Genomic DNA, 72089 nt, shown 5'->3' on the forward strand with positions numbered 1-72089 from the left:
CGAGCACACCAGTATGGGAGATGTGCATGTGGACAGTTTCAAGCAGCCCATCCTTCTGGACACTTGGAAACTGCAATGTATAAACATTTCGTTCGAAGTGGGATTTGGCCAAGTTGAAAGACCTTCCAACACCAACCCTAAAGAACTTAGCCAAACAATGAATGTTGCAATAAGCTCCTGTAGGAAAGGCGCTACTATGACACAAACCCCAAACAGGTAGCTACATTCTGCACAGTACAAATGCATATGAATTCCAGGCTGAAAACTCACTCCAGAAGGAAGAAATGCGTGTGTTTCTCTCTGAAAGAACACTCAGCCACTATTCTTTTGCTTGCTCCTTCAAAGTCTTTGTAGAAACGTGTATTTTCACTGGTGGAATACGTTTTTGGATGCATTGTTTCAATCTCTTCCAATCCTCATGTTGTTTCTTAGACAATGTGGAAAAACGCGGATTATGTTTCCCCAATCACTTGAAATCCAGGAAAACGCACCCTGCATCAGTCTTGCTCAAACACGCTCTTTCACCTAATGCGTTGAGAACATTCAAGAAAGCAGAAAAGAAGGGCCTTTTGCAGTGAATTTCACACTGGTATGTACAAAAGCCATTTATTTCGGTTACAGAGTGCAAAAGCATGATTGACTTCATGTTCTCTATGAAACCCTTACATTTCCAAGTGACCTGAAGTAGGAATTTCACAAAAACATGTGTTTGCGTGTCTGTGGTGAAAGGAACTCTAAGTTGTGTATTGAGTGCTGGAGAGTGACACACTCTACACAGGTTAGACAGCGTCCTTAGAGCACCAACATGCTGAAAATAGAAACTGCCACAAGATTTGTGTAGCATGCTGAATGAAGGCTTGTCATTTCAAAGAAAGAATAGGAAACCAAATTCCAGGTAGTGAAACGAGCACACCAGTATGGGAAATGTGCATGTGGACAGTTTCCAGCAGCAACTCTTTGTGGACACTTGGAAACAGCACTGTGAAAATATTTCGTACGAAGCGGGTTTTGCCAAAGTTGAAAGACTTGCCAAAAGCAACCCTAAAGGACTTAGCCAAACAATGAATGTTGCAATAAGCTCCTGCAGGAAAGGTGCTTCAATGACACAACTCCCGAGCAGGTAGCTACATTCTGCACAGTACAAAATGCATATGAATTCCTGGCTGGAAACTCACTCCAGAAGGAAGGAATGCGTGTGTTTCTCTCTGAAAGAACACTCAGCCACTAGGCTTTTGCTTGCTCCTTCAAAGTCTTTGTAGAAACATGTGTTTTCACTGGTGGAATACGTTTTGGGATGCATTGTTTCAATCTCTTGCAAGCCTCATGTTCTTTCTTAGACGAAGTGGAAAAACAAGGAGTATGTTTCCCAGATCACTTGCAATCCAGAAAAACACACACTGCATCACTCTTGCCTAAACATGCTCTTTCTCCTAATGTGTTGAGAACATTCAAGAAAGCAGAAAGGAAGAGCATTTGGTAGTGAAATTCAGACTGGCATGTACAAAAGGCCATTTCTTTCAGTTGCAGGGTGTAAATGCATGATGGTCTTCATGTTTTCGATGAAAGCCTTACATTTCCAAGTGACCACAATTAGGACTTTCCCAAAAAGATGTTTGCGTGTCTGTGGCAACGGAGCTCTAAGTTGTGTATTCAATGCTGGAGAGTGACACACTCTACATAGGTTAAAAAACGTTCTTAGAGAACCAACATGCTTAAAATTGAAACTGCTACAAGATGTGCGTAGCATGCTGAATGAAGGCTTCTCATTTCAAACAAAGAAGAGGAAACCAAATTCCAGGAAGTGAAACGAGCCCACCAGTATGGGAGATGTGCATGTGGACAGTTTCCAGCAGCAGCTCTTTGTGGACACATATAAACATTGCTGTGAAAAAAATTCGTACGAAGCGGGATTTGGCCAAAGTTGAAAGTCTTTCCAAAACCAAACCTAACGGACTTAGCAAAACAATGAATGTTGCAATAAGCTCCTGCAGGAAAGGTGCTTCAATGAAACAACTCCAGAGCAGGTAGCTACATTCTGCACAGTACAAAATGCATATGAATTCCAGGCTGAAAACTCACTCCAGAAGGAAGAAATGCGTGTGTTTCTCTCTGAAAGAACACTCAGCCACTATTCTTTTGCTTGCTCCTTTAAGGTCTTTGTAGAAACGTGTGTTTTCACTGCTGGAATACGTTGTGGGATGCATTGTTTTAATCTCTTGCAGGCCTCATGTTCTTTCTTACACAACGTGGAAAAACGCGGATTATGTTTGCCAAATCACTTGAAATCCAGAAAATCGCAACCTGCATCACTCTTGCTCAAACACGCTCTTTCACCTAATGCATTGAGAACATTCAAGAAAGCAGAAAATAAGGGCCTTTTGCAGTGAATTTCAGATTGTTGTGTACAAAAAGCCATTTATTTCGGTTGCAGAGTGCAAAAGCATGATTGACTTCATGTTCTCTATGAAACCCTTACATTTCCAAGTGACCTGAAGTATGACTTTCACAAAAACATGTGTTTGCTTGTCAGTGGTGAAAGAAACTCTAAGTTGTGTATTCAGTGCTGGGGAGTGACACACTCTACACAGGTTAGACAGCGTTCTTAGAGCACCAAGATGCTTAAAATTGAAACTGCTACAAGATGTGTGTAGCAGGCAGAAAGAAGGCTTGTCATTTCAAAGAAAGAAGAGGAAACCAAAATCCAGGTACTGAAACGAGCACACCAGTATGGGAGATGTGCATGTGGACAGTTTCAAGCAGCAGCTCCTTCTGGACACTTGGAAAAAGCAATGTAAAAACATTTCGTTCGAAGCGGGATTTGGCCAAAGTTGAAAGATCTTCCAAAACCAGCCCTAAAGAACTTAGCCAATCAATGAATTTTGCAATAAGCTCCTGCAGGAAAGGTGCTTCTATGACACAATCCCCGAGCAGGTAGCTACATTCTGCACAGTACAAAATGCATATGAATTCCTGGCTGAAAACTCACTCCAGAAGAATGAAATGCATGTGTTTCTCTCTGAAAGAACACTCAGCCACTAGTCTTTTGCTTTCTCCTTCAAAGTCTTTGTAGAAACGTGTGTTTTCACTGTTGGAATACGTTGTGGGATGCATTGTTTCAGTCTCTTGCAAGCCTCATGTTGTTTCTTAGACAATGTGGAAAAACAAAGAGTATGTTTCCCAAATCACTTGTAATCCAGAGAAACGCACACTGCATCACTCTTGCCAAAGCACGCTCTTTCTCCTAATGTGTTGATAACATTCAAGAAACCAGAAAAGAAGGGCATTTTGCAGTGAAATTCAGACGGGTATGTTCAAAAGGACATTTCTATTGGTTGCAGTGCGCAAAAGCACGATTGACTTCATGTTCTCCATGACACCCTTACATTTCCAAGTGACCTCAATTAGGACATTCCCCAAAAGATGTGTTTGCGTGTCTGTAGCGAAAGGAGCTCTAAGTTGTTTATTCAGTGCTGGAGAGTGACACAGTCTACATAGGTTTAACAGCGTTTTAAGAGCAGCAACATGCTTCAAACTGAAACTGCTACAAGGTGTGTGTAGCATGCAGAAAGAAGGCTTGTCATTTCAAAAAAAGAAGAGGAAACCAAAATACAGGTAGTAAAACGAGCACAAAAGTATGGGAGATGTGCATGTGGACAGTTTCAAGCAGCAGCTCTTTGTGGACACTTGGGAACAGCGCTGTGAAAAAATTTCGTGTGAAGCAGGATTTGTCCAAAGTTGAAAGACCTTCCAAAACCAGCCCTAAAGAACTTAGCCAATCAATGAATTTTGCAATAAGCTCCTGCAGGAAAGGTGCTTCTATGACACAGTCCCCGAGCAGGTAGCTACATTCTGCACAGTACAAAATGCATATGAATTCCTGGCTGAAAACTCACTCCAGAAGAATGAAATGCATGTGTTTCTCTCTGAAAGAACACTCAGCCACTAGTCTTTTGCTTTCTCCTTCAAAGTCTTTGTAGAAACGTGTGTTTTCACTGTTGGAATACGTTGTGGGATGCATTGTTTCAGTCTCTTGCAAGCCTCATGTTGTTTCTTAGACAATGTGGAAAAACAAAGAGTATGTTTCCCAAATCACTTGTAATCCAGAGAAACGCACACTGCATCACTCTTGCCAAAGCACGCTCTTTCTCCTAATGTGTTGATAACATTGAAGAAACCAGAAAAGAAGGGCATTTTGCAGTGAAATTCAGACGTGTATGTTCAAAAGGACATTGCTATTGGTAGCAGAGTGCAAAAGCGCGATTGACGTCATGTTCTCGATGACACCCTTACTTTTCCAAGTGACCTGAAGTAGGACTTTCACAAAAAGATGTCTTTGCGTGTTTGTGGTGAAAGTAGCTCTTAGTTGAGTATTAAGTGCTGGAGAGTGACACACTCTACGTAGCTTACACAGCGTTTTGAGAGCAGCAACATGTTTCAAACTGAAACTGCTACAAGGTGTGCGTAGCATGCAGGAAGAAGGCTTGTCATTTCAAAGAAGGAAGAGGAAACCAAAATCCAGGTAGTGAAACGAGCACACCAGTATGGGAGATGTGCATGTGGACAGTTTCAAGCAGCAGCTCCTTCTGGACACTTGGAAACAGCAATGTAAAAACATTTCGTTCGAAGCGGGATTTGTCCAAAGTTGAAAGACCTTCCAACACCAACCCTAAAGAACTTAGCCAAACAATGAATGTTACAATAAGCTCCTGCAGGAAAGGTGCTTCTATGACACAACCCCCGAGCAGGTAGCTACATTCTGCACAGTACAAAATGCATATGAACTCCAGGCTGAAAACTCACTCCAGAAGGAAGAAATGCGTGTGTTTCTCTCTGAAACAACACTCAGCCACTATTCTTTTGCTTGCTCCTTCAAAGTCTTTGTAGAAACGTGTGTTTACACTGCTGGAATATGTTTTGGGATGCATTGTTTCAATCTCTTGCAAGCCTCATGTTCTTTCTTAGAGGATGTGGAAAAACTAGGAGTATGTTTCCCAAATCACTAGCAATCCAGAAAAACGCACAGTGCATCACTCTTGCCCAAACATGCTCTTTCTCCTAATGAGTTGAGAACATTCAAGAAAGCAGAAGGGAAGAGCATTTTGCAGTGAAATTCAGACTGGCATGTTCAAAAAGCCATTTCTTTCGGTTGCAGGGTGTAAAAGCATGATGGTCTTCATGTTCTCGATGAAACCCTTACATTTCCAAGTGACCTCAATTAGGACATTACCCAAAAATTGTGTTTGAGTGTCTGTAGCGAAAGGAGCTCTAAGTTGTGTATTCAGTGCTGGAGAGTGACACAGTCTACATAGGTTTAACAGCGTTTTAAGAGCACCAACATGCTCAAAGGTGAAACTGCTACAAGGTGTGTGTAGCATGCAGAAAGAGGGCTTGTCCTTTCAAAGAAAGAAGAGGAAACCAAAATCCAGGTACTGAAACGAGCACACCAGTATGGGAGATGTGCATGTGGACAGTTTCAAGCAGCCCATCCTTCTGGACACTTGGAAACTGCAATGTATAAACATTTCGTTCGAAGTGGGATTTGGCCAAGTTGAAAGACCTTCCAACACCAACCCTAAAGAACTTAGCCAAACAATGAATGTTGCAATAAGCTCCTGTAGGAAAGGCGCTACTATGACACAAACCCCAAACAGGTAGCTACATTCTGCACAGTACAAATGCATATGAATTCCAGGCTGAAAACTCACTCCAGAAGGAAGAAATGCGTGTGTTTCTCTCTGAAAGAACACTCAGCCACTATTCTTTTGCTTGCTCCTTCAAAGTCTTTGTAGAAACGTGTATTTTCACTGGTGGAATACGTTTTTGGATGCATTGTTTCAATCTCTTCCAATCCTCATGTTGTTTCTTAGACAATGTGGAAAAACGCGGATTATGTTTCCCCAATCACTTGAAATCCAGGAAAACGCACCCTGCATCAGTCTTGCTCAAACACGCTCTTTCACCTAATGCGTTGAGAACATTCAAGAAAGCAGAAAAGAAGGGCCTTTTGCAGTGAATTTCACACTGGTATGTACAAAAGCCATTTATTTCGGTTACAGAGTGCAAAAGCATGATTGACTTCATGTTCTCTATGAAACCCTTACATTTCCAAGTGACCTGAAGTAGGAATTTCACAAAAACATGTGTTTGCGTGTCTGTGGTGAAAGGAACTCTAAGTTGTGTATTGAGTGCTGGAGAGTGACACACTCTACACAGGTTAGACAGCGTCCTTAGAGCACCAACATGCTGAAAATAGAAACTGCCACAAGATTTGTGTAGCATGCTGAATGAAGGCTTGTCATTTCAAAGAAAGAATAGGAAACCAAATTCCAGGTAGTGAAACGAGCACACCAGTATGGGAAATGTGCATGTGGACAGTTTCCAGCAGCAGCTCTTTGTGGACACTTGGAAACAGCACTGTGAAAATATTTCGTACGAAGCGGGTTTTGCCAAAGTTGAAAGACTTGCCAAAAGCAACCCTAAAGGACTTAGCCAAACAATGAATGTTGCAATAAGCTCCTGCAGGAAAGGTGCTTCAATGACACAACTCCCGAGCAGGTAGCTACATTCTGCACAGTACAAAATGCATATGAATTCCTGGCTGGAAACTCACTCCAGAAGGAAGGAATGCGTGTGTTTCTCTCTGAAAGAACACTCAGCCACTAGGCTTTTGCTTGCTCCTTCAAAGTCTTTGTAGAAACATGTGTTTTCACTGGTGGAATACGTTTTGGGATGCATTGTTTCAATCTCTTGCAAGCCTCATGTTCTTTCTTAGACGAAGTGGAAAAACAAGGAGTATGTTTCCCAGATCACTTGCAATCCAGAAAAACACACACTGCATCACTCTTGCCTAAACATGCTCTTTCTCCTAATGTGTTGAGAACATTCAAGAAAGCAGAAAGGAAGAGCATTTGGTAGTGAAATTCAGACTGGCATGTACAAAAGGCCATTTCTTTCAGATGCAGGGTGTAAATGCATGATGGTCTTCATGTTTTCGATGAAAGCCTTACATTTCCAAGTGACCACAATTAGGACTTTCCCAAAAAGATGTTTGCGTGTCTGTGGCAACGGAGCTCTAAGTTGTGTATTCAATGCTGGAGAGTGACACACTCTACATAGGTTAAAAAACGTTCTTAGAGAACCAACATGCTTAAAATTGAAACTGCTACAAGATGTGCGTAGCATGCTGAATGAAGGCTTCTCATTTCAAACAAAGAAGAGGAAACCAAATTCCAGGAAGTGAAACGAGCCCACCAGTATGGGAGATGTGCATGTGGACAGTTTCCAGCAGCAGCTCTTTGTGGACACATATAAACATTGCTGTGAAAAAAATTCGTACGAAGCGGGATTTGGCCAAAGTTGAAAGTCTTTCCAAAACCAAACCTAACGGACTTAGCAAAACAATGAATGTTGCAATAAGCTCCTGCAGGAAAGGTGCTTCAATGAAACAACTCCAGAGCAGGTAGCTACATTCTGCACAGTACAAAATGCATATGAATTCCAGGCTGAAAACTCACTCCAGAAGGAAGAAATGCGTGTGTTTCTCTCTGAAAGAACACTCAGCCACTATTCTTTTGCTTGCTCCTTTAAGGTCTTTGTAGAAACGTGTGTTTTCACTGCTGGAATACGTTGTGGGATGCATTGTTTTAATCTCTTGCAGGCCTCATGTTCTTTCTTACACAACGTGGAAAAACGCGGATTATGTTTGCCAAATCACTTGAAATCCAGAAAATCGCAACCTGCATCACTCTTGCTCAAACACGCTCTTTCACCTAATGCATTGAGAACATTCAAGAAAGCAGAAAATAAGGGCCTTTTGCAGTGAATTTCAGATTGTTGTGTACAAAAAGCCATTTATTTCGGTTGCAGAGTGCAAAAGCATGATTGACTTCATGTTCTCTATGAAACCCTTACATTTCCAAGTGACCTGAAGTATGACTTTCACAAAAACATGTGTTTGCTTGTCAGTGGTGAAAGAAACTCTAAGTTGTGTATTCAGTGCTGGGGAGTGACACACTCTACACAGGTTAGACAGCGTTCTTAGAGCACCAAGATGCTTAAAATTGAAACTGCTACAAGATGTGTGTAGCAGGCAGAAAGAAGGCTTGTCATTTCAAAGAAAGAAGAGGAAACCAAAATCCAGGTACTGAAACGAGCACACCAGTATGGGAGATGTGCATGTGGACAGTTTCAAGCAGCAGCTCCTTCTGGACACTTGGAAAAAGCAATGTAAAAACATTTCGTTAGAAGCGGGATTTGGCCAAAGTTGAAAGATCTTCCAACACCAACCCTAAAGAACTTAGCCAAACAATGAATGTTGCAATAAGCTCCTGTAGGAAAGGTGCTTCTATGACACAACCCCCGAGCAGGTAGCTACATTCTGCACAGTACAAAATGCATATGAATTCCAGGCTGAAAACTCACTACAGAAGGAAGAAATGCGTGTGTTTCTCTCTGAAAGAACACTCAGCCACTATTGTTTTGCTTGCTCCTTCAAAGTCTTTGTAGAAACGTGTATTTTCACTTCAGGAATACGTTTTGGGATGCATTGTTTCAATCTCTTGCAAGCCTCATGTTCTTTCTTACACAATGTGGAAAAACGCGGATTATGTTTCCCAAATAACTTGAAATCCAGGAAAACGCACCCTGCATCACTCTTGCTCAAACACGCTCTTTCACCTAATGCATTGAGAACATTAAAGAAAGCAGAAAAGAAGGACTTTTTGCAGTGAATTTCACACTAGTATGTACAAAAAGCCATTTATTTCGGTTGCAGAGTGCAAAAGCATGATTGACTTCATGTTCTCAATGAAACCCTGACATTTCCAAGTGACCTGAAGTAGGAATTTCACAAAAACATGCGTTTGCGTGTCTGTGGTGAAAGGAGCTCTAAGTTGTGTATTCAGTGCTGGAGAGTGACACACTCTACACAGGTTAGACAGCGTTCTTAGAGCACCAACATGCTTAAAATAGAAACTACTACAAGATGTGTGTAGCATGCTGAATGAAGGCTTGTCATTTCAAAGAAAGAAGAGGAAACCAAATTCCAGGTAGTGAAATGACCATGCCAGTGTGGGAGATGTGCATGTGGACAGTTTCAAGCAGCAGCTCTTTGTGGACACTTGGAAGCAGCGCTGTGAAAAAATTTCGTAGGAAGCGGGATTTGGCCAAAGTTGAACGACCTTCCAAAACCAATCCTAAAGGACTTAGCCAATCAATGAATGTTGCAATAAGCCCCTGCAGGAAAGGTGCTTCAATGACACAACTCCCGAGCAGGTAGTTACATTCCGAACAGTACAAAATGCATATGAATTCCTGGCTGGAGACTCACTCCACAAAGAAGAAATGCGTGTGTTTCTCTCTGAAACAACACTCAGCCACTATTCTTTTGCTTGCTCCTTCAAAGTCTTTGTAGAAACGTGTGTTTTCACTGCTGGAATACATTTTGGGATGAATTGTTTCAATCTCTTGCAAGCCTCATGTTCTTTCTTACACAATGTGGAAAAACGCGGATTATGTTTCACCTAATGCATTGAGAACATTCAAGAAAGCATAAAAGAAGGGCCCTAAACCTAGGTCCAATCCTATCCCTAATCGTTTATCTAAAACTAGCCCTAAACATAACACTAACCCTAGGTACAATCCTAACCCGAACCGTCTCTCTAACCTTAGCCCTCAACATAACCCTAACCCTAGGTCCAATCCTAACCCTAATTGTAGACGTAACCCTAGCCCTCAACATAACCCTAACCCTAGGTCCAATCCTAAACCTACTCGTCTATCTAACCCTGGCCCTCAAAGTAACCCTACCCCTAGCTCCAATCCTAACCCTAATCGTCTACCTAACCTTAGCCCTCAACACAACCATAACCCTAGGTCCAATCGTAACCCTAATCGACCCTCTAACCATAGCCCTCAACATAACCCTAAACCTAGGTCCAATCCTAACACGAACCGTCTCTCTAACCCTATCCCTCAACATAACCCTAACCTTAGGTACAATCCTAACAATAATCGTCTATCTAAACCTAGCCCTAAACATAACCCTAACCCTAGCACCAATCCTAACCCTAATCGTCCCTCTAACCTTAGCCCTCAACATAACCCTAACCTTGGCTCCAATCCTAACCCTATCGTCTCTCTAATCCTAGCCCTCAATATAACCTTACCTAGGTCCAATCCAAACCAAATCCGTCTTCCTAACCCTAGCTCTCAACATAACCCTAACCCTCGGTGCAATCCTAACCCGAACTGTCTCTCTAACCCTAGCCCTCAACATGACACTAACCCTAGGTCCATTCCTAACCCGAACCTTCTCTCTAACCCTAGCCCTCAACATAACCCTAACCCTAGATCCAATCCTAACCTTAATCATCTACCTAACCCTAGCCCTCAACATAACCCTAACCCTAGCTCCAATCCTAACCCTAATCGTCTCTCTAACCCTAGCCATCAACATAACCCTAACCCTAGTTCCAATCCAAACCCTAATCGTCTATCTAACCCTAGCCCTAAAAATAACCCTAACCCTAGGCCCAATCCTAACCCTAAACCTGTATCTAACCATAGCCCTCATCATAACCATAACCCTACGTCCAATCCTAATCCAAAAGGTCTGTCTAACCCTAGCACTCAACATAACCCTAACCCTAGCTCCAATCCTAACCTATTTATCCCTCTAACCCTAGCCCTCAACGTAACCCTAACGCTAGGTCCAATTATAACCCTAATCAAATCTCTAACCGTAATCCTCAACATAACCCTAACCCTAGGTCCAATCCTAACCTGAACCGTCTCTCTAAACCTAGCCCTCAACATAACCCTAACCCTAGGTCCATTTTTAACCAGAACATTCTCTCTAACCGTAGCCCTCAACATAACCATATTCCTACGTCCAATCCTAACCTTAATCGTCTACCTAACCCTAGCCCTCCACATAACCCTAACCCTAGCTCCAAACCTAACCCTAATCGTCTCTGTAACAGTAGCCATCAACATTAGCCTAACCCTAGGTCCAATCCTACCCTAATCATCTATCTAACCATAGCCCTAAACATAACCCTACCCCTAGATCCAATCTTAACCAGAACCGTCTCTCTAACCCTAGCCCTCCACATAACCCTAACCCTAGGTACAATCCAAACACTAATCGTTTATCTAACCCTAGCCCTAAACATAACTTCAACCCTAGGTCCAATAATCACCCTAATCGTCTCTCTGACCCTAGCCCTCAACATAACCCTAACCCTAGGTCCAATCCTAACTCTAATCGTCTATCTAACTCTAGCCCTCAACATAACCCTAACCCTAGGTACAATCCTAACTCTAATCGTCTATCTAACCCTAGCCCTCAGCATAACCCTAACCCGCGGTCCAATCCTAACCCGAACCTTCTCTCTAACCCTAGCCCTAAACATAACCATAACCCTAGGTCCATTCATAAACCCTAATTGTCTACCTAGCCCTAGCCCTCAACATAACGCTAACCCTAGCTCCAATCCTAACCCTAACCGTCTCTCGAACCCTAGCCCTCAACATAACCCTAACCCCAGGTCCAATCCTTACCCGAACTGTCTTTCTAACCCTTGCCCTCAACCTAAACCTAACCCTAGGTCCAATCCTAACCCTAATCGTCTCTCTAACCCTAGCCCTCAACATAACCATAACACTAGGTCCAATCCTAACCCGAACCGTCTCTCTAACCCTAGCCCTCAACATAAACCTATCCCTAGGTCCAGTCCTAACCCTAATCGTGTATCCAACACTAGCCCTCAACATAACCCTAACCCTCGGTCCAATCCTAACCCGAACCTTCTCTCTAACCCTAGCCCTAAACATAACCATAACCCTAGGTCCAATAATAACACTAATTGTCTCTCTGACCCTGGCCCTCAACATAACCCTAACCCTAGGTCCAATCCTAACCCTAATCGTCTCTCTAAACCTAGCCCTCAACATAACCCTAACCCTAGGTCCAATCCTAACTCTAATCGTCTCTCTAACCCTAGCCCTCAACATAATCCCAACACTACGTCCAATCCTAACTCTTATCGTCTAACTAACCCTAGCCCTCAACATAACCCTAACCCTAGGTCCAATCCTAACTTTAATCGTCTATCTAACCCTAGCCCTCAACATAACCCTAACCCTCGGTCCAATCCGAACCCGAACCTTCTCTCTAACCCTAGCCCTAAACATAACCTTAACCCTAGGTCCATTCATAAACCCTAATTGTCTACCTAGCCCTAGCCCTCAACATAACGCTAACCCTAGCTCCTATCCTAACCCTAACCGTCTCTCTAACCCAAGCCCTCAACATAACTCTAACCCCAGGTCCAATCCTAACCCGAACTGTCTTTCTAACCCTAGCCCTCAACCTAACCCTAACTCTAGGTCCATTCCTAACCCTAACCGTCTCTCTAACCCTAGCCCTCAACCTAACCCTAACCCTAGCTTCAATCCTAACCCTAATTGTCTCTCTAATCCTAGCCCTAAACATAACCCTAACCCTAGCTCCAATTCTAACCCTAGTCGTCTACCTAACCTTAACCCTCAACACAACCCTAACCCTAGGTGCAATCCTAACACTATTCGTCTCTCTAAACATAGCCCTCAACCTAACCCTAACCCTAGGTCCAATCCTAACCCTAATCATCTCTCTAACCCTAGCCCTCAACATAACCCTAACCCTAGATCCAATCCTAACCCGAACTATCTCTCTAACCCTAGCCCTCAACCTAACACTAACCCTAGGTCCAATCCTAACCCTAATCGTCTCTCTAACCCTCGCCATCAACATAACCCTAACCCTAGGTGCAAATCTAACCCGAACCTTCTCTCTAACCCTAGCCCTCAACATAACCATTACCCTCAACATAAACTTAACCCTGGGGCCAATCCTAACCCTAATCGTCCACCTAACCCTAGCCCTTAACAAAACCCTTACCTTATGGTCCAGTCCTAACCCTAATAGTGTATCTAACCCTAGCGCTAAACATAACCATAACCCTAGGTCCAATCCTAACCCTAATCATCTATCTAACCCTAGCCTTGAACATAACTCTAACACTAGCTCCAATGCTATCCCTAATCGACAACCGAACCCTCATCGTCTCTCTAATCCTAGCCCTCAATATAACCTTAACCCTAGGACCAATCCTAACCCAACGTGTGTTTTCACTGCTGGAATAAGTTTTGGGATGCATTGTTTCAATCTCTTGCAAGCCTCATGTTGTTTTTAGAGAATATGGAAAAACAAAGAGTATGTTTCCCAAATCACTTGTAATCCAGAAAAAGGCACACTGCATCACTCTTCCTGAAACACGCTCTTTCTCATAATGTTTTGAGAACATTCAAGAAACCCCAAGAGAAGTGCATTTTGCAGTGAAATTCAGACGGGTATGTTCAAAATGACATTTCTATTGGTTGCGGAGTGCAAAAGCACGATTGCCTTCACGTTCTCCATGACACCCTTACATTTCCAACTGACCTGCAGTAGGACTTTCACAAAAAGATGTGTTTGCAGGTCTGTGGTTAAAGGAGCTCTAAGTTGTGTATTCAGTGCTTGAGAGTGACACACTCTACGTAGGTTACACAGCATTTTGAGAGCAGCAACATGCTTCAAACTGAAACTGCTACAATGTGTGTAGCATGCAGAAAGAAGGCTTGTCATTTCAAAGAAAGAAGACGAAACCAAAATCCAGGTAGTTAAACGAGCACAAAAGTATGGGAGATGTGCATGTGGACAGTTTCAAGCAGCAGCTCTTTGTGGACACTTGGGAACAGCGCTGTGAAAAAATTTCGTACGTAGCAGGATTTGTCCAAAGTTGAAAGACCTTCCAAAACCAGCCCTAAAGAACTTAGCCAATCAATGAATGTTGCAATAAGCTCCTGCAGGAAAGGTGCTTCTATGACACAACCCCCGAGCAGGTAGCTACATTCTGCACAGTACGAAATGCAAATGAATTCCAGGCTGAAAATTCTCCACAGAAGAATGAAATGCATGTGTTTCTCACTGAAAGAACACTCAGCCACTAGGCTTTTGCTTTCTCCTTCAAAGTCTTTGTACAAACGTGTGTTTTCACTATTGGAATACGTTGTGGGATGCATTGTTTCAATCTCTTGCAAGCCTCATGTTGTTTCTTAGACAATGTGGAAAAACAAGGAGTATGTTTCCCAAATCACTTGTAATCCAGAGAAACGCACACTGCATCACTCTTGCTCACACACTCTCTTTCTCCTTATGTGTTGATAACATTCAAGAAACCAGAAAAGAAGGGCATTTTGCAGTGAAATTCAGACGGGTATGTTCAAAAGGACATTTCTATTGGTTGCAGTGCGCAAAAGCACGATTGACTTCATGTTCTCAATGACACCCTTACATTTCCAATTGACCTCAATTAGGACATTCCCCAAAAGATGTGTTTGCGTGTCTGTAGCGAAAGGAGCTCTAAGTTGTGTATTCAGTGCTGGAGAGTGACACAGTCTACATAGGTTTACCAGCGTTTTAAGAGCACCAACATGCTCAAAGGTGAAACTGCTACAAGGTGTGTGTAGCATGCAGAAAGAAGGCTTGTCATTTCAAAGAAAGAAGAGGAAACCAAAATCCAGGTACTGAAACGAGCACACCAGTATGGGAGATGTGCATGTGGACAGTTTCAAGCAGCAGCTCTTTGTCGACGCTTGGGAACAGCGCTGTGAAAAAATTTAGTAGGAAGCGGGATTTGGCTAAAGTTGAAAGACCTTCCAACCAGCCCTAAAGAACTTAGCCAAAAAATGAATGTTGCAATAAGCTCCTGCAGGAAAGGTGCTTCTATGACACAACCCCCGAGCAGGAAGCTACATTCTGCACAGTACAAAATGCAAATGAATTCCAGGCTGAAAACTCTCCGCAGAAGAATGAAATGCATGTGTTTCTCTCTGAAAGAACACTCAACAACTAGGGTTTTCCTTGCTCCTTCAAAGTCTTTGTAGAAACGTGTGTTTTCACTGTTGGAATACGTTGTGGGATGCATTGTTTCAATCTCTTGCAAGCCTCATGTTGTTTCTTAGACAATGTGGAAAAACAAGGAGTATGTTTCCCAAATCACTTGTAATCCAGAGGAACGCACACTGCATCACTCTTGCTCAAACACGCTCTTTCTCCTAATGTGTTGAGAATATACAAGAAATCAGAAAAGAAGGGCATTTTGCAGTGAAATTCAGACGGGTATGTTCAATAGGAATTTCTATTGGTTGCAGAGTGCAAAAGGACGATTGACTTCATGTTCTAGATGACACCCTTACTTTTCAAAGTGACCTGAAGTAGGACTTTCACAAAAAGATGTGTTTGGGTGTCTGTGGTGAAAGGAGCTCTAAGTTGTGTATTCATTGCAGGGGAGTGACACACTCTACGTAGATTACACAGCGTTTTAAGAGCAGCAACATGCTTCAAACTGAAACTGCTACAAGGTGTGTGTAGCATGCAGAAAGAAGGCTTGTCATTTCAAAAAAAGAAGAGGAAACCAAAATACAGGTAGTTAAACGAGCACAAAAGTATGGGAGATGTGCATGTGTTCAGTTTCAAGCAGCAGCTCTTTGTGGACACTTGGGAACAGCGCTGTGAAAAAATTTCGTACGTAGCGGGATTTGGCCTCAGTTGAAACACCTTCCAAAACCAGCCCTAAAGAACTTAGCCAATCAATGAATGTTGCAATAAGCTCCTGCAGGAAAGGTGCTTCTATGACACAATCCCCGAGCAGGTAAGTACATTCTGCACAGTACAAAATGCATATGAATTCCTGGCTGAAAACTCACTCCAGAAGAATGAAATGCATGTGTTTCTCTCTGAAAGAACACTCAGCCACTAGTCTTTTGCTTTCTCCTTCAAAGTCTTTGTAGAAACGTGTGTTTTCACTGTTGGAATACGTTGTGGGATGCATTGTTTCAGTCTCTTGCAAGCCTCATGTTGTTTCTTAGACAATGTGGAAAAACAAAGAGTATGGTTCCCAAATCCCTTGTAATCCAGAGAAACGCACACTGCATCACTCTTGCCAAAGCACGCTCTTTCTCCTAATGTGTTGAGAACATTCAAGAAACCAGAAAAGAAGGGCATTTTGCAGTGAAATTCAGACGGGTATGTTCAAAAGCACATTTCTATTGGTAGCAGAGTGCAAAAGCACGATTGACGTCATGTTCTCGATGACACCCTTACTTTTCCAAGTGACCGGAAGTAGGACTTTCACAAAAAGATGTCTTTGCGTGTCTGGTGAAAGTAGCTCTTAGTTGAGTATTAAGTGCTGGAGAGTGACACACTATACGTAGCTTACACAGCGTTTTGAGAGCAGCAACATGTTTCAAACTGAAACTGCTACAAGGTGTGTGTAGCATGCAGGAAGAAGGGTTGTCATTTCAAAGAAGGAAGAGGAAACCAAAATCCAGATAGTGAAACGAGCACACCAGTATGGGAGATGTGCATGTGGACAGTTTCAAGCAGCAGCTCCTTCTGGACACTTGGAAACAGCAATGTAAAAACATTTCGTTCGAAGCGGAATTTGTCCAAAGTTGAAAGACCTTCCAACACCAACCCTAAAGAACTTAGCCAAACAATGAATGTTGCAATAAGCTCCTGTAGGAAAGGCGCTTCTATGATACAAACCCCAAACAGGTAGCTACATTCTGCACAGTACAAATGCATATGAATTCCAGGCTGCAAACTCACTCCAGAAGGAAGAAATGCGTGTGTTTCTCTCTGAAAGAACACTCAGCCACTATTCTTTTGCTTGCTCCTTCAAAGTCTTTGTAGAAACGTGTGTTTTCACTGGTGGAATATGTTTTGGGATGCATTGTTTTAATCTCTTCCAATCCTCATGTTGTTTCTTAGACAATGTGGAAAAACGCGGATTATGTTTCGCAAATCACTTGAAATCCAGGAAAACGCACCCTGCATCAGTCTTGCTCAAACACGCTCTTTCACCTAATGCATTGAGAACATTCAAGAAAGCAGAAAAGAAGGGCCTTTTGCAGTGAATTTCACACTGGTATGTACAAAAGCCATTTATTTCGGTTGCAGAGTGCAAAAGCATGATTGACATCATGTTCTCTATGAAACCCTTACATTTCCAAGTGACCTGAAGTAGGAATTTCACAAAAACATGTGTTTGCGTGTCTGTGGTGAAAGGAACTCTAAGTTGTGTATTCAGTGCTGGAGAGTGACACACTCTACACAGGTTAGACAGCGTCCTTAGAGCACCAACATGCTTAAAATTGAAACTGCTACAAGATGTGCGTAGCATGCTGAATGAAGGCTTCTCATTTCAAACAAAGAAGAGGAAACCAAATTCCAGGAAGTGAAACGAGCCCACCAGTATGGGAGATGTGCATGTGGACAGTTTCCAGCAGCAGCTCTTTGTGGACACTTATAAACATTGCTGTGAAAAAAATTCGTACGAAGCGGGATTTGGCCAAAGTTGAAAGTCTTTCCAAAACCAAACCTAAAGGACTTAGCAAAACAATGAATGTTGCAATAAGCTCCTGAAGGAAAGGTGCTTCAATGACACAACTCCCGAGGAGGTAGCTACATTCTGGACAGTACAAAATGCATATGAATTCCAGGCTGAAAACTCACTACAGAAGGAAGAAATGCGAGTGTTTCTCTCTGAAAGAACACTCAGCCACTATTCTTTTGCTTGCTCCTTTAAGGTCTTTGTAGAAACGTGTGTTTTCACTGCCGGAATACGTTGTGGGATGCATTGTTTTAATCTCTTGCAGGCCTCATGTTCTTTCTTACACAACGTGGAAAAACGCGGATTATGTTTCCCAAATCACTTGAAATCCAGAAAATCGCAACCTGCATCACTCTTGCTCAAACACGCTCTTTCACCTAATGCGTTGAGAACATTCAAGAAAGCAGAAAAGAAGGGCATTTTGCAGTGAATTTCAGACTGGTGTGTACAAAAAGCCATTTATTTCGGTTGCAGAGTGCAAAAGCATGATTGACTTCATGTTCTCTATGAAACCCTTACATTTCCAAGTGACCTGAAGTAGGACTTTCAAAAAAACATGTGTTTGCGTGTCAGTGGTGAAAGAAACTCTAAGTTGTGTATTCAGTGCTGGGGAGTGACACACTCTACACAGGTTAGACAGCGTTCTTAGAGCACCAAGATGCTTAAAATTGAAACTGCTACAAGATGTGTGTAGCAGGCAGAAAGAAGGCTTGTCATTTCAAAGAAAGAAGAGGAAACCAAAATCCAGGTACTGAAACGAGCACACCAGTATGGGAGATGTGCATGTGGACAATTTCAAGCAGCACCTCCTTCTGGACACTTGGAAAAAGCAATGTAAAAACATTTCGTTCGAAGCGGGATTTGGCCAAAGTTGAAAGATCTTCCAACACCAACCCTAAAGAACTTAGCCAAACAATGAATGTTGCAATAAGCTCCTGTAGGAAAGGTGCTTCTATGACACAACCCCCGAGCAGGTAGCTACATTCTGCACAGTACAAAATGCATATGAATTCCAGGCTGAAAACTCACTACAGAAGGAAGAAATGCGTGTGTTTCTCTCTGAAAGAACACTCAGCCACTATTGTTTTGCTTGCTCCTTCAAAGTCTTTGTAGAAACGTGTATTTTCACTGCTGGAATACGTTTTGGGATGCATTGTTTCAATCTCTTGCAAGCCTCATGTTCTTTCTTACACAATGTGGAAAAACGCGGATTATGTTTCCCAAATAACTTGAAATCCAGGAAAACGCACCCTGCATCACTCTTCTTCAAACACGCTCTTTCACCTAATGCATTGAGAACATTCAAGAAAGCAGAAAAGAAGGACTTTTTGCAGTGAATTTCACACTAGTATGTACAAAAAGCCCTTTATTTCGGTTGCAGAGTGCAAAAGCATGATTGACTTCATGTTCTCAATGAAACCCTGACATTTCCAAGTGACCTGAAGTAGGAATTTCACAAAAACATGCGTTTGCGTGTCTGTGGTGAAAGGAGCTCTAAGTTGTGTATTCAGTGCTGGAGAGTGACACACTCTACACAGGTTAGACAGCGTTCTTAGAGCACCAACATGCTTAAAATAGAAACTACTACAAGATGTGTGTAGCATGCTGAATGAAGGCTTGTCATTTCAAAGAAAGAAGAGTAAACCAAATTCCAGGTAGTGAAATGACCATGCCAGTGTGGGAGATGTGCATGTGGACAGTTTCAAGCAGCAGCTCTTTGTGGACACTTGGAAGCAGCGCTGTGAAAAAATTTCGTAGGAAGCGGGATTTGGCCAAAGTTGAAAGACCTTCCAAAACCAATCCTAAAGGACTTAGCCAATCAATGAATGTTGCAATAAGCCCCTGCAGGAAAGGTGCTTCAATGACACAACTCCCGAGCAGGTAGTTACATTCCGCACAGTACAAAATGCATATGAATTCCTGGCTGGAGACTCACTCCACAAAGAAGAAATGCGTGTGTTTCTCTCTGAAACAACACTCAGCCACTATTCTTTTGCTTGCTCCTTCAAAGTCTTTGTAGAAACGTGTGTTTTCACTGCTGGAATACATTTTGGGATGAATTGTTTCAATCTCTTGCAAGCCTCATGTTCTTTCTTACACAATGTGGAAAAACGCGGATTATGTTTCACCTAATGCATTGAGAACATTCAAGAAAGCATAAAAGAAGGGCCCTAAACCTAGGTCCAATCCTATCCCTAATCGTTTATCTAAAACTAGCCCTAAACATAACACTAACCCTAGGTACAATCCTAACCCGAACCGTCTCTCTAACCTTAGCCCTCAACATAACCCTAACCCTAGGTCCAATCCTAACCCTAATTGTAGACGTAACCCAAGCCCTCAACATAACCCTAACCCTAGGTCCAATCCTAAACCTACTCGTCTATCTAACCCTGGCCCTCAACGTAACCCTACCCCTAGCTCCAATCCTAACCCTAATCGTCTACCTAACCTTAGCCCTCAACACAACCATAACCCTAGGTCCAATCGTAACCCTAATCGACCCTCTAACCATAGCCCTCAACATAACCCTAAACCTAGGTCCAATCCTAACACGAACCGTCTCTCTAACCCTAGCCCTCAACATAACCCTAACCTAAGGTACAATCCTAACAATAATCGTCTATCTAAACCTAGCCCTCAACATAACCCTAACCTTGGCTCCAATCCTAACCCTATCGTCTCTCTAATCCTAGCCCTCAATATAACCTTACCTAGGTCCAATCCAAACCAAATCCGTCTTTCTAACCCTAGCTCTCAACATAACCCTAACCCTCGGTGCAATCCTAACCCGAACTGTCTCTCTAACCCTAGCCCTCAACATGACACTAACCCTAGGTCCATTCCTAACACGAACCTTCTCTCTAACCCTAGCCCTCAACATAACCCTAACCCTAGATCCAATCCTAACCTTAATCATCTACCTAACCCTAGCCCTCAACATAACCCTAACCCTAGCTCCAATCCTAACCCTAATCGTCTCTCTAACCCTAGCCATCAACATAACCCTAACCCTAGTTCCAATCCAAACCCTAATCGTCTATCTAACCCTAGCCCTAAAAATAACCCTAACCCTAGGCCCAATCCTAACCCTAAACCTGTATCTAACCATAGCCCTCATCATAACCATAACCCTACGTCCAATCCTAATCCGAAAGGTCTCTCTAACCCTAGCACTCAACATAACCCTAACCCTAGCTCCAATCCTAACCTATTTGTCCCTCTAACCCTAGCCCTCAACGTAACCCTAACGCTAGGTCCAATTATAACCCTAATCAAATCTCTAACCGTAATCCTCAACATAACCCTAACCCTAGGTCCAATCCTAACCTGAACCGTCTCTCTAAACCTAGCCCTCAACATAACCCTAACCCTAGGTCCATTTTTAACCAGAACATTCTCTCTAACCGTAGCCCTCAACATAACCATATTCCTACGTCCAATCCTAACCCTAATCGTCTACCTAACCCTAGCCCTCCACATAACCCTAACCCTAGCTCCAAACCTAACCCTAATCGTCTCTGTAACCGTAGCCATCAACATTAGCCTAACCCTAGGTCCAATCCTACCCTAATCGTCTATCTAACCATAGCCCTAAACATAACCCTACCCGTAGGTCCAATCTTAACCAGAACCGTCTCTCTAACCCTAGCCCTCCACATAACCCTAACCCTAGGTACAATCCAAACACTAATCGTTTATCTAACCCTAGCCCTAAACATAACTTCAACCCTAGGTCCAATAATCACCCTAATCGTCTCTCTGACCCTAGCCCTCAACATAACCCTAACCCTAGGTCCAATTCTAACTCTAATCGTCTATCTAACCCTAGCCCTCAGCATAACCCTAACCCGCGGTCCAATCCTAACCCGAACCTTCTCTCTAACCCTAGCCCTAAACATAACCATAACCCTAGGTCCATTCATAAACCCTAATTGTCTACCTAGCCCTAGCCCTCAACATAACGCTAACCCTAGCTCCAATCCTAACCCTAACCGTCTCTCTAACCCTAGCCCTCAACATAACCCTAACCCCAGGTCCAATCCTTACCCGAACTGTCTTTCTAACCCTTGCCCTCAACCTAAACCTAACCCTAGGTCCAATCCTAACCCTAACCGTCTCTCTAACCCTAGCCCTCAACATACCCTAACCCTAGGTGCAATCTTAACCCTTACCGTCTCTCTAACCCTAGCCCTCAACATAACGCTAACCCTAGGTCCAATCCTGACCCTAACCGTCTCTCTAACCCTAGCCCTCAACATAACCCTAACCCTAGGTCCAATCCTAACCATAAAAGTCTCTCTAACCCGAGCCCTCAACATAACTCTAACCCTAGGTCCAATCCTAACCCTAATCGTCTCTCTAACCCTAGCCCTCAACATAACCCGTACCCTAGGTCCAATCCTAACCCTAACCATCTCTGTAAACCTAGCCCTCAACATAAGCCTAACCCTAAGTCCAATCCTACCCCTAACCGCCTCTCTAACCCTAGCTCTGAACATAACCCTAACCTTAGGTCCAATCCTAACCCTAACCGTCTCTCTAACCCTAGCCCTCAACATAACCCTAACCCTAGGTCCAATCCTAACCCTAACCGTCTCTCCAACCCTAGCCCTCAACATAACCCTAACCCTAGGTCCAATCCTAACCCTAACACTCTCTCTAACCCTAGCCCTCAATATAACCCTAACCCTAGGTCCAATCCTAACCCTAACCGTCTCTCTAACCCTAGCCCTCAACATAACCCTAACCCTAGGTCCAATCCTAACCCTAACCGTCTCTCCAACCGTAGCCCTCAACATAACCATAACCCTAGGTCCAATTCTAACCCTAACTGTCTCTCTAACCCTAGCCCTCAATATAACACTAACCCTAGGTCCAATCCTAACCCTAACCGTCTCTCTAACCCTAGCCCTCAACATAACCCTAACCCTAGGTCCAATCCTCACCCTAACCGTCTCTCTAACCCTAGCCCTCAACATAACCCTAACCCTAGGTGCAATCCTAGCCCTAACCGTCTCTCTAACCCTAGCCCTCAACATAACCCTAACCCTAGGTCCAATCCTAACCCTAACCGTCTCTCTAACCCTAGCCCGCAACATAACCCTAACCCTAGGTCCAATCCTAACCATAAACGTCTCTCTAACCCGAGCCCTCAACATAACCCTAACCCTAGGTCCAATCCTAACCCTAACCGTCTCTCTAACCCTAGCCCTCAACATAACCCGAACCCTAGGTCCAATCCTCACCCTAACCGTCTCTAACCCTAGCCCTCAACATAACCCTAACCCTAGGTCCAATCCTAACCCTAACCGTCTCTCTAACCCTAGCCCTCAACATAACCCGAACCCTAGGTCCAATCCTCACCGTAACCGTCTCTAACCCTAGCCCTCAACATAACCCGAACCCTAGGTCCAATCCTCACCCTAACCTTCTCTAACCCTAGCCCTCAACATAACCCTAACCCTAGGTGCAATCCTAACCCTAACCGTCTCTCTAACCCTAGCCCTCAACATAACCCTAACCCTAGGTCCAATCCTAACCATAAACGTCTCTCTAACCCGAGCCCTCAACATAAACCTAACCCTAGGTCCAATCCTAACCCTAACCGTCTCTCTAACCCTAGCCCTCAACATAACCCTAACCCTAGGTCCAATCCTAACCATAAACGTCTCTCTAACCCGAGCCCTCAACATAACCCTAACCCTAGGTCCAATCCTAACCCTAACCGTCTCTCTAACCCTAGCCCTCAACATAACCCGAACCCTAGGTCCAATCCTCACCCTAACCGTCTCTAACCCTAGCCCTCAACATAACCCTAACCCTAGGTCCAATCCTAACCCTAACCGTCTCTCTAACCCTAGCCCTCAACATAACCCGAACCCTAGGTCCAATCCTCACCCTAACCGTCTCTAACCCTAGCCCTCAACATAACCCGAACCCTAGGTCCAATCCTCACCCTAACCGTCTCTAAACCTAGCCCTCAACATAACCCTAACCCTAGGTGCAATCCTAACCCTAACCGTCTCTCTAACCCTAGCCCTCAACATAACCCTAACCCTAGGTCCAATCCTAACCATAAACGTCTCTCTAACCCGAGCCCTCAACATAAACCTAACCCTAGGTCCAATCCTAACCCTAACCGTCTCTCTAACCCTAGCCCTCAACATAACCCGAACCGTAGGTCCAATGCTAACCCTAACCATCCCCCTAAACCTAGCCCTCAACATAACCCTAACCCTAAGTCCTATCCTACCCCTAACCGCCTCTCTAACCCTAGCCCTCAACATAACCCTAACCCTAGGTCCAATCCTAACCATAAACGTCTCTCTAACCCGATCCCTCAACATAACCCTACACCTAGGTCCAATCCTAACCCTAACCGTCTCTCTAACCCTAGCCCTCAACATAACCCGAACCCTAGGTCCAATCCTAACCCTAACCATCTCTGTAAACCTAGCCCTCAAGATAACCCTAACCCTAAGTCCAATCCTACCCCTAACCGCCTCTCTAACCCTAGCCCTGAACATAACCCTAACCCTAGGTCCAATCCTAACCCTAACCGTCTCTCTAACCCTAGCCCTCAACATAACCCTAACCCTAGGTCCAATCCTAACCCTAACCGTCTCTCCAACCCTAGCCCTCAACATAACCCGAACCCTAGGTCCAATCCTAACCCTAACTGTCTCTCTAACCCTAGCCCTCAATATAACCCTAACCCTAGGTCCAATCCTAACCCTAACCGTCTCTCTAACCCTAGACCTCAACATAACCCTAACCCTAGGTCCAATCCTAACCCTAACCGTCTCTCCAACCCTAGCCCTCAACATAACCCTAACCCTAGGTCCAATCCTAACCCTAACTGTCTCTCTAACCCTAGCCCTCAATATAACCCTAACCCTAGGTCCAATCCTAACCCTAACCGTCTCTTAACCCTAGCCCTCAACATAACCCTAACCCTAGGCCAATCCTAACCCTAACCGTCTCTCTAACCCTAGCCCTCGATATAACCCTAAACCTAGGTCTAATCCTAACCCTAACCGTCTCTCTAACCCTAGCCCTCAACATAACCCTAACCCTAGGTCCAATCCTCACCCTAACCGTCTCTCTAACCCTAGCCCTCAACATAACCCTAACCCTAAGTCCAATCCGACACTTAACCGCCTCTCTAACCCTAGCCCTGAACATAACCCTAACCCTAGGTCCAATCCTAACCCTAACCGTCTCTCTAACCCTAGCCCTAAACATAACCCTAACCCTAGGTCCAATCCTAACCCTAACCGTCTCTCCAACCCTAGCCCTCAACATAACCCTAACCCTAGGTCCAATCCTAACCCTAACTGTCTCTCTAACCCTAGCCCTCAACATAACCCTAACCCTAGGTCCAATCCTAACCCTAACCGTCTCTCCAAAACTAGCCCTCAACATAACCCTAACCCTAGGTCCAATCCTAACCCTCACTGTCTCTCTAACCCTAGCCCTCAATATAACCCTAACCCTAGGTCCAATCCTAACCCTAACCGTCTCTCTAACCCTAGCCCTCAACATAACCCTAACCCTAGGTCCAATCCTAACCCTAACCGTCTCTCCAACCCTAGCCCTCAACATAACCCTAACCCTAGGTCCAATCCTAACCCTAACCATCTCTCCAACCGTAGCCCTCAACATAACCATAACCCTAGGTCCAATCCTAACCCTAACTGTCTCTCTAACCCTAGCCCTCAATATAACCCTAACCCTAGGTCCAATCCTAACCCTAACCGTCTCTCTAACCCTAGCCCTCAACATAACCCTAACCCTAGGTCCAATCCTCACCCTAACCGTCTCTCTAACCCTAGCCCTCAACATAACCCTAACCCTAGGTGCAATCCTAACCCTTACCGTCTCTCTAACCCTAGCCCTCAACATAACGCTAACCCTAGGTCCAATCCTAACCCTAACCGTCTCTCTAACCCTAGCCCTCAACATAACCCTAACCCTAGGTCCAATCCTAACCATAAAAGTCTCTCTAACCCGAGCCCTCAACATAACCCTAACCCTAGGTCCAATCCTAACCCTAAACGTCTCTCTAACCCTAGCCCTCAACATAACCCGTACCCTAGGTCCAATCCTAACCCTAACCATCTCTGTAAACCTAGCCCTCAACATAACCCTAACCCTAAGTCCAATCCTACCCCTAACCGCCTCTCTAACCCTAGCCCTGAACATAACCCTAACCCTAGGTCCAATCCTAACCCTAACCGTCTCTCTAACCCTAGCCCTCAACATAACCCTAACCCTAGGTCCAATCCTAACCCTAACCGTCTCTCCAACCCTAGCCCTCAACATAACCCTAACCCTAGGTCCAATCCTAACCCTAACTGTCTCTCTAACCCTAGCCCTCAATATAACCCTACCCCTAGGTCCAATCCTAACCCTAACCGTCTCTCTAACCCTAGCCCTCAACATAACCCTAACCCTAGGTCCAATCTTAACCCTAACCGTCTCTCCAACCCTAGCCCTCAACATAAATATAACCCTAGGTCCAATCCTAACCCTAACCGTCTCTCTAACCCTAGCCCTCAATATAACCCTAACCCTAGGTCCAATCCTAACCCTAACCGTCTCTCTAACCCTAGCCCTCAACATAACCCTAACCCTAGGTCCAATCCTAACCCTAACCGTCTCTCCAACCGTAGCCCTCAACATAACCATAACCCTAGGTCCAATCCTAACCCTAACTGTCTCTCTAACCCTAGCCCTCAATATAACCCTAACCCTAGGTCCAATCCTAACCCTAACCGTCTCTCTAACCCTAGCCCTCAACATAACCCTAACCCTAGGTCCAATCCTCACCCTAACCGTCTCTCTAACCCTAGCCCTCAACATAACCCTAACCCTAAGTGCAATCCTAACCCTAACCGTCTCTCTAACCCTAGCCCTCAACATAACCCTAACCCTAGGTCCAATCCTAACCCTAACCGTCTCTCTAACCCTAGCCCTCAACATAACCCTAACCCTAGGTCCAATCCTAACCATAAACGTCTCTCTAACCCGAGCCCTGAACATAACCCTAACCCTAGGTCCAATCCTAACCCTAACCGTCTCTCTAACCCTTGCCCTCAACATAACCCGAACCCTAGGTCCAATCCTAACCCTAACCATCTCTGTAAACCTAGCCCTCAACATAACCTTAACCCTAAGTCCAATCCTACCCGGAACCACCTCTCTAACCCTAGCTCTGAACATAACCCTAACCTTAGGTCAAATCCTAACCCTAACCGTCTCTCTAACCCTAGCCCTCAACATAACCCTAACCCTAGGTCAAATCCTAACCCTAACCGTCTCTCCAACCCTAGCCCTCAACATAACCCTAACCCTAGGTCCAATCCTAACCCTAACACTCTCTCTAACCCTAGCCCTCAATATAACCCTAACCCTAGGTCCAATCCTAACCCTAACCGTCTCTCTAACCCTAGCCCTCAACATAACCCTAACCCTAGGTCCAATCCTAACCCTAACCGTCTCTCCAACCGTAGCCCTCAACATAACCATAACCCTAGGTCCAATTCTAACCCTAACTGTCTCTCTAACGCTAGCCCTCAATATAACACTAACCCTAGGTCCAATCCTAACCCTAACCGTCTCTCTAACCCTAACCCTCAACATAACCCTAACCCTAGGTCCAATCCTCACCCTAACCGTCTCTCTAACCCTAGCCCTCAACATAACCCTAACCCTAGGTGCAATCCTAACCCTAACCGTCTCTCTAACCCTAGCCCTCAACATAACCCTAACCCTAGGTCCAATCCTAACCCTAACCGTCTCTCTAACCCTAACCCTCAACATAACCCTAACCCTAGGTGCAATCCTAACCCTAAGCGTCTCTCTAACCCTAGCCCTCAACATAACGCTAACCCTAGGCCCAATCCTAACCCTAACCGTCTCTCTAACCCTAGCCCTCAACATAACCCTAACCCTAGGTCCAATCCTAACCATAAACGTCTCTCTAACCCGAGCCCTCAACATAACCCTAACCCTAGGTCCAATCCTAACCCTAACCGTCTCTCTAACCCTAGCCCTCAACATAACCCGAACCCTAGGTCCAATCCTAACCATAAACGTCTCTCTAACCCGAGCCCTCAACATAACCCTAACCCTAGGTCCAATCCTAACCCTAACCGTCTCTCTAACCCTAGCCCTCAACATAACCCGAACCCTAGGTCCAATCCTCACCCTAACCGTCTCTCTAACCCTAGCCCTCAACATAACCCTAACCCTAGGTCCAATCCTAACCATAAACGTCTCTCTAACCCTAGCCCTCAACATAACCCTAACCCTAGGTCCAATCCTAACCATAAACGTCTCTCTAACCCGAACCCTCAACATAACCCTAACCCTAGGTACAATCCTAACCCTAACCGTCTCTCTAACCCTAGCCCTCAACATAACCCGAACCGTAGGTCCAATGCTAACCCTAACCATCCCCCTAAACCTAGCCCTCAACATAACCCTAACCCTAAGTCCTATCCTACCCCTAACCGCCTCTCTAACCCTAGCCCTCAACATAACCCTAACCCTAGGTCCAATCCTAACCATAAACGTCTCTCTAACCCGATCCCTCAACATAACCCTAACCCTAGGTCCAATCCTAACCCTAACCGTCTCTCTAACCCTAGCCCTCAACATAACCCGAACCCTAGGTCCAATCCTAACCCTAACCATCTCTGTAAACCTAGCCCTCAAGATAACCCTAACCCTAAGTCCAATCCTACCCCTAACCGCCTCTCTAACCCTAGCCCTGAACATAACCCTAACCCTAGGTCCAATCCTAACCCTAACCGTCTCTCTAACCCTAGCCCTCAACATAACCCTAACCCTAGGTCCAATCCTAACCCTAACCGTCTCTCCAACCCTAGCCCTCAACATAACCCTAACCCTAGGTCCAATCCTAACCCTAACTGTCCCTCTAACCCTAGCCCTCAATATAATCCTAACCCTAGGTCCAATCCTAACCCTAACCGTCTCTCTAACCCTAGACCTCAACATAACCCTAACCCTAGGTCCAATCCTAACCCTAACCGTCTCTCCAACCCTAGCCCTCAACATAACCCTAACCCTAGGTCCAATCCTAACCCTAACCGTCTCTCTAACCCTAGCCCTCAATATAACCCTAACCCTAGGTCCAATCCTAACCCTAACCGTCTCTCTAACCCTAGCCCTCAACATAACCCTAACCCTAGGTCCAATCCTCACCCTAACCGTCTCTCTAACCCTAGCCCTCAACATAACCCTAACCCTAAGTCCAATCCGACACCTAACCGCCTCTCTAACCCTAGCCCTGAACGTAACCCTAACCCTAGGTCCAATCCTAACCCTAACCGTCTCTCTAACCCTAGCCCTAAACATAACCCTAACCCTAGGTCCAATCCTAACCCTAACCGTCTCTCCAACCCTAGCCCTCAACATAACCCTAACCCTAGGTCCAATCCTAACCCTAACTGTCTCTCTAACCCTAGCCCTCAACATAACCCTAACCCTAGGTCCAATCCTAACCCTAACCGTCTCTCCAACCCTAGCCCTCAACATAACCCTAACCCTAGGTCCAATCCTAACCCTAACTGTCTCTCTAACCCTAGACCTCAATATAACCCTAACCCTAGGTCCAATCCTAACCCTAACCGTCTCTCTAACCCTAGCCCTCAACATAACCCTAACCCTAGGTCCAATCCTAACCCTAACCGTCTCTCCAAAACTAGCCCTCAACATAACCCTAACCCTAGGTCCAATCCTAACCCTCACTGTCTCTCTAACCCTAGCCCTCAATATAACCCTAACCCTAGGTCCAATCCTAACCCTAACCGCCTCTCTAACCCTAGCCCTGAACATAACCCTAACCCTAGGTCCAATCCTAACCCTAACCGTCTCTCTAACCCTAGCCCTCAACATAACCCTAACCCTAGGTCCAATCCTAACCCTAACCGTCTCTCCAACCCTAGCCCTCAACATAACCCTAACCCTAGGTCCAATCCTAACCCTAACTGTCTCTCTAACCCTAGCCCTCAATATAACCCTACCCCTAGGTCCAATCCTAACCCTAACCGTCTCTCTAACCCTAGCCCTCAACATAACCCTAACCCTAGGTCCAATCTTAACCCTAACCGTCTCTCCAACCCTAGCCCTCAACATAAATATAACCCTAGGTCCAATCCTAACCCTAACCGTCTCTCTAACCCTAGCCCTCAATATAACCCTAACCCTAGGTCCAATCCTAACCCTAACCGTCTCTCTAACCCTAGCCCTCAACATAACCCTAACCCTAGGTCCAATCCTAACCCTAACCGTCTCTCCAACCGTAGCCCTCAACATAACCATAACCCTAGGTCCAATCCTAACCCTAACTGTCTCTCTAACCCTAGCCCTCAATATAACCCTAACCCTAGGTCCAATCCTAACCCTAACCGTCTCTCTAACCCTAGCCCTCAACATAACCCTAACCCTAGGTCCAATCCTCACCCTAACCGTCTCTCTAACCCTAGCCCTCAACATAACCCTAACCCTAAGTGCAATCCTAACCCTAACCGTCTCTCTAACCCTAGCCCTCAACATAACCCTAACCCTAGGTCCAATCCTAACCCTAACCGTCTCTCTAACCCTAGCCCTCAACATAACCCTAACCCTAGGTCCAATCCTAACCATAAACGTCTCTCTAACCCGAGCCCTGAACATAACCCTAACCCTAGGTCCAATCCTAACCCTAACCGTCTCTCTAACCCTTGCCCTCAACATAACCCGAACCCTAGGTCCAATCCTAACCCTAACCATCTCTGTAAACCTAGCCCTCAACATAACCTTAACCCTAAGTCCAATCCTACCCGGAACCACCTCTCTAACCCTAGCTCTGAACATAACCCTAACCTTAGGTCAAATCCTAACCCTAACCGTCTCTCTAACCCTAGCCCTCAACATAACCCTAACCCTAGGTCAAATCCTAACCCTAACCGTCTCTCCAACCCTAGCCCTCAACATAACCCTAACCCTAGGTCCAATCCTAACCCTAACACTCTCTCTAACCCTAGCCCTCAATATAACCCTAACCCTAGGTCCAATCCTAACCCTAACCGTCTCTCTAACCCTAGCCCTCAACATAACCCTAACCCTAGGTCCAATCCTAACCCTAACCGTCTCTCCAACCGTAGCCCTCAACATAACCATAACCCTAGGTCCAATTCTAACCCTAACTGTCTCTCTAACGCTAGCCCTCAATATAACACTAACCCTAGGTCCAATCCTAACCCTAACCGTCTCTCTAACCCTAACCCTCAACATAACCCTAACCCTAGGTCCAATCCTCACCCTAACCGTCTCTCTAACCCTAGCCCTCAACATAACCCTAACCCTAGGTGCAATCCTAACCCTAACCGTCTCTCTAACCCTAGCCCTCAACATAACCCTAACCCTAGGTCCAATCCTAACCCTAACCGTCTCTCTAACCCTAGCTCTCAACATAACCCTAACCCTAGGTGCAATCCTAACCCTAAGCGTCTCTCTAACCCTAGCCCTCAACATAACGCTAACCCTAGGCCCAATCCTAACCCTAACCGTCTCTCTAACCCTAGCCCTCAACATAACCCTAACCCTAGGTCCAATCCTAACCATAAACGTCTCTCTAACCCGAGCCCTCAACATAACCCTAACCCTAGGTCCAATCCTAACCCTAACCGTCTCTCTAACCCTAGCCCTCAACATAACCCGAACCCTAGGTCCAATCCTAACCATAAACGTCTCTCTAACCCGAGCCCTCAACATAACCCTAACCCTAGGTCCAATCCTAACCCTAACCGTCTCTCTAACCCTAGCCCTCAACATAACCCGAACCCTAGGTCCAATCCTCACCCTAACCGTCTCTCTAACCCTAGCCCTCAACATAACCCTAACCCTAGGTCCAATCCTAACCATAAACGTCTCTCTAACCCTAGCCCTCAACATAACCCTAACCCTAGGTCCAATCCTAACCATAAACGTCTCTCTAACCCGAACCCTCAACATAACCCTAACCCTAGGTACAATCCTAACCCTAACCGTCTCTCTAACCCTAGCCCTCAACATAACCCGAACCGTAGGTCCAATGCTAACCCTAACCATCCCCCTAAACCTAGCCCTCAACATAACCCTAACCCTAAGTCCTATCCTACCCCTAACCGCCTCTCTAACCCTAGCCCTCAACATAACCCTAACCCTAGGTCCAATCCTCACCCTAACCGTCTCTCTAACCCTAGCCCTCAACATAACCCTAACCCTAAGTCCAATCCGACACCTAACCGCCTCTCTAACCCTAGCCCTGAACGTAACCCTAACCCTAGGTCCAATCCTAACCCTAACCGTCTCTCTAACCCTAGCCCTAAACATAACCCTAACCCTAGGTCCAATCCTAACCCTAACCGTCTCTCCAACCCTAGCCCTCAACATAACCCTAACCCTAGGTCCAATCCTAACCCTAACTGTCTCTCTAACCCTAGCCCTCAACATAACCCTAACCCTAGGTCCAATCCTAACCCTAACCGTCTCTCCAACCCTAGCCCTCAACATAACCCTAACCCTAGGTCCAATCCTAACCCTAACTGTCTCTCTAACCCTAGACCTCAATATAACCCTAACCCTAGGTCCAATCCTAACCCTAACCGTCTCTCTAACCCTAGCCCTCAACATAACCCTAACCCTAGGTCCAATCCTAACCCTAACCGTCTCTCCAAAACTAGCCCTCAACATAACCCTAACCCTAGGTCCAATCCTAACCCTCACTGTCTCTCTAACCCTAGCCCTCAATATAACCCTAACCCTAGGTCCAATCCTAACCCTAACCGTCTCTCTAACCCTAGCCCTCAACATAACCCTAACCCTAGGTCCAATCCTAACCCTAACCGTCTCTCCAACCCTAGCCCTCAACATAACCCTAACCCTAGGTCCAATCCTAACCCTAACCGTCTCTCTAACCCTAGCCCTCAATATAACCCTAACCCTAGGTCCAATCCTAACCCTAACCGTCTCTCTAACCCTAGCCCTCAACATAACCCTAACCCTAGGTCCAATCCTAACCCTAACCGTCTCTGTAACCCTAGCCTTCAATATAACCCTAACCCTAGGTCCAATCCTAACCCTAACCGTCTCTCTAACCCTAGCCCTCAACATAACCCTAACCCTAGGTCCAATCCTAACCCTAACCGTCTCTCTAACCCTAGCCCTCAATATAACCCTAACCCTAGGTCCAATCCTAACCCTAACCGTCTCTCTAACCCTAGCCCTCAACATAACCCTAACCCTAGGTCCAATCTTAACCCTAACCGTCTCTCCAACCCTAGCCCTCAATATAACCCTAACCCTAGGTCCAATCCTAACCCTAACCGTCTCTCCAAACCTAGCCCTCAACATAACCCTAACCCTAGGTCCAATCCTAACCCTAACTGTCTCTCTAACCCTAGCCCTCAATATAACCCTAACCCTAGGTCCAATCCTCACCCTAACCGTCTCTCTATCCCTAGCCCTCAACATAACGCTAACCCTAGGTCCAATCCTAACCCTAACCGTCTCTCTAACCCTAGCCCTCAACATAACCCTAACCCTAGGTCCAATCCTAACCATAAAAGTCTCTCTAACCAGAGCCCTCAACATAACCCTAACCCTAGGTCCAATCCTAACCCTAACCGTCTCTCTAACCCTAGCCCTCAACATAACCCGTACCCTAGGTCCAATCCTAACCCTAACCATCTCTGTAAACCTAGCCCTCAACATAACCCTAACCCTAAGTCCAATCCTACCCCTAACCGCCTCTCTAACCCTAGCCCTGAACATAACCCTAACCCTAGGTCCAATCCTAACCCTAACCGTCTCTCTAACCCTAGCCCTCAACATAACCCTAACCCTAGGTCCAATCCTAACCCTAACCGTCTCTCCAACCCTAGCCCTCAACATAACCCTAACCCTAGGTCCAATCCTAACCCTAACTGTCTCTCTAACCCTAGCCCTCAATATAACCCTACCCCTAGGTCCAATCCTAACCCTAACCGTCTCTCTAACCCTAGCCCTCAACATAACCCTAACCCTAGGTCCAATCTTAACCCTAACCGTCTCTCCAACCCTAGCCCTCAACATAACCATAACCCTAGGTCCAATCCTAACCCTAACCGTCTCTCTAACCCTAGTCCTCAATATAACCCTAACCCTAGGTCCAATCCTAACCCTAACCGTCTCTCTAACCCTAGCCCTCAACATAACCCTAACCCTAGGTCCAATCCTAACCCTAACCGTCTCTCCAACCGTAGCCCTCAACATAACCATAACCCTAGGTCCAATCCTAACCCTAACTGTCTCTCTAACCCTAGCCCTCAATATAACCCTAACCCTAGGTCCAATCCTAACCCTAACCGTCTCTCTAACCCTAGCCCTCAACATAACCCTAACCCTAGGTCCAATCCTCACCCTAACCGTCTCTCTAACCCTAGCCCTCAACATAACCCTAACCCTAAGTGCAATCCTAACCCTAACCGTCTCTCTAACCCTAGCCCTCAACATAACCCTAACCCTAGGTCCAATCCTAACCCTAACCGTCTCTCTAACCCTAGCCCTCAACATAACCCTAACCCTAGGTCCAATCCTAACCATAAACGTCTCTCTAACCCGAGCCCTGAACATAACCCTAACCCTAGGTCCAATCCTAACCCTAACCGTCTCTCTAACCCTTGCCCTCAACATAACCCGAAACCTACGTCCAATCCTAACCCTAACCATCTCTGTAAACCTAGCCCTCAACATAACCCTAACCCTAAGTCCAATCCTACCCGGAACCACCTCTCTAACCCTAGCTCTGAACATAACCCTAACCTTAGGTCCAATCCTAACCCTAACCGTCTCTCTAACCCTAGCCCTCAACATAACCCTAACCCTAGGTCAAATCCTAACCCTAACCGTCTCTCCAACCCTAGCCCTCAACATAACCCTAACCCTAGGTCCAATCCTAACCCTAACACTCTCTCTAACCCTAGCCCTCAATATAACCCTAACCCTAGGTCCAATCCTAACCCTAACCGTCTCTCTAACCCTAGCCCTCAACATAACCCTAACCCTAGGTCCAATCCTAACCCTAACCGTCTCTCCAACCGTAGCCCTCAACATAACCATAACCCTAGGTCCAATTCTAACCCTAACTGTCTCTCTAACCCTAGCCCTCAATATAACACTAACCCTAGGTCCAATCATAACCCTAACCGTCTCTCTAACCCTAGCCCTCAACATAACCCTAACCCTAGGTCCAATCCTCACCCTAACCGTCTCTCTAACTCTAGCCCTCAACATAACCCTAACCCTAGGTGCAATCCTAACCCTAACCGTCTCTCTAACCCTAGCCCTCAACATAACCCTAACCCTAGGTCCAATCCTCACCCTAACCGTCTCTCTAACCCTACACCTCAACATAACCCTAACCCTAAGTCCAATCCGACACCTAACCGCCTCTCTAACCCTAGCCCTGAACGTAACCCTAACCCTAGGTCCAATCCTAACCCTAACCGTCTCTCTAACCCTAGCCCTAAACATAACCCTAACCCTAGGTCCAATCCTAACCCTAACCGTCTCTCCAACCCTAGCCCTCAACATAACCCTAACCCTAGGTCCAATCCTAACCCTAACTGTCTCTCTAACCCTAGCCCTCAACATAACCCTAACCCTAGGTCCAATCCTAACCCTAACCGTCTCTCCAACCCTAGCCCTCAACATAACCCTAACCCTAGGTCCAATCCTAACCCTAACTGTCTCTCTAACCCTAGCCATCAATATAACCCTAACCCTAGGTCCAATCCTAACCCTAACCGTCTCTCTAACCCTAGCCCTCAACATAACCCTAACCCTAGGTCCAATCCTAACCCTAACCGTCTCTCCAAAACTAGCCCTCAACATAACCCTAACCCTAGGTCCAATCCTAACCCTCACTGTCTCTCTAACCCTAGCCCTCAATATAACCCTAACCCTTGGTCCAATCCTAACCCTAACCGTCTCTCTAACCCTAGCCCTCAACATAACCCTAACCCTAGGTCCAATCCTAACCCTAACCGTCTCTCCAACCCTAGCCCTCAACATAACCCTAACCCTAGGTCCAATCCTAACCCTAACCGTCTCTCTAACCCTAGCCCTCAATATAACCCTAACCCTAGGCCCAATCCTAACCCTAACCGTCTCTCCAACCCTAGCCCTCAATATAACCCTAACCCTAGGTCCAATCCTAACCCTAACCGTCTCTCCAAACCTAGCCCTCAACATAACCCTAACCCTAGGTCCAATCCTAACCCTAACTGTCTCTCTAACCCTAGCCCTCAATATAACCCTAACCCTAGGTCCAATCCTCACCCTAACCGTCTCTCTAACCCTAGCCCTCAACATAACCCTAACCCTAGGTGCAATCCTAACCCTTACCGTCTCTCTAACCCTAGCCCTCAACATAACGCTAACCCTAGGTCCAATCCTAACCCTAACCGTCTCTCTAACCCTAGCCCTCAACATAACCCTAACCCTAGGTCCAATCCTAACCATAAAAGTCTCTCTAACCCGAGCCCTCAACATAACCCTAACCCTAGGTCCAATCCTAACCCTAACCGTCTCTCTAACCCTAGCCCTCAACATAACCCGTACCCTAGGTCCAATCCTAACCCTAACCATCTCTGTAAACCTAGCCCTCAACATAACCCTAACCCTAAGTCCAATCCTACCCCTAACCGCCTCTCTAACCCTAGCCCTGAACATAACCCTAACCCTAGGTCCAATCCTAACCCTAACCGTCTCTCTAACCCTAGCCCTCAACATAACCCTAACCCTAGGTCCAATCCTAACCCTAACCGTCTCTCCAACCCTAGCCCTCAACATAACCCTAACCCTAGGTCCAATCCTAACCCTAACTGTCTCTCTAACCCTAGCCCTCAATATAACCCTACCCCTAGGTCCAATCCTAACCCTAACCGTCTCTCTAACCCTAGCCCTCAACATAACCCTAACCCTAGGTCCAATCTTAACCCTAACCGTCTCTCCAACCCTAGCCCTCAACATAACCATAACCCTAGGTCCAATCCTAACCCTAACCGTCTCTCTAACCCTAGCCCTCAATATAACCCTAACCCTAGGTCCAATCCTAACCCTAACCGTCTCTCTAACCCTAGCCCTCAACATAACCCTAACCCTAGGTCCAATCCTAACCCTAACCGTCTCTCCAACCGTAGCCCTCAACATAACCATAACCCTAGGTCCAATCCTAACCCTAACTGTCTCTCTAACCCTAGCCCTCAATATAACCCTAACCCTAGGTCCAATCCTAACCCTAACCGTCTCTCTAACCCTAGCCCTCAACATAACCCTAACCCTAGGTCCAATCCTCACCCTAACCGTCTCTCTAACCCTAGCCCTCAACATAACCCTAACCCTAAGTGCAATCCTAACCCTAACCGTCTCTCTAACCCTAGCCCTCAACATAACCCTAACCCTAGGTCCAATCCTAACCCTAACCGTCTCTCTAACCCTAGCCCTCAACATAACCCTAACCCTAGGTCCAATCCTAACCATAAACGTCTCTCTAACCCGAGCCCTGAACATAACCCTAACCCTAGGTCCAATCCTAACCCTAACCGTCTCTCTAACCCTTGCCCTCAACATAACCCGAACCCTAGGTCCAATCCTAACCCTAACCATCTCTGTAAACCTAGCCCTCAACATAACCCTAACCCTAAGTCCAATCCTACCCGGAACCACCTCTCTAACCCTAGCTCTGAACATAACCCTAACCTTAGGTCCAATCCTAACCCTAACCGTCTCTCTAACCCTAGCCCTCAACATAACCCTAACCCTAGGTCAAATCCTAACCCTAACCGTCTCTCCAACCCTAGCCCTCAACATAACCCTAACCCTAGGTCCAATCCTAACCCTAACACTCTCTCTAACCCTAGCCCTCAATATAACCCTAACCCTAGGTCCAATCCTAACCCTAACCGTCTCTCTAACCCTAGCCCTCAACATAACCCTAACCCTAGGTCCAATCCTAACCCTAACCGTCTCTCCAACCGTAGCCCTCAACATAACCATAACCCTAGGTCCAATTCTAACCCTAACTGTCTCTCTAACCCTAGCCCTCAATATAACACTAACCCTAGGTCCAATCATAACCCTAACCGTCTCTCTAACCCTAGCCCTCAACATAACCCTAACCCTAGGTCCAATCCTCACCCTAACCGTCTCTCTAACCCTAGCCCTCAACATAACCCTAACCCTAGGTGCAATCCTAACCCTAACCATCTCTCTAACCCTAGCCCTCAACATAACCCTAACCCTAGGTCCAATCCTAACCCTAACCGTCTCTCTAAACCTAGCCCTCAACATAACCCTAACCCTAGGTCCAATCCTAACCATAAACGTCTCTCTAACCCGAGCCCTCAACATAACCCTAACCTTAGGTCTAATCCTAACCCTAACCGTCTCTCTAACCCTAGCCCTCAACATAACCCGAACCCTAGGTCCAATCCTCACCCTAACCGTCTCTCTAACCCTAGCCCTCAACATAACCCTAACCCTAGGTGCAATCCTAACCCTAAGCGTCTCTCTAACCCTAGCCCTCAACATAACGCTAACCCTAGGCCCAATCCTAACCCTAACCGTCTCTCTAACCCTAGCCCTCAACATAACCCGAACCCTAGGTCCAATCCTAACCATAAACGTCTCTCTAACCCGAGCCCTCAACATAACCCTAACCCTAGGTCCAATCCTAACCCTAACCGTCTCTCTAACCCTAGCCCTCAACATAACCCGAACCCTAGGTCCAATCCTCACCCTAACCGTCTCTCTTACCCTAGCCCTCAACATAACGCTAACCCTAGGTCCAATCCTAACCATAAACGTCTCTCTAACCCTAGCCCTCAACATAACCCTAACCCTAGGTCCAATCCTAACCATAAACGTCTCTCTAACCCGAAACCTCAACATAACCCTAACCCTAGGTCCAATCCTAACCCTAACCGTCTCTCTAACCCTAGCCCTCAACATAACCCGAACCGTAGGTCCAATGCTAACCCTAACCATCCCCCTAAACCTAGCCCTCAACATAACCCTAACCCTAAGTCCTATCCTACCCCTAACCGCCTCTCTAACCCTAGCCCTCAACATAACCCTAATCCTAGGTCCAATCCTAACCATAAACGTCTCTCTAACCCGATCCCTCAACATAACGCTAACCCTAGGTCCAATCCTAACCCTAACCGTCTCTCTAACCCTAGCCCTCAACATAACCCGAACCCTAGGTCCAATCCTAACCCTAACCATCTCTGTAAACCTAGCCCTCAAGATAACCCTAACCCTAAGTCCAATCCTACCCCTAACCGCCTCTCTAACCCTAGCCCTCAACATAACCCTAACCCTAGGTCCAATCCTAACCCTAACCGTCTCTCTAACCCTAGCCCTCAATATAACAATAACCCTAGGTCCAATCCAAACCCTAACCGTCTCTCTAACCCTAGCCCTCAACATAACCCTAACCATAGGTCCAATCCTAACCCTAACCGTCTCTGTAACCCTAGCCCTCAATATAACCCTAACCCTAGGTCCAATCCTAACCCTAACCGTCTCTCTAACCCTAGCCCTCAACATAACCCTAACCCTAGGTCCAATCCTAACCCTAACCGTCTCTCCAACCCTACCCCTCAACATAACCCTAACCCTAGGTCCAATCCTAACCCTAACCGTCTCTCTAACCCTAGCCCTCAACATAACCCTAACCCTAGGTCCAATCCTAACCCTAACCGTCTCTCTAACCCTAGCCCTCAACATAACCCTAACCCTAGGTCCAATCCTAACCCTAACCGTCTCTCTAACCCTAGCCTTCAACAAAACCCTAACCCTAGGTCCAATCCTCACCCTAACCGTCTCTCTAACCCTAGCCCTCAACATAACCCTAACCCTAGGTGCAATCCTAACCCTAACCGTCTCTCTAACACTAGCCCTCAACATAACCCTAACCCTAGGTCCAATCCTAACCCTAACCGTCTCTCTAACCCTAGCCCTCAACATAACCCTAACCCTAGGTCCAATCCTAACCATAAACGTCTCTCTAAACCGAGCCCTCAACATAACCCTATCCCTAGGTCCAATCCTAACCCTAACCGTCTCTCTAACCCTAGCCCTCAACATAACCCGAACCCTAGGTCCAATCCTAACCCTAACCATCTCTGTAAACCTAGCCCTCAACATAACCCTAACCCTAAGTCCAATCCGACCCCTAACCGCCTCTCTAACCCTAGCCCTGAACATAACCCTAACCCTAGGTCCAATCCTAACCCTAACCGTCTCTCTAACCCTAGCCCTCAACATAACCCTAACCCTAGGTCCAATCCTAACCCTAACCGTCTCTCCAACCCTAGCCCTCAACATAACCCTAACCCTAGGTCCAATCCTAACCCTAACTGTCTCTCTAACCCTAGCCCTCAAAATAACCCTAACCCTAGGTCCAATCCTAACCCTAACCGTCTCTCTAACCCTAGCCCTCAACATAACCCTAACCCTAGGTGCAATCCTAACCCTAACCGTCTCTCTAACCCTAGCCCTCAACATAACCCTAACCCTAGGTCCAATCCTAACCCTAACCGTCTCTCTAACCCTAGCCCTCAATATAACAATAACCCTAGGTCCAATCCAAACCCTAACCGTCTCTCTAACCCTAGCCCTCAACATAACCCTAACCATAGGTCCAATCCTAACCCTAACCGTCTCTGTAACCCTAGCCCTCAATATAACCCTAACCCTAGGTCCAATCCTAACCCTAACCGTCTCTCTAACCCTAGCCCTCAACATAACCCTAACCCTAGGTCCAATCCTAACCCTAACCGTCTCTCCAACCCTACCCCTCAACATAACCCTAACCCTAGGTCCAATCCTAACCCTAACCGTCTCTCTAACCCTAGCCCTCAACATAACCCTAACCCTAGGTCCAATCCTAACCCTAACCGTCTCTCTAACCCTAGCCCTCAACATAACCCTAACCCTAGGTCCAATCCTAACCCTAACCGTCTCTCTAACCCTAGCCTTCAACAAAACCCTAACCCTAGGTCCAATCCTCACCCTAACCGTCTCTCTAACCCTAGCCCTCAACATAACCCTAACCCTAGGTGCAATCCTAACCCTAACCGTCTCTCTAACACTAGCCCTCAACATAACCCTAACCCTAGGTCCAATCCTAACCCTAACCGTCTCTCTAACCCTAGCCCTCAACATAACCCTAACCCTAGGTCCAATCCTAACCATAAACGTCTCTCTAAACCGAGCCCTCAACATAACCCTATCCCTAGGTCCAATCCTAACCCTAACCGTCTCTCTAACCCTAGCCCTCAACATAACCCGAACCCTAGGTCCAATCCTAACCCTAACCATCTCTGTAAACCTAGCCCTCAACATAACCCTAACCCTAAGTCCAATCCGACCCCTAACCGCCTCTCTAACCCTAGCCCTGAACATAACCCTAACCCTAGGTCCAATCCTAACCCTAACCGTCTCTCTAACCCTAGCCCTCAACATAACCCTAACCCTAGGTCCAATCCTAACCCTAACCGTCTCTCCAACCCTAGCCCTCAACATAACCCTAACCCTAGGTCCAATCCTAACCCTAACTGTCTCTCTAACCCTAGCCCTCAAAATAACCCTAACCCTAGGTCCAATCCTAACCCTAACCGTCTCTCTAACCCTAGCCCTCAACATAACCCTAACCCTAGGTCCAATCCTAACCCTAACCGTCTCTCCAACCCTAGCCCTCAACATAACCCTAACCCTAGGTCCAATCCTAACCCTAACCGTCTCTCTAACCCTAGCCCTCAACATAACCCGAACCCTAGGTCCAATCCTCACCCTAACCGTCTCTCTAACCCTAGCCCTCAACATAACGCTAACCCTAGGTCCAATCCTAACCATAAACGTCTCTCTAACCCTAGCCCTCAACATAACCCTAACCCTAGGTCCAATCCTAACCATAAACGTCTCTCTAACCCGAAACCTCAACATAACTCTAACCCTAGGTCCAATCCTAACCCTAACCGTCTCTCTAACCCTGGCCCTCAACATAACCCGAACCGTAGGTCCAATGCTAACCCTAACCATCCCCCTAAACCTAGCCCTCAACATAACCCTAACCCTAAGTCCTATCCTACCCCTAACCGCCTCTCTAACCCTAGCCCTCAACATAACCCTAATCCTAGGTCCAATCCTAACCATAAAAGTCTCTCTAACCCGATCCCTCAACATAACGCTAACCCTAGGTCCAATCCTAACCCTAACCGTCTCTCTAACCCTAGCCCTCAACATAACCCGAACCCTAGGTCCAATCCTAACCCTAACCATCTCTGTAAACCTAGCCCTCAAGATAACCCTAACCCTAAGTCCAATCCTACCCCTAACCGCCTCTCTAACCCTAGCCCTGAACATAACCCTAACCCTAGGTCCAATCCTAACCCTAACCGTCTCTCTAACCCTAGCCCTGAACATAACCCTAACCCTAGGTCCAATCCTAACCCTAACCGTCTCTCCAACCCTAGCCCTCAACATAACCCTAACCCTAGGTCCAATCCTAACCCTAACTGTCCCTCTAACCCTAGCCCTCAATATAATCCTAACCCTAGGTCCAATCCTAACCCTAACCGTCTCTCTAACCCTAGACCTCAACATAACCCTAACCCTAGGTCCAATCCTAACCCTAACCGTCTCTCCAACCCTAGCCCTCAACATAACCCTAACCCTAGGTCCAATCCTAAACCTAACCGTCTCTCTAACCCTAGCCCTCAATATAACCCTAACCCTAGGTCCAATCCTAACCCTAACCGTCTCTCTAACCCTAGCCCTCAACATAACCCTAACCCTAGGTCCAATGCTCACCCTAACCGTCTCTCTAACCCTAGCCCTCAACATAACCCTAACCCTAAGTCCAATCCGACACCTAACCGCCTCTCTAACCCTAGCCCTGAACGTAACCCTAACCCTAGGTCCAATCCTAACCCTAACCGTCTCTCTAACCCTAGCCCTAAACATAACCCTAACCCTAGGTCCAATCCTAACCCTAACAGTCTCTCCAACCCTAGCCCTCAACATAACCTTAACCCTAGGTCCAATCCTAACCCTAACTGTCTCTCTAACCCTAGCCCTCAACATAACCCTAACCTTAGGTCCAATCCTAACCCTAACCGTCTCTCCAACCCTAGCCCTCAACATAACCCTAACCCTAGGTCCAATCCTAACCCTAACTGTCTCTCTAACCCTAGCCCTCAATATAACCCTAACCCTAGGTCCAATCCTAAACCTAACCGTCTCTCTAACCCTAGCCCTCAACATAACCCTAACCCTAGGTCCAATCCTAACCCTAACCGTCTCTCCAAAACTAGCCCTCAACATAACCCTAACCCTAGGTCCAATCCTAACCCTCACTGTCTCTCTAACCCTAGCCCTCAATATAACCCTAACCCTAGGTCCAATCCTAACCCTAACCGTCTCTCTAACCCTAGCCCTCAACATAACCCTAACCCTAGGTCCAATCCTAACCCTAACCGTCTCTCCAACCCTAGCCCTCAACATAACCCTAACCCTAGGTCCAATCCTAACCCTAACCGTCTCTCTAACCCTAGCCCTCAATATAACCCTAACCCTAGGTCCAATCCTAACCCTAACCGTCTCTCTAACCCTAGCCCTCAACATAACCCTAACCCTAGGTCCAATCCTAACCCTAACCGTCTCTGTAACCCTAGCCTTCAATATAACCCTAACCCTAGGTCCAATCCTAACCCTAACCGTCTCTCTAACCCTAGCCCTCAACATAACCCTAACCCTAGGTCCAATCCTAACCCTAACCGTCTCTCTAACCCTAGCCCTCAATATAACCCTAACCCTAGATCCAATCCTAACCCTAACCGTCTCTCTAACCCTAGCCCTCAACATAACCCTAACCCTAGGTCCAATCTTAACCCTAACCGTCTCTCCAACCCTAGCCCTCAATATAACCCTAACCCTAGGTCCAATCCTAACCCTAACCGTCTCTCCAAACCTAGCCCTCAACATAACCCTAACCCTAGGTCCAATCCTAACCCTAACTGTCTCTCTAACCCTAGCCCTCAATATAACCCTAACCCTAGGTCCAATCCTAACCCTAACCGTCTTTCTAACCATAGCCCTTAACATAACCCTAACCCTAGGTCCAATCCTAACCCTAACCGTCTCTCCAAAACTAGCCCTCAACATAACCCTAACCCTAGGTCCAATCCTAACCCTAACTGTCTCTCTAACCCTAGCCCTCAATATAACCATAACCCCAGGTCCAATCCTAACCCTAACCGTCTCTCTAACCCTAGCCCTCAACATAACCCTAACCCTAGGTCCAGTCCTAACCCTAACCGTCTCTCCAACCCTAGCCCTCAACATAACCCTATCCCTAGGTCCAATCCTAACCCTAACCGTCTCTCTAACCCTAGCCCTCAACATAACCCGAACCCTAGGTCCAATCCTAACCCTAACCATCTCTGTAAACCTAGCCCTCAACATAACCCTAACCCTAAGTCCAATCCGACCCCTAACCGCCTCTCTAACCCTAGCCCTGAACATAACCCTAACCCTAGGTCCAATCCTAACCCTAACCGTCTCTCTAACCCTAGCCCTCAACATAACCCTAACCCTAGGTCCAATCCTAACCCTAACCGTCTCTCCAACCCTAGCCCTCAACATAACCCTAACCCTAGGTCCAATCCTAACCCTAACTGTCTCTCTAACCCTAGCCCTCAAAATAACCCTAACCCTAGGTCCAATCCTAACCCTAACCGTCTCTCTAACCCTAGCCCTCAACATAACCCTAACCCTAGGTGCAATCCTAACCCTAACCGTCTCTCTAACCCTAGCCCTCAACATAACCCTAACCCTAGGTCCAATCCTAACCCTAACCGTCTCTCTAACCCTAGCCCTCAATATAACAATAACCCTAGGTCCAATCCAAACCCTAACCGTCTCTCTAACCCTAGCCCTCAACATAACCCTAACCATAGGTCCAATCCTAACCCTAACCGTCTCTGTAACCCTAGCCCTCAATATAACCCTAACCCTAGGTCCAATCCTAACCCTAACCGTCTCTCTAACCCTAGCCCTCAACATAACCCTAACCCTAGGTCCAATCCTAACCCTAACCGTCTCTCCAACCCTACCCCTCAACATAACCCTAACCCTAGGTCCAATCCTAACCCTAACCGTCTCTCTAACCCTAGCCCTCAACATAACCCTAACCCTAGGTCCAATCCTAACCCTAACCGTCTCTCTAACCCTAGCCCTCAACATAACCCTAACCCTAGGTCCAATCCTAACCCTAACCGTCTCTCTAACCCTAGCCTTCAACAAAACCCTAACCCTAGGTCCAATCCTCACCCTAACCGTCTCTCTAACCCTAGCCCTCAACATAACCCTAACCCTAGGTGCAATCCTAACCCTAACCGTCTCTCTAACACTAGCCCTCAACATAACCCTAACCCTAGGTCCAATCCTAACCCTAACCGTCTCTCTAACCCTAGCCCTCAACATAACCCTAACCCTAGGTCCAATCCTAACCATAAACGTCTCTCTAAACCGAGCCCTCAACATAACCCTATCCCTAGGTCCAATCCTAACCCTAACCGTCTCTCTAACCCTAGCCCTCAACATAACCCGAACCCTAGGTCCAATCCTAACCCTAACCATCTCTGTAAACCTAGCCCTCAACATAACCCTAACCCTAAGTCCAATCCGACCCCTAACCGCCTCTCTAACCCTAGCCCTGAACATAACCCTAACCCTAGGTCCAATCCTAACCCTAACCGTCTCTCTAACCCTAGCCCTCAACATAACCCTAACCCTAGGTCCAATCCTAACCCTAACCGTCTCTCCAACCCTAGCCCTCAACATAACCCTAACCCTAGGTCCAATCCTAACCCTAACTGTCTCTCTAACCCTAGCCCTCAAAATAACCCTAACCCTAGGTCCAATCCTAACCCTAACCGTCTCTCTAACCCTAGCCCTCAACATAACCCTAACCCTAGGTCCAATCCTAACCCTAACCGTCTCTCCAACCCTAGCCCTCAACATAACCCTAACCCTAGGTCCAATCCTAACCCTAACTGTCTCTCTAACCCTAGCCCTCAATATAACCCTAACCCTAGGTCCAATCCTAACCCTAACCGTCTCTCTAACCCTAGCCCTCAACATAACCCTAACCCTAGGTCCAATCCTAACCCTAACCGTCACTCCAATCCTAGTCCTCAACATAACCCTAACCCTAGGTCCAATCCTAACCCTAACCGTCTCTCTAACCCTAGCCCTCAACATAACCCTAACCCTAGGTCCAATCCTAACCCTAACCGTCTCTCCAACCCTAGCCCTCAACATAACCCTAACCCTAGGTCCAATCCTAACCCTAACCGTCTCTCTAACCCTAGCCCTCAATATAACCCTAACCCTAGGTCCAATCCTAACCCTAACCGTCTCTCTAACCCTAGCCCTCAACATAACCCTAACCCTAGGTCCAATCCTAACCCTAACCGTCTCTCCAACCCTAGCCCTCAACATAACCCTAACCCTAGGTCCAATCCTAACCCTAACCGTCTCTCTAACCCTAGCCCTCAATATAACCCTAACCCTAGGTCCAATCCTAACCCTAATGGTCTCTCTAACCCTAGCCCTCAACATAACCCTAACCCTAGGTCCAATCCTAACCCTAACCGTCTCTGTAACCCTAGCCCTCAATATAACCCTAACCCTAGGTCCAATCCTAACCCTAACCGTCTCTCTAACCCTAGCCCTCAACATAACACTAACCCTAGGTCCAATCCTAACCCTAACCGTCTCTCCAACCCTACCCCTCAACATAACCCTAACCCTAGGTCCAATCCTAACCCTAACCGTCTCTCTAACCCTAGCCCTCAAAATAACCCTAACCCTAGGTCCAATCCTAACCCTAACCGTCTCTCTAACCCTAGCCCTCAACATAACCCTAACCCTAGGTCCAATCCTAACCCTAACCGTCTCTCCAACCCTAGCCCTCAACATAACCTTAACCCTAGGTCCAATCCTAACCCTAACCGTCTCTCTAACCCTAGCCCTCAATATAACCCTAACCCTAGGTCCAATCGTAACCCTAACCGTCTCTCTAACCCTAGCCCTCAACAAAACCCTAACCCTAGGTCCAATCCTCACCCTAACCGTCTCTCTAACCCTAGCCCTCAACATAACCCTAACCCTAGGTGCAATCCTAACCCTAACCGTCTCTCTAACCCTAGCCCTCAACATAACCCTAACCCTAGGTCCAATCCTAACCCTAACCGTCTCTCTAACCCTAGCCCTCAACATAACCCTAACCCTAGGTCCAATCCTAACCCTAACCGTCTCTCCAACCCTAGCCCTCAACATAACCCTAACCCTAGGTCCAATCCTAACCCTAACCGTCTCTCTAACCCTAGCCGTCAATATAACCCTAACCCTAGGTCCAATCCTAACCCTAACCATCTCTCTAACCCTAGCCCTCAACAAAACCCGAACCCTAGGTCCAATCCTAACCCTAACTGTCTCTCTAACCCTAGCCCTCAATATAACCCTAACCCTAGGTCCAATCCTAACCCTAACCGTCTCTCTAACCCTAGACCTCAACATAACCCTAACCCTAGGTCCAATCCTAACCCTAACCGTCTCTCCAACCCTAGCCCTCAACATAACCCTAACCCTAGGTCCAATCCTAACCCTAACTGTCTCTCTAACCCTAGCCCTCAATATAACCCTAACCCTAGGTCCAATCCTAACCCTAACCGTCTCTTAACCCTAGCCCTCAACATAACCCTAACCCTAGGCCAATCCTAACCCTAACCGTCTCTCTAACCCTAGCCCTCGATATAACCCTAAACCTAGGTCTAATCCTAACCCTAACCGTCTCTCTAACCCTAGCCCTCAACATAACCCTAACCCTAGGTCCAATCCTCACCCTAACCGTCTCTCTAACCCTAGCCCTCAACATAACCCTAACCCTAAGTCCAATCCGACACTTAACCGCCTCTCTAACCCTAGCCCTGAACATAACCCTAACCCTAGGTCCAATCCTAACCCTAACCGTCTCTCTAACCCTAGCCCTAAACATAACCCTAACCCTAGGTCCAATCCTAACCCTAACCGTCTCTCCAACCCTAGCCCTCAACATAACCCTAACCCTAGGTCCAATCCTAACCCTAACTGTCTCTCTAACCCTAGCCCTCAACATAACCCTAACCCTAGGTCCAATCCTAACCCTAACCGTCTCTCCAAAACTAGCCCTCAACATAACCCTAACCCTAGGTCCAATCCTAACCCTCACTGTCTCTCTAACCCTAGCCCTCAATATAACCCTAACCCTAGGTCCAATCCTAACCCTAACCGTCTCTCTAACCCTAGCCCTCAACATAACCCTAACCCTAGGTCCAATCCTAACCCTAACCGTCTCTCCAACCCTAGCCCTCAACATAACCCTAACCCTAGGTCCAATCCTAACCCTAACCATCTCTCCAACCGTAGCCCTCAACATAACCATAACCCTAGGTCCAATCCTAACCCTAACTGTCTCTCTAACCCTAGCCCTCAATATAACCCTAACCCTAGGTCCAATCCTAACCCTAACCGTCTCTCTAACCCTAGCCCTCAACATAACCCTAACCCTAGGTCCAATCCTCACCCTAACCGTCTCTCTAACCCTAGCCCTCAACATAACCCTAACCCTAGGTGCAATCCTAACCCTTACCGTCTCTCTAACCCTAGCCCTCAACATAACGCTAACCCTAGGTCCAATCCTAACCCTAACCGTCTCTCTAACCCTAGCCCTCAACATAACCCTAACCCTAGGTCCAATCCTAACCATAAAAGTCTCTCTAACCCGAGCCCTCAACATAACCCTAACCCTAGGTCCAATCCTAACCCTAAACGTCTCTCTAACCCTAGCCCTCAACATAACCCGTACCCTAGGTCCAATCCTAACCCTAACCATCTCTGTAAACCTAGCCCTCAACATAACCCTAACCCTAAGTCCAATCCTACCCCTAACCGCCTCTCTAACCCTAGCCCTGAACATAACCCTAACCCTAGGTCCAATCCTAACCCTAACCGTCTCTCTAACCCTAGCCCTCAACATAACCCTAACCCTAGGTCCAATCCTAACCCTAACCGTCTCTCCAACCCTAGCCCTCAACATAACCCTAACCCTAGGTCCAATCCTAACCCTAACTGTCTCTCTAACCCTAGCCCTCAATATAACCCTACCCCTAGGTCCAATCCTAACCCTAACCGTCTCTCTAACCCTAGCCCTCAACATAACCCTAACCCTAGGTCCAATCTTAACCCTAACCGTCTCTCCAACCCTAGCCCTCAACATAAATATAACCCTAGGTCCAATCCTAACCCTAACCGTCTCTCTAACCCTAGCCCTCAATATAACCCTAACCCTAGGTCCAATCCTAACCCTAACCGTCTCTCTAACCCTAGCCCTCAACATAACCCTAACCCTAGGTCCAATCCTAACCCTAACCGTCTCTCCAACCGTAGCCCTCAACATAACCATAACCCTAGGTCCAATCCTAACCCTAACTGTCTCTCTAACCCTAGCCCTCAATATAACCCTAACCCTAGGTCCAATCCTAACCCTAACCGTCTCTCTAACCCTAGCCCTCAACATAACCCTAACCCTAGGTCCAATCCTCACCCTAACCGTCTCTCTAACCCTAGCCCTCAACATAACCCTAACCCTAAGTGCAATCCTAACCCTAACCGTCTCTCTAACCCTAGCCCTCAACATAACCCTAACCCTAGGTCCAATCCTAACCCTAACCGTCTCTCTAACCCTAGCCCTCAACATAACCCTAACCCTAGGTCCAATCCTAACCATAAACGTCTCTCTAACCCGAGCCCTGAACATAACCCTAACCCTAGGTCCAATCCTAACCCTAACCGTCTCTCTAACCCTTGCCCTCAACATAACCCGAACCCTAGGTCCAATCCTAACCCTAACCATCTCTGTAAACCTAGCCCTCAACATAACCTTAACCCTAAGTCCAATCCTACCCGGAACCACCTCTCTAACCCTAGCTCTGAACATAACCCTAACCTTAGGTCAAATCCTAACCCTAACCGTCTCTCTAACCCTAGCCCTCAACATAACCCTAACCCTAGGTCAAATCCTAACCCTAACCGTCTCTCCAACCCTAGCCCTCAACATAACCCTAACCCTAGGTCCAATCCTAACCCTAACACTCTCTCTAACCCTAGCCCTCAATATAACCCTAACCCTAGGTCCAATCCTAACCCTAACCGTCTCTCTAACCCTAGCCCTCAACATAACCCTAACCCTAGGTCCAATCCTAACCCTAACCGTCTCTCCAACCGTAGCCCTCAACATAACCATAACCCTAGGTCCAATTCTAACCCTAACTGTCTCTCTAACGCTAGCCCTCAATATAACACTAACCCTAGGTCCAATCCTAACCCTAACCGTCTCTCTAACCCTAACCCTCAACATAACCCTAACCCTAGGTCCAATCCTCACCCTAACCGTCTCTCTAACCCTAGCCCTCAACATAACCCTAACCCTAGGTGCAATCCTAACCCTAACCGTCTCTCTAACCCTAGCCCTCAACATAACCCTAACCCTAGGTCCAATCCTAACCCTAACCGTCTCTCTAACCCTAGCCCTCAACATAACCCTAACCCTAGGTGCAATCCTAACCCTAAGCGTCTCTCTAACCCTAGCCCTCAACATAACGCTAACCCTAGGCCCAATCCTAACCCTAACCGTCTCTCTAACCCTAGCCCTCAACATAACCCTAACCCTAGGTCCAATCCTAACCATAAACGTCTCTCTAACCCGAGCCCTCAACATAACCCTAACCCTAGGTCCAATCCTAACCCTAACCGTCTCTCTAACCCTAGCCCTCAACATAACCCGAACCCTAGGTCCAATCCTAACCATAAACGTCTCTCTAACCCGAGCCCTCAACATAACCCTAACCCTAGGTCCAATCCTAACCCTAACCGTCTCTCTAACCCTAGCCCTCAACATAACCCGAACCCTAGGTCCAATCCTCACCCTAACCGTCTCTCTAACCCTAGCCCTCAACATAACCCTAACCCTAGGTCCAATCCTAACCATAAACGTCTCTCTAACCCTAGCCCTCAACATAACCCTAACCCTAGGTCCAATCCTAACCATAAACGTCTCTCTAACCCGAACCCTCAACATAACCCTAACCCTAGGTACAATCCTAACCCTAACCGTCTCTCTAACCCTAGCCCTCAACATAACCCGAACCGTAGGTCCAATGCTAACCCTAACCATCCCCCTAAACCTAGCCCTCAACATAACCCTAACCCTAAGTCCTATCCTACCCCTAACCGCCTCTCTAACCCTAGCCCTCAACATAACCCTAACCCTAGGTCCAATCCTAACCATAAACGTCTCTCTAACCCGATCCCTCAACATAACCCTAACCCTAGGTCCAATCCTAACCCTAACCGTCTCTCTAACCCTAGCCCTCAACATAACCCGAACCCTAGGTCCAATCCTAACCCTAACCATCTCTGTAAACCTAGCCCTCAAGATAACCCTAACCCTAAGTCCAATCCTACCCCTAACCGCCTCTCTAACCCTAGCCCTGAACATAACCCTAACCCTAGGTCCAATCCTAACCCTAACCGTCTCTCTAACCCTAGCCCTCAACATAACCCTAACCCTAGGTCCAATCCTAACCCTAACCGTCTCTCCAACCCTAGCCCTCAACATAACCCTAACCCTAGGTCCAATCCTAACCCTAACTGTCCCTCTAACCCTAGCCCTCAATATAATCCTAACCCTAGTTCCAATCCTAACCCTAACCGTCTCTCTAACCCTAGACCTCAACATAACCCTAACCCTAGGTCCAATCCTAACCCTAACCGTCTCTCCAACCCTAGCCCTCAACATAACCCTAACCCTAGGTCCAATCCTAACCCTAACCGTCTCTCTAACCCTAGCCCTCAATATAACCCTAACCCTAGGTCCAATCCTAACCCTAACCGTCTCTCTAACCCTAGCCCTCAACATAACCCTAACCCTAGGTCCAATCCTCACCCTAACCGTCTCTCTAACCCTAGCCCTCAACATAACCCTAACCCTAAGTCCAATCCGACACCTAACCGCCTCTCTAACCCTAGCCCTGAACGTAACCCTAACCCTAGGTCCAATCCTAACCCTAACCGTCTCTCTAACCCTAGCCCTAAACATAACCCTAACCCTAGGTCCAATCCTAACCCTAACCGTCTCTCCAACCCTAGCCCTCAACATAACCCTAACCCTAGGTCCAATCCTAACCCTAACTGTCTCTCTAACCCTAGCCCTCAACATAACCCTAACCCTAGGTCCAATCCTAACCCTAACCGTCTCTCCAACCCTAGCCCTCAACATAACCCTAACCCTAGGTCCAATCCTAACCCTAACTGTCTCTCTAACCCTAGACCTCAATATAACCCTAACCCTAGGTCCAATCCTAACCCTAACCGTCTCTCTAACCCTAGCCCTCAACATAACCCTAACCCTAGGTCCAATCCTAACCCTAACCGTCTCTCCAAAACTAGCCCTCAACATAACCCTAACCCTAGGTCCAATCCTAACCCTCACTGTCTCTCTAACCCTAGCCCTCAATATAACCCTAACCCTAGGTCCAATCCTAACCCTAACCGCCTCTCTAACCCTAGCCCTGAACATAACCCTAACCCTAGGTCCAATCCTAACCCTAACCGTCTCTCTAACCCTAGCCCTCAACATAACCCTAACCCTAGGTCCAATCCTAACCCTAACCGTCTCTCCAACCCTAGCCCTCAACATAACCCTAACCCTAGGTCCAATCCTAACCCTAACTGTCTCTCTAACCCTAGCCCTCAATATAACCCTACCCCTAGGTCCAATCCTAACCCTAACCGTCTCTCTAACCCTAGCCCTCAACATAACCCTAACCCTAGGTCCAATCTTAACCCTAACCGTCTCTCCAACCCTAGCCCTCAACATAAATATAACCCTAGGTCCAATCCTAACCCTAACCGTCTCTCTAACCCTAGCCCTCAATATAACCCTAACCCTAGGTCCAATCCTAACCCTAACCGTCTCTCTAACCCTAGCCCTCAACATAACCCTAACCCTAGGTCCAATCCTAACCCTAACCGTCTCTCCAACCGTAGCCCTCAACATAACCATAACCCTAGGTCCAATCCTAACCCTAACTGTCTCTCTAACCCTAGCCCTCAATATAACCCTAACCCTAGGTCCAATCCTAACCCTAACCGTCTCTCTAACCCTAGCCCTCAACATAACCCTAACCCTAGGTCCAATCCTCACCCTAACCGTCTCTCTAACCCTAGCCCTCAACATAACCCTAACCCTAAGTGCAATCCTAACCCTAACCGTCTCTCTAACCCTAGCCCTCAACATAACCCTAACCCTAGGTCCAATCCTAACCCTAACCGTCTCTCTAACCCTAGCCCTCAACATAACCCTAACCCTAGGTCCAATCCTAACCATAAACGTCTCTCTAACCCGAGCCCTGAACATAACCCTAACCCTAGGTCCAATCCTAACCCTAACCGTCTCTCTAACCCTTGCCCTCAACATAACCCGAACCCTAGGTCCAATCCTAACCCTAACCATCTCTGTAAACCTAGCCCTCAACATAACCTTAACCCTAAGTCCAATCCTACCCGGAACCACCTCTCTAACCCTAGCTCTGAACATAACCCTAACCTTAGGTCAAATCCTAACCCTAACCGTCTCTCTAACCCTAGCCCTCAACATAACCCTAACCCTAGGTCAAATCCTAACCCTAACCGTCTCTCCAACCCTAGCCCTCAACATAACCCTAACCCTAGGTCCAATCCTAACCCTAACACTCTCTCTAACCCTAGCCCTCAATATAACCCTAACCCTAGGTCCAATCCTAACCCTAACCGTCTCTCTAACCCTAGCCCTCAACATAACCCTAACCCTAGGTCCAATCCTAACCCTAACCGTCTCTCCAACCGTAGCCCTCAACATAACCATAACCCTAGGTCCAATTCTAACCCTAACTGTCTCTCTAACGCTAGCCCTCAATATAACACTAACCCTAGGTCCAATCCTAACCCTAACCGTCTCTCTAACCCTAACCCTCAACATAACCCTAACCCTAGGTCCAATCCTCACCCTAACCGTCTCTCTAACCCTAGCCCTCAACATAACCCTAACCCTAGGTGCAATCCTAACCCTAACCGTCTCTCTAACCCTAGCCCTCAACATAACCCTAACCCTAGGTCCAATCCTAACCCTAACCGTCTCTCTAACCCTAGCCCTCAACATAACCCTAACCCTAGGTGCAATCCTAACCCTAAGCGTCTCTCTAACCCTAGCCCTCAACATAACGCTAACCCTAGGCCCAATCCTAACCCTAACCGTCTCTCTAACCCTAGCCCTCAACATAACCCTAACCCTAGGTCCAATCCTAACCATAAACGTCTCTCTAACCCGAGCCCTCAACATAACCCTAACCCTAGGTCCAATCCTAACCCTAACCGTCTCTCTAACCCTAGCCCTCAACATAACCCGAACCCTAGGTCCAATCCTAACCATAAACGTCTCTCTAACCCGAGCCCTCAACATAACCCTAACCCTAGGTCCAATCCTAACCCTAACCGTCTCTCTAACCCTAGCCCTCAACATAACCCGAACCCTAGGTCCAATCCTCACCCTAACCGTCTCTCTAACCCTAGCCCTCAACATAACCCTAACCCTAGGTCCAATCCTAACCATAAACGTCTCTCTAACCCTAGCCCTCAACATAACCCTAACCCTAGGTCCAATCCTAACCATAAACGTCTCTCTAACCCGAACCCTCAACATAACCCTAACCCTAGGTACAATCCTAACCCTAACCGTCTCTCTAACCCTAGCCCTCAACATAACCCGAACCGTAGGTCCAATGCTAACCCTAACCATCCCCCTAAACCTAGCCCTCAACATAACCCTAACCCTAAGTCCTATCCTACCCCTAACCGCCTCTCTAACCCTAGCCCTCAACATAACCCTAACCCTAGGTCCAATCCTAACCATAAACGTCTCTCTAACCCGATCCCTCAACATAACCCTAACCCTAGGTCCAATCCTAACCCTAACCGTCTCTCTAACCCTAGCCCTCAACATAACCCGAACCCTAGGTCCAATCCTAACCCTAACCATCTCTGTAAACCTAGCCCTCAAGATAACCCTAACCCTAAGTCCAATCCTACCCCTAACCGCCTCTCTAACCCTAGCCCTGAACATAACCCTAACCCTAGGTCCAATCCTAACCCTAACCGTCTCTCTAACCCTAGCCCTCAACATAACCCTAACCCTAGGTCCAATCCTAACCCTAACCGTCTCTCCAACCCTAGCCCTCAACATAACCCTAACCCTAGGTCCAATCCTAACCCTAACTGTCCCTCTAACCCTAGCCCTCAATATAATCCTAACCCTTGGTCCAATCCTAACCCTAACCGTCTCTCTAACCCTAGACCTCAACATAACCCTAACCCTAGGTCCAATCCTAACCCTAACCGTCTCTCCAACCCTAGCCCTCAACATAACCCTAACCCTAGGTCCAATCCTAACCCTAACCGTCTCTCTAACCCTAGCCCTCAATATAACCCTAACCCTAGGTCCAATCCTAACCCTAACCGTCTCTCTAACCCTAGCCCTCAACATAACCCTAACCCTAGGTCCAATCCTCACCCTAACCGTCTCTCTAACCCTAGCCCTCAACATAACCCTAACCCTAAGTCCAATCCGACACCTAACCGCCTCTCTAACCCTAGCCCTGAACGTAACCCTAACCCTAGGTCCAATCCTAACCCTAACCGTCTCTCTAACCCTAGCCCTAAACATAACCCTAACCCTAGGTCCAATCCTAACCCTAACCGTCTCTCCAACCCTAGCCCTCAACATAACCCTAACCCTAGGTCCAATCCTAACCCTAACTGTCTCTCTAACCCTAGCCCTCAACATAACCCTAACCCTAGGTCCAATCCTAACCCTAACCGTCTCTCCAACCCTAGCCCTCAACATAACCCTAACCCTAGGTCCAATCCTAACCCTAACTGTCTCTCTAACCCTAGACCTCAATATAACCCTAACCCTAGGTCCAATCCTAACCCTAACCGTCTCTCTAACCCTAGCCCTCAACATAACCCTAACCCTAGGTCCAATCCTAACCCTAACCGTCTCTCCAAAACTAGCCCTCAACATAACCCTAACCCTAGGTCCAATCCTAACCCTCACTGTCTCTCTAACCCTAGCCCTCAATATAACCCTAACCCTAGGTCCAATCCTAACCCTAACCGTCTCTCTAACCCTAGCCCTCAACATAACCCTAACCCTAGGTCCAATCCTAACCCTAACCGTCTCTCCAACCCTAGCCCTCAACATAACCCTAACCCTAGGTCCAATCCTAACCCTAACCGTCTCTCTAACCCTAGCCCTCAATATAACCCTAACCCTAGGTCCAATCCTAACCCTAACCGTCTCTCTAACCCTAGCCCTCAACATAACCCTAACCCTAGGTCCAATCCTAACCCTAACCGTCTCTGTAACCCTAGCCTTCAATATAACCCTAACCCTAGGTCCAATCCTAACCCTAACCGTCTCTCTAACCCTAGCCCTCAACATAACCCTAACCCTAGGTCCAATCCTAACCCTAACCGTCTCTCTAACCCTAGCCCTCAATATAACCCTAACCCTAGGTCCAATCCTAACCCTAACCGTCTCTCTAACCCTAGCCCTCAACATAACCCTAACCCTAGGTCCAATCTTAACCCTAACCGTCTCTCCAACCCTAGCCCTCAATATAACCCTAACCCTAGGTCCAATCCTAACCCTAACCGTCTCTCCAAACCTAGCCCTCAACATAACCCTAACCCTAGGTCCAATCCTAACCCTAACTGTCTCTCTAACCCTAGCCCTCAATATAACCCTAACCCTAGGTCCAATCCTCACCCTAACCGTCTCTCTATCCCTAGCCCTCAACATAACGCTAACCCTAGGTCCAATCCTAACCCTAACCGTCTCTCTAACCCTAGCCCTCAACATAACCCTAACCCTAGGTCCAATCCTAACCATAAAAGTCTCTCTAACCAGAGCCCTCAACATAACCCTAACCCTAGGTCCAATCCTAACCCTAACCGTCTCTCTAACCCTAGCCCTCAACATAACCCGTACCCTAGGTCCAATCCTAACCCTAACCATCTCTGTAAACCTAGCCCTCAACATAACCCTAACCCTAAGTCCAATCCTACCCCTAACCGCCTCTCTAACCCTAGCCCTGAACATAACCCTAACCCTAGGTCCAATCCTAACCCTAACCGTCTCTCTAACCCTAGCCCTCAACATAACCCTAACCCTAGGTCCAATCCTAACCCTAACCGTCTCTCCAACCCTAGCCCTCAACATAACCCTAACCCTAGGTCCAATCCTAACCCTAACTGTCTCTCTAACCCTAGCCCTCAATATAACCCTACCCCTAGGTCCAATCCTAACCCTAACCGTCTCTCTAACCCTAGCCCTCAACATAACCCTAACCCTAGGTCCAATCTTAACCCTAACCGTCTCTCCAACCCTAGCCCTCAACATAACCATAACCCTAGGTCCAATCCTAACCCTAACCGTCTCTCTAACCCTAGTCCTCAATATAACCCTAACCCTAGGTCCAATCCTAACCCTAACCGTCTCTCTAACCCTAGCCCTCAACATAACCCTAACCCTAGGTCCAATCCTAACCCTAACCGTCTCTCCAACCGTAGCCCTCAACATAACCATAACCCTAGGTCCAATCCTAACCCTAACTGTCTCTCTAACCCTAGCCCTCAATATAACCCTAACCCTAGGTCCAATCCTAACCCTAACCGTCTCTCTAACCCTAGCCCTCAACATAACCCTAACCCTAGGTCCAATCCTCACCCTAACCGTCTCTCTAACCCTAGCCCTCAACATAACCCTAACCCTAAGTGCAATCCTAACCCTAACCGTCTCTCTAACCCTAGCCCTCAACATAACCCTAACCCTAGGTCCAATCCTAACCCTAACCGTCTCTCTAACCCTAGCCCTCAACATAACCCTAACCCTAGGTCCAATCCTAACCATAAACGTCTCTCTAACCCGAGCCCTGAACATAACCCTAACCCTAGGTCCAATCCTAACCCTAACCGTCTCTCTAACCCTTGCCCTCAACATAACCCGAAACCTACGTCCAATCCTAACCCTAACCATCTCTGTAAACCTAGCCCTCAACATAACCCTAACCCTAAGTCCAATCCTACCCGGAACCACCTCTCTAACCCTAGCTCTGAACATAACCCTAACCTTAGGTCCAATCCTAACCCTAACCGTCTCTCTAACCCTAGCCCTCAACATAACCCTAACCCTAGGTCAAATCCTAACCCTAACCGTCTCTCCAACCCTAGCCCTCAACATAACCCTAACCCTAGGTCCAATCCTAACCCTAACACTCTCTCTAACCCTAGCCCTCAATATAACCCTAACCCTAGGTCCAATCCTAACCCTAACCGTCTCTCTAACCCTAGCCCTCAACATAACCCTAACCCTAGGTCCAATCCTAACCCTAACCGTCTCTCCAACCGTAGCCCTCAACATAACCATAACCCTAGGTCCAATTCTAACCCTAACTGTCTCTCTAACCCTAGCCCTCAATATAACACTAACCCTAGGTCCAATCATAACCCTAACCGTCTCTCTAACCCTAGCCCTCAACATAACCCTAACCCTAGGTCCAATCCTCACCCTAACCGTCTCTCTAACCCTAGCCCTCAACATAACCCTAACCCTAGGTGCAATCCTAACCCTAACCGTCTCTCTAACCCTAGCCCTCAACATAACCCTAACCCTAGGTCCAATCCTCACCCTAACCGTCTCTCTAACCCTACACCTCAACATAACCCTAACCCTAAGTCCAATCCGACACCTAACCGCCTCTCTAACCCTAGCCCTGAACGTAACCCTAACCCTAGGTCCAATCCTAACCCTAACCGTCTCTCTAACCCTAGCCCTAAACATAACCCTAACCCTAGGTCCAATCCTAACCCTAACCGTCTCTCCAACCCTAGCCCTCAACATAACCCTAACCCTAGGTCCAATCCTAACCCTAACTGTCTCTCTAACCCTAGCCCTCAACATAACCCTAACCCTAGGTCCAATCCTAACCCTAACCGTCTCTCCAACCCTAGCCCTCAACATAACCCTAACCCTAGGTCCAATCCTAACCCTAACTGTCTCTCTAACCCTAGCCCTCAATATAACCCTAACCCTAGGTCCAATCCTAACCCTAACCGTCTCTCTAACCCTAGCCCTCAACATAACCCTAACCCTAGGTCCAATCCTAACCCTAACCGTCTCTCCAAAACTAGCCCTCAACATAACCCTAACCCTAGGTCCAATCCTAACCCTCACTGTCTCTCTAACCCTAGCCCTCAATATAACCCTAACCCTAGGTCCAATCCTAACCCTAACCGTCTCTCTAACCCTAGCCCTCAACATAACCCTAACCCTAGGTCCAATCCTAACCCTAACCGTCTCTCCAACCCTAGCCCTCAACATAACCCTAACCCTAGGTCCAATCCTAACCCTAACCGTCTCTCTAACCCTAGCCCTCAATATAACCCTAACCCTAGGCCCAATCCTAACCCTAACCGTCTCTCCAACCCTAGCCCTCAATATAACCCTAACCCTAGGTCCAATCCTAACCCTAACCGTCTCTCCAAACCTAGCCCTCAACATAACCCTAACCCTAGGTCCAATCCTAACCCTAACTGTCTCTCTAACCCTAGCCCTCAATATAACCCTAACCCTAGGTCCAATCCTCACCCTAACCGTCTCTCTAACCCTAGCCCTCAACATAACCCTAACCCTAGGTGCAATCCTAACCCTTACCGTCTCTCTAACCCTAGCCCTCAACATAACGCTAACCCTAGGTCCAATCCTAACCCTAACCGTCTCTCTAACCCTAGCCCTCAACATAACCCTAACCCTAGGTCCAATCCTAACCATAAAAGTCTCTCTAACCCGAGCCCTCAACATAACCCTAACCCTAGGTCCAATCCTAACCCTAACCGTCTCTCTAACCCTAGCCCTCAACATAACCCGTACCCTAGGTCCAATCCTAACCCTAACCATCTCTGTAAACCTAGCCCTCAACATAACCCTAACCCTAAGTCCAATCCTACCCCTAACCGCCTCTCTAACCCTAGCCCTGAACATAACCCTAACCCTAGGTCCAATCCTAACCCTAACCGTCTCTCTAACCCTAGCCCTCAACATAACCCTAACCCTAGGTCCAATCCTAACCCTAACAGTCTCTCCAACCCTAGCCCTCAACATAACCCTAACCCTAGGTCCAATCCTAACCCTAACTGTCTCTCTAACCCTAGCCCTCAATATAACCCTACCCCTAGGTCCAATCCTAACCCTAACCGTCTCTCTAACCCTAGCCCTCAACATAACCCTAACCCTAGGTCCAATCTTAACCCTAACCGTCTCTCCAACCCTAGCCCTCAACATAACCATAACCCTAGGTCCAATCCTAACCCTAACCGTCTCTCTAACCCTAGCCCTCAATATAACCCTAACCCTAGGTCCAATCCTAACCCTAACCGTCTCTCTAACCCTAGCCCTCAACATAACCCTAACCCTAGGTCCAATCCTAACCCTAACCGTCTCTCCAACCGTAGCCCTCAACATAACCATAACCCTAGGTCCAATCCTAACCCTAACTGTCTCTCTAACCCTAGCCCTCAATATAACCCTAACCCTAGGTCCAATCCTAACCCTAACCGTCTCTCTAACCCTAGCCCTCAACATAACCCTAACCCTAGGTCCAATCCTCACCCTAACCGTCTCTCTAACCCTAGCCCTCAACATAACCCTAACCCTAAGTGCAATCCTAACCCTAACCGTCTCTCTAACCCTAGCCCTCAACATAACCCTAACCCTAGGTCCAATCCTAACCCTAACCGTCTCTCTAACCCTAGCCCTAAACATAACCCTAACCCTAGGTCCAATCCTAACCCTAACCGTCTCTCCAACCCTAGCCCTCAACATAACCCTAACCCTAGGTCCAATCCTAACCCTAACTGTCTCTCTAACCCTAGCCCTCAACATAACCCTAACCCTAGGTCCAATCCTAACCCTAACCGTCTCTCCAACCCTAGCCCTCAACATAACCCTAACCCTAGGTCCAATCCTAACCCTAACCGTCTCTCCAACCCTAGCCCTCAACATAACCCTAACCCTAGGTCCAATCCTAACCCTAACTGTCTCTCTAACCCTAGCCCTCAATATAACCCTAACCCTAGGTCCAATCCTAACCCTAACCGTCTCTCTAACCCTAGCCCTCAACATAACCCTAACCCTAGGTCCAATCCTAACCCTAACCGTCTCTCCAAAACTAGCCCTCAACATAACCCTAACCCTAGGTCCAATCCTAACCCTCACTGTCTCTCTAACCCTAGCCCTCAATATAACCCTAACCCTAGGTCCAATCCTAACCCTAACCGTCTCTCTAACCCTAGCCCTCAACATAACCCTAACCCTAGGTCCAATCCTAACCCTAACCGTCTCTCCAACCCTAGCCCTCAACATAACCCTAACCCTAGGTCCAATCCTAACCCTAACCGTCTCTCTAACCCTAGCCCTCAATATAACCCTAACCCTAGGCCCAATCCTAACCCTAACCGTCTCTCCAACCCTAGCCCTCAATATAACCCTAACCCTAGGTCCAATCCTAACCCTAACCGTCTCTCCAAACCTAGCCCTCAACATAACCCTAACCCTAGGTCCAATCCTAACCCTAACTGTCTCTCTGACCCTAGCCCTCAATATAACCCTAACCCTAGGTCCAATCCTCACCCTAACCGTCTCTCTAACCCTAGCCCTCAACATAACCCTAACCCTAGGTGCAATCCTAACCCTTACCGTCTCTCTAACCCTAGCCCTCAACATAACGCTAACCCTAGGTCCAATCCTAACCCTAACCGTCTCTCTAACCCTAGCCCTCAACATAACCCTAACCCTAGGTCCAATCCTAACCATAAAAGTCTCTCTAACCCGAGCCCTCAACATAACCCTAACCCTAGGTCCAATCCTAACCCTAACCGTCTCTCTAACCCTAGCCCTCAACATAACCCGTACCCTAGGTCCAATCCTAACCCTAACCATCTCTGTAAACCTAGCCCTCAACATAACCCTAACCCTAAGTCCAATCCTACCCCTAACCGCCTCTCTAACCCTAGCCCTGAACATAACCCTAACCCTAGGTCCAATCCTAACCCTAACCGTCTCTCTAACCCTAGCCCTCAACATAACCCTAACCCTAGGTCCAATCCTAACCCTAACCGTCTCTCCAACCCTAGCCCTCAACATAACCCTAACCCTAGGTCCAATCCTAACCCTAACTGTCTCTCTAACCCTAGCCCTCAATATAACCCTACCCCTAGGTCCAATCCTAACCCTAACCGTCTCTCTAACCCTAGCCCTCAACATAACCCTAACCCTAGGTCCAATCTTAACCCTAACCGTCTCTCCAACCCTAGCCCTCAACATAACCATAACCCTAGGTCCAATCCTAACCCTAACCGTCTCTCTAACCCTAGCCCTCAATATAACCCTAACATTAGGTCCAATCCTAACCCTAACCGTCTCTCTAACCCTAGCCCTCAACATAACCCTAACCCTAGGTCCAATCCTAACCCTAACCGTCTCTCCAACCGTAGCCCTCAACATAACCATAACCCTAGGTCCAATCCTAACCCTAACTGTCTCTCTAACCCTAGCCCTCAATATAACCCTAACCCTAGGTCCAATCCTAACCCTAACCGTCTCTCTAACCCTAGCCCTCAACATAACCCTAACCCTAGGTCCAATCCTCACCCTAACCGTCTCTCTAACCCTAGCCCTCAACATAACCCTAACCCTAAGTGCAATCCTAACCCTAACCGTCTCTCTAACCCTAGCCCTCAACATAACCCTAACCCTAGGTCCAATCCTAACCCTAACCGTCTCTCTAACCCTAGCCCTCAACATAACCCTAACCCTAGGTCCAATCCTAACCATAAACGTCTCTCTAACCCGAGCCCTGAACATAACCCTAACCCTAGGTCCAATCCTAACCCTAACCGTCTCTCTAACCCTTGCCCTCAACATAACCCGAACCCTAGGTCCAATCCTAACCCTAACCATCTCTGTAAACCTAGCCCTCAACATAACCCTAACCCTAAGTCCAATCCTACCCGGAACCACCTCTCTAACCCTAGCTCTGAACATAACCCTAACCTTAGGTCCAATCCTAACCCTAACCGTCTCTCTAACCCTAGCCCTCAACATAACCCTAACCCTAGGTCAAATCCTAACCCTAACCGTCTCTCCAACCCTAGCCCTCAACATAACCCTAACCCTAGGTCCAATCCTAACCCTAACACTCTCTCTAACCCTAGCCCTCAATATAACCCTAACCCTAGGTCCAATCCTAACCCTAACCGTCTCTCTAACCCTAGCCCTCAACATAACCCTAACCCTAGGTCCAATCCTAACCCTAACCGTCTCTCCAACCGTAGCCCTCAACATAACCATAACCCTAGGTCCAATTCTAACCCTAACTGTCTCTCTAACCCTAGCCCTCAATATAACACTAACCCTAGGTCCAATCATAACCCTAACCGTCTCTCTAACCCTAGCCCTCAACATAACCCTAACCCTAGGTCCAATCCTCACCCTAACCGTCTCTCTAACCCTAGCCCTCAACATAACCCTAACCCTAGGTGCAATCCTAACCCTAACCATCTCTCTAACCCTAGCCCTCAACATAACCCTAACCCTAGGTCCAATCCTAACCCTAACCGTCTCTCTAAACCTAGCCCTCAACATAACCCTAACCCTAGGTCCAATCCTAACCATAAACGTCTCTCTAACCCGAGCCCTCAACATAACCCTAACCTTAGGTCTAATCCTAACCCTAACCGTCTCTCTAACCCTAGCCCTCAACATAACCCGAACCCTAGGTCCAATCCTCACCCTAACCGTCTCTCTAACCCTAGCCCTCAACATAACCCTAACCCTAGGTGCAATCCTAACCCTAAGCGTCTCTCTAACCCTAGCCCTCAACATAACGCTAACCCTAGGCCCAATCCTAACCCTAACCGTCTCTCTAACCCTAGCCCTCAACATAACCCGAACCCTAGGTCCAATCCTAACCATAAACGTCTCTCTAACCCGAGCCCTCAACATAACCCTAACCCTAGGTCCAATCCTAACCCTAACCGTCTCTCTAACCCTAGCCCTCAACATAACCCGAACCCTAGGTCCAATCCTCACCCTAACCGTCTCTCTAACCCTAGCCCTCAACATAACGCTAACCCTAGGTCCAATCCTAACCATAAACGTCTCTCTAACCCTAGCCCTCAACATAACCCTAACCCTAGGTCCAATCCTAACCATAAACGTCTCTCTAACCCGAAACCTCAACATAACCCTAACCCTAGGTCCAATCCTAACCCTAACCGTCTCTCTAACCCTAGCCCTCAACATAACCCGAACCGTAGGTCCAATGCTAACCCTAACCATGCCCCTAAACCTAGCCCTCAACATAACCCTAACCCTAAGTCCTATCCTACCCCTAACCGCCTCTCTAACCCTAGCCCTCAACATAACCCTAATCCTAGGTCCAATCCTAACCATAAACGTCTCTCTAACCCGATCCCTCAACATAACGCTAACCCTAGGTCCAATCCTAACCCTAACCGTCTCTCTAACCCTTGCCCTCAACATAACCCGAAACCTACGTCCAATCCTAACCCTAACCATCTCTGTAAACCTAGCCCTCAACATAACCCTAACCCTAAGTCCAATCCTACCCGGAACCACCTCTCTAACCCTAGCTCTGAACATAACCCTAACCTTAGGTCCAATCCTAACCCTAACCGTCTCTCTAACCCTAGCCCTCAACATAACCCTAACCCTAGGTCAAATCCTAACCCTAACCGTCTCTCCAACCCTAGCCCTCAACATAACCCTAACCCTAGGTCCAATCCTAACCCTAACACTCTCTCTAACCCTAGCCCTCAATATAACCCTAACCCTAGGTCCAATCCTAACCCTAACCGTCTCTCTAACCCTAGCCCTCAACATAACCCTAACCCTAGGTCCAATCCTAACCCTAACCGTCTCTCCAACCGTAGCCCTCAACATAACCATAACCCTAGGTCCAATTCTAACCCTAACTGTCTCTCTAACCCTAGCCCTCAATATAACACTAACCCTAGGTCCAATCATAACCCTAACCGTCTCTCTAACCCTAGCCCTCAACATAACCCTAACCCTAGGTCCAATCCTCACCCTAACCGTCTCTCTAACCCTAGCCCTCAACATAACCCTAACCCTAGGTGCAATCCTAACCCTAACCGTCTCTCTAACCCTAGCCCTCAACATAACCCTAACCCTAGGTCCAATCCTCACCCTAACCGTCTCTCTAACCCTACACCTCAACATAACCCTAACCCTAAGTCCAATCCGACACCTAACCGCCTCTCTAACCCTAGCCCTGAACGTAACCCTAACCCTAGGTCCAATCCTAACCCTAACCGTCTCTCTAACCCTAGCCCTAAACATAACCCTAACCCTAGGTCCAATCCTAACCCTAACCGTCTCTCCAACCCTAGCCCTCAACATAACCCTAACCCTAGGTCCAATCCTAACCCTAACTGTCTCTCTAACCCTAGCCCTCAACATAACCCTAACCCTAGGTCCAATCCTAACCCTAACCGTCTCTCCAACCCTAGCCCTCAACATAACCCTAACCCTAGGTCCAATCCTAACCCTAACTGTCTCTCTAACCCTAGCCCTCAATATAACCCTAACCCTAGGTCCAATCCTAACCCTAACCGTCTCTCTAACCCTAGCCCTCAACATAACCCTAACCCTAGGTCCAATCCTAACCCTAACCGTCTCTCCAAAACTAGCCCTCAACATAACCCTAACCCTAGGTCCAATCCTAACCCTCACTGTCTCTCTAACCCTAGCCCTCAATATAACCCTAACCCTAGGTCCAATCCTAACCCTAACCGTCTCTCTAACCCTAGCCCTCAACATAACCCTAACCCTAGGTCCAATCCTAACCCTAACCGTCTCTCCAACCCTAGCCCTCAACATAACCCTAACCCTAGGTCCAATCCTAACCCTAACCGTCTCTCTAACCCTAGCCCTCAATATAACCCTAACCCTAGGCCCAATCCTAACCCTAACCGTCTCTCCAACCCTAGCCCTCAATATAACCCTAACCCTAGGTCCAATCCTAACCCTAACCGTCTCTCCAAACCTAGCCCTCAACATAACCCTAACCCTAGGTCCAATCCTAACCCTAACTGTCTCTCTAACCCTAGCCCTCAATATAACCCTAACCCTAGGTCCAATCCTCACCCTAACCGTCTCTCTAACCCTAGCCCTCAACATAACCCTAACCCTAGGTGCAATCCTAACCCTTACCGTCTCTCTAACCCTAGCCCTCAACATAACGCTAACCCTAGGTCCAATCCTAACCCTAACCGTCTCTCTAACCCTAGCCCTCAACATAACCCTAACCCTAGGTCCAATCCTAACCATAAAAGTCTCTCTAACCCGAGCCCTCAACATAACCCTAACCCTAGGTCCAATCCTAACCCTAACCGTCTCTCTAACCCTAGCCCTCAACATAACCCGTACCCTAGGTCCAATCCTAACCCTAACCATCTCTGTAAACCTAGCCCTCAACATAACCCTAACCCTAAGTCCAATCCTACCCCTAACCGCCTCTCTAACCCTAGCCCTGAACATAACCCTAACCCTAGGTCCAATCCTAACCCTAACCGTCTCTCTAACCCTAGCCCTCAACATAACCCTAACCCTAGGTCCAATCCTAACCCTAACAGTCTCTCCAACCCTAGCCCTCAACATAACCCTAACCCTAGGTCCAATCCTAACCCTAACTGTCTCTCTAACCCTAGCCCTCAATATAACCCTACCCCTAGGTCCAATCCTAACCCTAACCGTCTCTCTAACCCTAGCCCTCAACATAACCCTAACCCTAGGTCCAATCTTAACCCTAACCGTCTCTCCAACCCTAGCCCTCAACATAACCATAACCCTAGGTCCAATCCTAACCCTAACCGTCTCTCTAACCCTAGCCCTCAATATAACCCTAACCCTAGGTCCAATCCTAACCCTAACCGTCTCTCTAACCCTAGCCCTCAACATAACCCTAACCCTAGGTCCAATCCTAACCCTAACCGTCTCTCCAACCGTAGCCCTCAACATAACCATAACCCTAGGTCCAATCCTAACCCTAACTGTCTCTCTAACCCTAGCCCTCAATATAACCCTAACCCTAGGTCCAATCCTAACCCTAACCGTCTCTCTAACCCTAGCCCTCAACATAACCCTAACCCTAGGTCCAATCCTCACCCTAACCGTCTCTCTAACCCTAGCCCTCAACATAACCCTAACCCTAAGTGCAATCCTAACCCTAACCGTCTCTCTAACCCTAGCCCTCAACATAACCCTAACCCTAGGTCCAATCCTAACCCTAACCGTCTCTCTAACCCTAGCCCTAAACATAACCCTAACCCTAGGTCCAATCCTAACCCTAACCGTCTCTCCAACCCTAGCCCTCAACATAACCCTAACCCTAGGTCCAATCCTAACCCTAACTGTCTCTCTAACCCTAGCCCTCAACATAACCCTAACCCTAGGTCCAATCCTAACCCTAACCGTCTCTCCAACCCTAGCCCTCAACATAACCCTAACCCTAGGTCCAATCCTAACCCTAACCGTCTCTCCAACCCTAGCCCTCAACATAACCCTAACCCTAGGTCCAATCCTAACCCTAACTGTCTCTCTAACCCTAGCCCTCAATATAACCCTAACCCTAGGTCCAATCCTAACCCTAACCGTCTCTCTAACCCTAGCCCTCAACATAACCCTAACCCTAGGTCCAATCCTAACCCTAACCGTCTCTCCAAAACTAGCCCTCAACATAACCCTAACCCTAGGTCCAATCCTAACCCTCACTGTCTCTCTAACCCTAGCCCTCAATATAACCCTAACCCTAGGTCCAATCCTAACCCTAACCGTCTCTCTAACCCTAGCCCTCAACATAACCCTAACCCTAGGTCCAATCCTAACCCTAACCGTCTCTCCAACCCTAGCCCTCAACATAACCCTAACCCTAGGTCCAATCCTAACCCTAACCGTCTCTCTAACCCTAGCCCTCAATATAACCCTAACCCTAGGCCCAATCCTAACCCTAACCGTCTCTCCAACCCTAGCCCTCAATATAACCCTAACCCTAGGTCCAATCCTAACCCTAACCGTCTCTCCAAACCTAGCCCTCAACATAACCCTAACCCTAGGTCCAATCCTAACCCTAACTGTCTCTCTAACCCTAGCCCTCAATATAACCCTAACCCTAGGTCCAATCCTCACCCTAACCGTCTCTCTAACCCTAGCCCTCAACATAACCCTAACCCTAGGTGCAATCCTAACCCTTACCGTCTCTCTAACCCTAGCCCTCAACATAACGCTAACCCTAGGTCCAATCCTAACCCTAACCGTCTCTCTAACCCTAGCCCTCAACATAACCCTAACCCTAGGTCCAATCCTAACCATAAAAGTCTCTCTAACCCGAGCCCTCAACATAACCCTAACCCTAGGTCCAATCCTAACCCTAACCGTCTCTCTAACCCTAGCCCTCAACATAACCCGTACCCTAGGTCCAATCCTAACCCTAACCATCTCTGTAAACCTAGCCCTCAACATAACCCTAACCCTAAGTCCAATCCTACCCCTAACCGCCTCTCTAAACCTAGCCCTGAACATAACCCTAACCCTAGGTCCAATCCTAACCCTAACCGTCTCTCTAACCCTAGCCCTCAACATAACCCTAACCCTAGGTCCAATCCTAACCCTAACCGTCTCTCCAACCCTAGCCCTCAACATAACCCTAACCCTAGGTCCAATCCTAACCCTAACTGTCTCTCTAACCCTAGCCCTCAATATAACCCTACCCCTAGGTCCAATCCTAACCCTAACCGTCTCTCTAACCCTAGCCCTCAACATAACCCTAACCCTAGGTCCAATCTTAACCCTAACCGTCTCTCCAACCCTAGCCCTCAACATAACCATAACCCTAGGTCCAATCCTAACCCTAACCGTCTCTCTAACCCTAGCCCTCAATATAACCCTAACCCTAGGTCCAATCCTAACCCTAACCGTCTCTCTAACCCTAGCCCTCAACATAACCCTAACCCTAGGTCCAATCCTAACCCTAACCGTCTCTCCAACCGTAGCCCTCAACATAACCATAACCCTAGGTCCAATCCTAACCCTAACTGTCTCTCTAACCCTAGCCCTCAATATAACCCTAACCCTAGGTCCAATCCTAACCCTAACCGTCTCTCTAACCCTAGCCCTCAACATAACCCTAACCCTAGGTCCAATCCTCACCCTAACCGTCTCTCTAACCCTAGCCCTCAACATAACCCTAACCCTAAGTGCAATCCTAACCCTAACCGTCTCTCTAACCCTAGCCCTCAACATAACCCTAACCCTAGGTCCAATCCTAACCCTAACCGTCTCTCTAACCCTAGCCCTCAACATAACCCTAACCCTAGGTCCAATCCTAACCATAAACGTCTCTCTAACCCGAGCCCTGAACATAACCCTAACCCTAGGTCCAATCCTAACCCTAACCGTCTCTCTAACCCTTGCCCTCAACATAACCCGAACCCTAGGTCCAATCCTAACCCTAACCATCTCTGTAAACCTAGCCCTCAACATAACCCTAACCCTAAGTCCAATCCTACCCGGAACCACCTCTCTAACCCTAGCTCTGAACATAACCCTAACCTTAGGTCCAATCCTAACCCTAACCGTCTCTCTAACCCTAGCCCTCAACATAACCCTAACCCTAGGTCAAATCCTAACCCTAACCGTCTCTCCAACCCTAGCCCTCAACATAACCCTAACCCTAGGTCCAATCCTAACCCTAACACTCTCTCTAACCCTAGCCCTCAATATAACCCTAACCCTAGGTCCAATCCTAACCCTAACCGTCTCTCTAACCCTAGCCCTCAACATAACCCTAACCCTAGGTCCAATCCTAACCCTAACCGTCTCTCCAACCGTAGCCCTCAACATAACCATAACCCTAGGTCCAATTCTAACCCTAACTGTCTCTCTAACCCTAGCCCTCAATATAACACTAACCCTAGGTCCAATCATAACCCTAACCGTCTCTCTAACCCTAGCCCTCAACATAACCCTAACCCTAGGTCCAATCCTCACCCTAACCGTCTCTCTAACCCTAGCCCTCAACATAACCCTAACCCTAGGTGCAATCCTAACCCTAACCATCTCTCTAACCCTAGCCCTCAACATAACCCTAACCCTAGGTCCAATCCTAACCCTAACCGTCTCTCTAAACCTAGCCCTCAACATAACCCTAACCCTAGGTCCAATCCTAACCATAAACGTCTCTCTAACCCGAGCCCTCAACATAACCCTAACCTTAGGTCTAATCCTAACCCTAACCGTCTCTCTAACCCTAGCCCTCAACATAACCCGAACCCTAGGTCCAATCCTCACCCTAACCGTCTCTCTAACCCTAGCCCTCAACATAACCCTAACCCTAGGTGCAATCCTAACCCTAAGCGTCTCTCTAACCCTAGCCCTCAACATAACGCTAACCCTAGGCCCAATCCTAACCCTAACCGTCTCTCTAACCCTAGCCCTCAACATAACCCGAACCCTAGGTCCAATCCTAACCATAAACGTCTCTCTAACCCGAGCCCTCAACATAACCCTAACCCTAGGTCCAATCCTAACCCTAACCGTCTCTCTAACCCTAGCCCTCAACATAACCCGAACCCTAGGTCCAATCCTCACCCTAACCGTCTCTCTAACCCTAGCCCTCAACATAACGCTAACCCTAGGTCCAATCCTAACCATAAACGTCTCTCTAACCCTAGCCCTCAACATAACCCTAACCCTAGGTCCAATCCTAACCATAAACGTCTCTCTAACCCGAAACCTCAACATAACCCTAACCCTAGGTCCAATCCTAACCCTAACCGTCTCTCTAACCCTAGCCCTCAACATAACCCGAACCGTAGGTCCAATGCTAACCCTAACCATGCCCCTAAACCTAGCCCTCAACATAACCCTAACCCTAAGTCCTATCCTACCCCTAACCGCCTCTCTAACCCTAGCCCTCAACATAACCCTAATCCTAGGTCCAATCCTAACCATAAACGTCTCTCTAACCCGATCCCTCAACATAACGCTAACCCTAGGTCCAATCCTAACCCTAACCGTCTCTCTAACCCTAGCCCTCAACATAACCCGAACCCTAGGTCCAATCCTAACCCTAACCATCTCTGTAAACCTAGCCCTCAAGATAACCCTAACCCTAAGTCCAATCCTACCCCTAACCGCCTCTCTAACCCTAGCCCTGAACATAACCCTAACCCTAGGTCCAATCCTAACCCTAACCGTCTCTCTAACCCTAGCCCTGAACATAACCCTAACCCTAGGTCCAATCCTAACCCTAACCGTCTCTCCAACCCTAGCCCTCAACATAACCCTAACCCTAGGTCCAATCCTAACCCTAACTGTCCCTCTAACCCTAGCCCTCAATATAATCCTAACCCTAGGTCCAATCCTAACCCTAACCGTCTCTCTAACCCTAGACCTCAACATAACCCTAACCCTAGGTCCAATCCTAACCCTAACCGTCTCTCCAACCCTAGCCCTCAACATAACCCTAACCCTAGGTCCAATCCTAAACCTAACCGTCTCTCTAACCCTAGCCCTCAATATAACCCTAACCCTAGGTCCAATCCTAACCCTAACCGTCTCTCTAACCCTAGCCCTCAACATAACCCTAACCCTAGGTCCAATGCTCACCCTAACCGTCTCTCTAACCCTAGCCCTCAACATAACCCTAACCCTAAGTCCAATCCGACACCTAACCGCCTCTCTAACCCTAGCCCTGAACGTAACCCTAACCCTAGGTCCAATCCTAACCCTAACCGTCTCTCTAACCCTAGCCCTAAACATAACCCTAACCCTAGGTCCAATCCTAACCCTAACAGTCTCTCCAACCCTAGCCCTCAACATAACCTTAACCCTAGGTCCAATCCTAACCCTAACTGTCTCTCTAACCCTAGCCCTCAACATAACCCTAACCTTAGGTCCAATCCTAACCCTAACCGTCTCTCCAACCCTAGCCCTCAACATAACCCTAACCCTAGGTCCAATCCTAACCCTAACTGTCTCTCTAACCCTAGCCCTCAATATAACCCTAACCCTAGGTCCAATCCTAACCCTAACCGTCTCTCTAACCCTAGCCCTCAACATAACCCTAACCCTAGGTCCAATCCTAACCCTAACCGTCTCTCCAAAACTAGCCCTCAACATAACCCTAACCCTAGGTCCAATCC

The sequence above is a fragment of the Miniopterus schreibersii genome, assembly GCF_964146895.1.
Source record: "Miniopterus schreibersii genome assembly, chromosome: 4".
NCBI lineage: Eukaryota > Metazoa > Chordata > Mammalia > Chiroptera > Miniopteridae > Miniopterus > Miniopterus schreibersii.